This window comes from Saccopteryx leptura, unplaced genomic scaffold (genome assembly GCF_036850995.1).
Source record: "Saccopteryx leptura isolate mSacLep1 unplaced genomic scaffold, mSacLep1_pri_phased_curated manual_scaffold_33, whole genome shotgun sequence".
NCBI classification, from domain to species: Eukaryota; Metazoa; Chordata; class Mammalia; order Chiroptera; family Emballonuridae; genus Saccopteryx; species Saccopteryx leptura.
This window is the reverse complement of record NW_027095715.1, coordinates 449,661-521,749: the sequence shown is the minus strand read 5'-3', so window position 1 is coordinate 521,749 and position 72,089 is coordinate 449,661. Positions and strand designations below refer to the sequence as shown.

Genomic DNA, 72,089 nt, shown 5'->3' with positions numbered 1-72,089 from the left:
CTTTGCAGACCATGGAGCTCCTGTTGAGAATTACAGGTTAAGTGGGAGCAAAGTGGTACTGACACAAAGGAATGCCTCCTCCCAGCCCTGAGTGACAGGTCAACTCAGATGTGATGAGTAAGGAAAGTATCATGTGGTCACGAGTGGCAATGCATGCAAGCTGAAAGAGTTTTGTTGAAAGTAGGGGAAAATAATTTCTCTATTACCTCCTCAACTGAAACAAAACCTTTATTTTTTCTTCCTGAAATGCAGATCACCAAAGGGAGAAACTTCTATAAGTATGTGAATGGGAAGGATGAATCCTGGGCCAACTGGATGAGGTATGACAATAAGTTTCTGGGAGTCACGAGAACACTCATCCCTCTCAGGCCCATACATCTTTCCTTCTCATCATGCCTCCCTCAGTGGTCTCCCTCAATCCTCTGTTCCTCTTTTTTCTCCATGCAGTCCTCTTTCAAAGCAAGAGGTATTTAGAGGAAAAAAGGGGATAAAAATATAGCATATGTCCTCAAAATATAAATCTCTATGATAGACAAAATTTAGACACTGGAGAAAAACTTTGAGGTCCTGGGTTACACTTTAATTGATCTAATGAACATTATTTAAGCCCTTACTATATTCCAGTTTAGATGAAGGTATTACTTAAGCAAGTCATATAACCCATCTTCTTATGGAGAACTAATTACAGACACAGTGAAAGAATTGATTTTACAAATATTTAACTATAATTTTTTTTGAGAAGTGCACAGTGCCAGCATACTTAAACCAAGGACAGCCTAAACCAGTGGTCAGCAAACTGCAGCTCATGAGCCACATGCATCTCTTTGGCCCTTTGAATGTGGCTCTTCCACAAAATACCATGTGTAGACACTACCTCAATAAGGAATGTACCTACCTATATAGTTTAAGTTTAAAAAATTTGGCTCTCAAAAGAAATTTCAGTCATTGTACTGTTGGTATTTGGCTCTGCTGACTAATGAGTTTGCCAACCACTGGCCTAAACCTGTGAGGGCAGCAAATTATCCCAGCCTCCCTTCTAACTAGAACTGAGTTCTGAAGCCTGCAGAGAAATGATCATGGGCCACTTTCCTGAGGGGATCTTTTATCAAGAGCTAGAGAATGTGAATAAGCTATTATTGTTCTTTATGATTTTGCTAAGAAAAAGAGACCTCCAAGTCCTGGCTGATTGGCTCAGCGGTAGATCATCAGCCTGGCCTGTGGAAGTCCAGAGTTTGATTCCCAGCCAGGGCACACAGAAGCACTCATCTGCTTCTCCACTCTTTCCCCTCTCCTTTTTCTCTGTCTCTCTCTTCTTCTCCCACAGCCAAGGCTCTATTGGAGCAAAGTTGGCCCCGGCTCTGAGGATGGCTCCATGACCTCCACCTCAGGTGCTAGAATGGCTTTGGTTGCAGCAGAGCAATGCCCCAGATGGGCAGAGCATTGCCCCTTGGTGGGCATGCTGGGCGGATCCTGGTCAGGTGCATGCTGGGAGTCTGTCTGCCTCCCTGCTTCTCACTTCTGGGTTGGGGGAGACCTCCAGGTTTTTATGGAACCTGGTTGAGGCCTCAAATGCTATGAGGAGAATGGAGAAAGGCCTCTCAAGAAAAGATGGACTTGGGCTGAGTATTGAATGATGTAAACTAATCTAGAGACAGATTCCAACATCAAGTAGCAAGTTCTGTGATATAAAACGGAACCTTATTTAGTTTAGAGAAGCAAGAGGTCACTAGGTTTTATGGACAATCAGGGTGAAGGTGACTGTCTGGACTTGGCTTTGAAACATGGTATTAGGCAGGATGAGCACCATAAGCAGGACCTGGAGATAGGAAGTCATATGACATTATGACAGGCTCAGACATTGAACAGAAGGTTCTCCGAGAGCACTGTGAAAGTCAGCGACATCAGAGCCCGAGTGTCAGGTGCAGAGCTGGACATGGATCTGAGAGATAGTAGGAACTCATCACCTGTGGGTTTCTTTTCTTTCACCTGCCTCAATCCCAGGTATGTGAACTGTGCCTGGGATGATGAAGAGCAGAACCTGGTGGCCTTTCAGTATCACAGGCAGATTTTCTACCAAACCTGCCGGGTCATCAGGCCAGACTGTGAGCTGCTAGTCTGGTATGGTGATGAGTTTGGCCAGAAGCTGGGCATCAAGTGCAGCAGCAAGCTGAAGAGAGAGCTCGCAGCATCTAGAGGTGGGCACAACCATTCTTCAAAATGGAAAGAAAAGAGAGAACTCACCTTGGAAATTTTCATGGTACACTCTAAAGTCAGTAAGATTTCAAATCAGATGCTTCAGAAATGAAGGATTGATTTCATATGCCTTTGATTCTTAGGAAAAATCTTTATATTTTTTACTTTTGATTTATTTTTTTAAGTGAGAGTAGGGGAGATAGACAGATTCCTTCATGTGCCCTGAACAGGATCCACCTAGCAACTCCAGTCTGAGGTCCATGCTCAGACTAGCCAAACTATGCTCAGTGCCAGAGGTCAACACTTGACCCAACTGAGTTATTGGGCTGATGCTTGAACCAGTTGAAGCACTGGTTCTGAAAGGGGAAGAGAGAGAGAAGGGAGAGAGGGAGGGGAAGAGAAACAGATAGTCACTTCTCATTTGTGCCCTGACCGGGGATTGAACCTGGGACTTCTACATGCCGGGCCAACACTCTGTCCACTGAGCAAACCGGCCAGGGCCTGTTTTCTGAGGACCACCCCTGTTTAGCATACAGGGTAAGAGCAGAAGTTGGATAGATGCCCAGCAGCCTGAAATGCAGTGCTGTGATCAAGCTGAGACACTGGGGACCTTCCTGAATGAGGTGGGACAATGGTGCTGTTCTCGGCTATAGGGTGTCTTATTCTCTAAGATTTGCTTTGTTAATTTTTTGAAAATACACTTCAGTGGGGATTCCTCTCAGAGATTATTTCATCTCTAAGTGAGAGAGGATGGTTGATTAGCTGGAGAGGGATAGGAGTCAGGCATGTAAGAAGTATGGTTGGGGCCCTGGCTGGTTAGCTCAGTCAGTTACAGCATCATCCTGTAATACCAAGGTTGAACCCAGGTAAAGACACATACGAGAAATGACCAATGACTGCATGTCTAGGTAGAAAAATGAATAAATGCCTTTATTTCTCTCTCTCTCTTTCTTCTTTTTCTTCTACTTTTTCTTCCTCCTTTCTTTGTCTCTCTAAAATTAATCAATTTTTAAAAAGTATGGTTGGGGAAATATTTTGAAACAGGACTTTCCATTGTATATAAAATGGGCTGACACTAAATGAAATCAAGTATGAATATTTGGTGTGAGGCTTGAGGAAGGACATTTTCAGTTTATCATCTGTGGGAAACTATGAGGGAAGCAATTCCTAATTGGGGCCAATGGTCTTTCTAAACAACTGTGTTAAAAACAACTGTGTTAAAAGCTACGTGACCTATACAAGAAAGGTCAGCATTGTTCCACCCATACAAGTGGTGAAACAGACCCTGATGCTACTTGACAGTCCCTCATATGGCAGTGCATAGAAAGGACCCTTGATATGGGCTTTCTGGATTTGTAAAGAAGATATAGTACATAAAAATTAAAAGATAAAACAGACTGTAAAGAAACACTTTGTGGGAGGCAGAGATTATACTGTCAACCCCATAAGAATGACTCGTGGGAGAAGTCTTAACAGCAGACAAAACATATGACCCATGCAGCCTTATCAACCTCTACCCTGACCAAAATTTACTCTTTCAGCAGAACCAAAGCCAAACATAAACCCGTGTCCTTCCTGCTCTCTGGTCTTCTCCAGTCAGAAATTCCTCACCCAACATGTGGGATGCAGTCACCCCCATGAGATTCTCCCAGGAACATCTACAAGAAAACAGCTTCAATCAGAGGATCCCTGCCCAGAGGATCCAAATCAGCAGCAACAACATACTGATACACACAACTGGGATGACAAAGCTGAAGGTCAAGAGGTCAAAGAAAAGTCCAGACCTTTGCTTAAAAGTACCAGGCATTGGAGGATTTCAAGTGCCTTTTTCAAACCTCCTAAAGGACACTTGGGAAGCTCTAGTGAGCAAGAGAGAATGATGCAGGAAGTGCCCAGCACAGGCCAGGAAGTAAATTCAGTGTACACAAGCAAAGTATCTATGGAAGTAGGAATGTCAAGAATTGTAGCTATCAAGTATGGAGAGTGTGGGCAAGGCTTTGATGATAAGTCACATATTCACAGACACCACAGGGCACACTTAGAGGAGAAGCCCTATGTTTGCAGGGAGTGTGAACGAGGCTTTGCATGGAAGTCATATCTCCTCAGACACCAGAGGACACACTCAGGGCAGAAGCCCTATGTTTGCAGGGAGTGTGAACGAGGCTTTGCACAGAAGTCACATCTCCTTATACACCAGAGGACACATTCAGGGGAGAAACCCTATGTTTGCAGGGAGTGTGAACGAGGCTTTGCACGGAAGTCATATCTCCTCATACACCAGAGGACACACACAGGGGAGAAACCCTATGTTTGCAGGGTGTGTGAGCGAGGCTTTGCACAGAAGCCAAATCTCCTCATACACCATAGGACACACTCAGAGGAGAAACCCTATGTTTGCAGGGACTGTGAGAGAGGCTTTGCACGGAAGTCACATCTCCTCATACACCAGAGGACACATTCAGGGGGAAAGCCCTATGTTTGCAGGGAGTGTGAACGAGGCTTTGCACAAAAGTCACATCTCCTCAGACACCAGAGGACACACTCAGGGGAGAAGCCCTATGTTTGCAGGGAGTGTGAGAGAGGCTTTGCACGGAAGTCAGATCTCCTCAGACACCAGAGAAAACACTCAAGGGAGAAGCATTATGTTTGCAAAGAGTGTAGTGAGTTATTAGCATAAAATTGCATCTCTGCAGCCATAGCTATTACATGGGTCATACTCCCACCTCTGAAGAGACTTCAGAAGGAGTCTACTGACCCCTTCCCTCCCAAGAGTGTAATTTATACAAAAGTAACTCATTAAACAAATTCTTCACTTTCATAACAAGAGATGAGCAAGACAGTTTCTTAAGTGCTATGGGAATGTCAACACTAATCTCCTCCATGGTTCTCCAAGCCTCCTGTTCCAATAAATCTTATCTTCATAAAACTTTGAAGCTCACATACCTCATTTCCCCTGTCACTGGAACCAGAGTTCCAGGAGAGCAACAGAGAACTCACACTGTCATGCATAGAAATGAAATTCAACACCTGGAAATGTGGAAGACTGGAGTCAATCTACTTAGCTTACTGCCCAGGGAGAGAGATTTGAGACAGACTCACCAGGAAAGGAATTTCCTTGACTCCCAGGAAGTGGAGCCTTTTCTCCTAGTAGGCTCACAACCCTCCTCCCTTGGCTTCTCTTGGTTCCTGTCATCATTTCCTTTGACATCTGTGTCTCAGTGGTGCAAATCAGGGTGGAACATGTGTGTGTGCATGTCTGAGTACCTGGCTCAGTCTGGGCACCTGGTCTCCCACACTCTCTCTTCACTGGCCTCTACAGGGTGAGCATCTCATGGTGCATACCACATGGACTCCAGATCATTCAGTAGTTGCTTTGAATCTCAGCTCTGCCCTCACCAGCTGTGCGACCTAAGGCAAGATTCTCAACTTCCATTTTTCTGTATTTTAATCTATAAAATGAGAATGGTGCCTGACCAGGCAGTGGTGCAGTGCATAGAGCCCTAAACTGGAATACAGAGGACCCAGGTTCAAAACCCCAAGGTCACCAGCTTGAGCACTGGCTCACCAGCTTGATTGAGCTTGGGGTTGCAGGCTTCAGCATGGAATCATAGACATGACCCCAGAATCACTGCCTTGAGCCCAAGGTTGCTGGATTGAGCAAGAGGTCATTCATTGTGCTGTAGCCTCCTGGTCAAGGCACATATGAGAGCAATCAATGAACAACTAAGGTGCCCCAAAAAAGAATTGATGCTTCTCATTTTTCTTCCTTCCTGTCTTTCCCTATCTATTTCTCTCTGTCTCTCTTGCAAAAAAGAAAAGGAAAAAATTGCTTCTCTCTATCCACTCTCTAAAACGAGTTAAATATATAAGTAAATAAAAAGACTGGACTTGCCTGATCAAGGCACATATGAAAGTTGATGCTTTCTGCTCCTCCCACCTTCTCCCTCCCCCTTCTACACTGTCTAAAATAAATTTTAAAAATAAATAAATAAGTGGCACATATACACTATGGAATACTACTCAGCCATAAGAAATGATGACATCAGATCATTTACAGCAAAATAGTGGGATCTTGATAACATCATACGAAGTGAAATAAGTAAATCAGAAAAAACCAGGAACTGCATTATTCAATACGTAGGTGGGACATAAAAGTGAGACTAAGAGACATTGATAAGAGTGTGGTGGTTATGGGGGCAGGGGGAGAGGGAGAGGAAAAGCTGGGAGGGGGAGGGGCACAGAGAAAACTAGATAGAAGGTGACAGAGGACAATCTGACTTTGGGTGATGGGTATGCAACATAATTGAACGACAAGATAACCTGAACATGTTATCTTTGAATATATATATCCTGATTTATTGATGCTGCCCCATTAAAAAAATAAAAGTATTAAAAAAAATGCTCCACTGTCAGTCTGTAGCAATGGAGATCTTCATCCCAAATATTTGGAGTCATTTTGGCTCAAATAAGATCCTAAAAACTCCCTGTTTTCATGTTTCTTATGTTGACGAGACCAAGCACCTAACTTTGTAAAAATAAGCTCTGCCTGATGTATCATTAGGAAATGACAAATTCAGACTACAATAATACAACATTCACACCTATTAGAACTGCCAAACTCCAAATATGACAGCACCAATGTTCTCATGCATTCACTGTTTAACTCTTGAATGTCCCCTGACTGAGGATCAAGCCTACAACCTTGGTGTATCAGAATGATGCTCTAACTAACTGAGCTATCTGGTGAGGGCATAACCATGGGTTTCATCCAACTCTCTCATTTAGGGATAGAAAATAATCTTTCAGAACCAATAGATTACCACAAAAAAAGAAAGTACAGAGATAGAAAACATACTTAACATAAGCAGGTAAGTGGATCAATGGAGGAAGCAGGGGCAGGTCCCTTATTTCCTGAGGAGGAAGGAACAAGAAGAATGCAAGGGAAGGGAGCCAGCAGGAGTAAAGGAGTCAGCCAGTTCTAGATTAACTACTTCCTACAGTTCTCTGAAAGGGTTTCTGGGGCCACTTGCTGCACAAAGCAAAGAAGATAGAACTTATCTGAAAACCACTTCCCCTTTTCATTTCTCAAAAGCTTTTAAGAAACTGTGTTTACATACCTTAATTGAAAAAATTTCTACACATCCTCTGAATCTACCTAAACTCACCTCCCATCCTGGAGTCATGGGAGTGACATGTGCCTCTAGACCAGGGGTCTCAAACTCAACTCAGCATGTGGGCCGCAGAGCAAGATCACAGCCATTCAGCGGGCCGCACTAGGTCTACAAAAGGCAACTGTTATGCAACACTTTTCTCACTGCAGTTGAAAACAAAAAAGAATCAGTACAACAAGCACAATCGTACATGCAGTTTATTCAGTGTCACAAAACGACCAGAAACTGTAGTTTGCATCACAACTGCTGTTAACTAAGCTAATATCTAGCTAGGATGCTAGAGAAATGAAAAATACAAGTAGGCCCCTAGGCTTACTTAATTTTATCCAAAATATTTTGAACTTCGTGGATTAGTCTGCGGGCCGCACAAAATTGTTCGGTGGGCCGCATGAGGCCTGCGGGCCGCGAGTTTGAGACCCCTGCTCTAGACAAAGGGATCACAAGCCCCTTGCATTAAAACCTCTATTCTGTGGCCCTGGCCAGCTGGCTCAGTGGTAGAGTGTCAGCCTGGCGTGCGGAAGTCCCAGGTTTGATTCCCGGCCAGGGCACACAGGAGAAGGGCCCATCTGCTTCTCCACCCCTTCCCCTCTCCTTCCTCTCTGTCTCTCTCTTCCCCTCCCTCAGCGAGGCTCCATTGGAGCAAAGATGGCCCAGGCGCTGGGGATGGCTCCTTGGCCTCTGCCCAGGCACTAGAGTGGCTCTGGTCACAATGAGTGATGCCCTGGAGGGGCAGAGCATTGCCCCCTGGTGGGCAGAGTGTCGCCCCCTGGTGGGCGTGCCGGGTGGATCCCGGTCGGGTGCATGCAGGAGTCTGTCTGACTGTCTCTCCCCATTTCCAGCTTCAGAAAAATACAAAAAAAAAAACAAACAAAAAACCTCTATTCTGTAAAAAGTATATAAGATGTAAGAAATCTAACTTTGGGGAGTACGTGTTTGGTTGCCTGTTTTGCAGTCACACTGCTCTGCCGGCTAAATAAATCCTACTTCCTTCATCAAGCTGTCTGAGCATTTTTGTTTTCCTTTGATTTCTGCCATCCAACCACTGACATATAATGCACTGTACCCACCTCTGTTCCTCCTGAGCACCACTGATGTGTTGTTCTCAAGATGCACATGAACTAACAGCAGAGACACACACTGAGGACACATTGAAAAGGGACCATATTGCACTATAAAGGAAGTGACAGCAAACTTCAAAAGTTTGAAATTACATAACTTATGTTTCCTCCTCTCGTGACAGTTAATCTTGAAATCATTAGTAACAGATAAGCCAGGAAGTCCTTATACTTACACTTATAAAATAGAATTTTAAATAACCTATAACACACATTGCAATTAGATTTCTAAAATTATTTCATCAACTGAAGTATAGTAATAATTTAAAAAACCTATGATGCCCTGACCAGATGGCTCAGTGCATGGAGTGTCCTCCCTGTGTGCAGGTTGTGGGTTTAGTTACAGGTCTCATCACCTAAGAGAAGTAACCAAGGAGTACACAACTAAATGGAACAACTAATTGAAAAAAAAATGATTTTTTGCTTCTCTTTCTCTCTCAAATCAATGTAAAAAATATAAAAATCCAATGGAAAAAGCTGTGATAGACCTGCAACATGCCTAGTGTATTTCCCTCAACAGAAAGGCAGAAAATAAGGAAAGAAAAGCGAAGTAAAAAATCCAGATATCTCTTTGGACCATGTTTCTATTTTTCACCTAGAAAAGATTACCTTTTTTACCATCAACAATCTAATTCTGCACCTCACAGTGTTTCCAGCCCAGTTCTGTCTCCCATGGTGCCTCCCCGACACTGGAACCATTTCCCTCTCACTTCCCCAAAGCACATGACTGGCAGTGCCTTGGAGAAACTCCTCCCAAACCTGAACCAGAGGGCTGAGACAATGCACATCTCAGAACACAATGGATTTCTCTGTGTCATCAAGCCTACAAATATTGGAGCCTCCTATCAGATTTGACTAAATGGAACCTTGAGACTTCTCCCTGGAGCAAGTATTCTGAGTTTTATAGAATAGAATCTCCCATTCACTTTGCTCTCTTTCCCCATTCATATCTACCTTCCTGCCAACATGAACACAACAATCAATACTGAACAGACACCAGAGTCCTTAGACAGAATCAGGGCCCCGTGGACTCTAGATGACTTGAACTGAGCACTGGACCAACCCCCAAGCCAAAAAGGGGACTCGGCACCAAACACTCATCTACAGACCCAACCGAGACTAGGACACACCCATGCCAGAAACTGACATGGCACCTTGGACACCAGAGTCCATACATCATGCCTAGAACTGGAGCTGCTTGTGGGACCCACACTGGAACTCAGATATGAGGTTAGAGGTACAACAGAATACAGATTCAATGACCAACCCTGGAGACAGATTCCTGATCTGTAAACAAGACCCCATAAGCGAACTTCAGACATGGAACCAAAGGACAGACCTCACTTGCTAAATGACAGGTGCAGGAGCTGAACCTGATACTTACAATGCAAACATAGCCAGGACTTTATAAAGGGCATCTCATGACTCCCTAAGTCCAAGCAGCAAGCATCAAAATATATTTCACTACCAATGTAAATGTAGAATAGAGAAACATCACTAGCAGCCCTACCACATTCTACCAACCCCTACTAAAATAAACCAAGTAACTGACAGAGGGAACAGAAATGAAGCTTACCCTTAGCTGATACATGTCCATGATCTGTCCAGGACTTAATGCCCCAGCCATTCATGTCACATGCCTGGCTCATTGACACTGTGGGGAATGAAATAAAAATATGTCCTTATACTTTGAAAGTTCTATAGCTGGGGAGTGACGTCACGGAAATGGCGCCATGAGCAGCGCGTATGACAGATCTCCCCAAAATCTCAACAAATTTATCAACTGGAAACAGAAAAATTTATCCTCAGAGCATTCCGAAGTTCCACACACACTGAAGGCGAAAGGGCTGTTATCACTTGAATCTGAGAGATGGGACGGAGCTGAGGGTGTGGAGGAAGCTAACTACCACACGGACATTTATTCAAGCTGAGGAGGGAGTGCGCCTGTGGTGAGTCAACCCACTGCAACAGCCCGCCCACACTCAGGGAGCAAGAGCCTGAGCGCTGCAAACAGCCACCCACGTGCCGTGAGAAACTGTGTGTGCGCCCCGTGCTGCGATCCAGTCGCAGAGCGAGCTCCCCTGCACCTCGAGCATCCCCAGCCACCCCATTTGCTCACGTGCCCTGAACGTCCCACTCGCCCACGCACCCAGAGCACCCCATTTGCCCGCACACCCAGAGTGCCCCATTCTCCCGCACGCCCAGTGCACCCCAGCCGCCAGCGGCAAGGCAAGCGGGTAGGGCGCCAAAGCTATCTTCCCTACACCGAAGCTTCTCTCCATGGGTGGGGCACCTCACCCAGCCATTCAAGCTAACAATCAAGTGTTGGGGGAGGGGTGCGGGCAGCTTGAAATACTTTCTGGAGCACAGCTGCGGATGCAATCACTGAAATTATCAATAGCTTAACTCACGAAATCTGTGCACCCACGGGACTCTAATTGATAAGATCTCTATCAGTTCAGCAATCCAAGACAAGAGGTGTAATATTTTTTAGGTCCTCTCGCTAAAGGGGCAGGGGCAACTTCTGATTGACAGAGCCTTCATATTCAGGGATATACGCTAATAAGAGGGACTTGGCAGATGTTAAGATCTATGCAGCAAGCAGGACTAGTGCCTCTTCTTCCCAGCCAAAACAGGCTACAAAGTGTGGAAAGCCTGGGTTGAGTGGTCCAACTGAATGCTAGGTGCTGAACAGGCCTAGAGGCTTATTGAAAGTCACCTTGACAACAATTGGCTCCCAGCCCCGCCTGATTATGCTGGAGGCTCTGACTGCCAGAGCCTTACCCAGAGCCTTGTGCTGAGTGGGGATAGAGTGGGGATTTCCCAGATCTTTGAGCCTCTTACTCCCCAGGCAGAAGCAGTGGCAGCCTCATAGCTGGATCACCAGGCTGCTAATTCAGAAAGGGGAGACTAGGAGAGAGGCTCCGGGAAAGCAAACTCTCTCATTGTTGGACCCTGCAAATGCCAACTAGCCTTGACTACCAACGAGACTAAAGCCAATTATATGACATTGCCATAGAATCCCATCAACTGCAAATCCCTACCTAAGCGTGACACAGGGGCAGAGCCTGGGGTACAGAGTCATCGACCAGGAAAAGGGAGAGAAAAGAAAAAGAAAGAAGTTAACCTCTCAAAATCAAGAAAAATCCACAGACTTTATAACTTGTTCCACTACTTTTGTTGTTGTTGTTTGTTTCTTCTATCTTATTGCCTTTATTATTATTATTTCTATTTTATCCATCTCAATCCTTTTATTCTCTGCCCATCTTATTCTTCCCTTGTCTTGATCTACACTACCCATGAGTGGTACAATTTATTTCTTTTCTTCGTCCTTACTCTCCTTTAGGGTTACACTCCAAAACCCTTAACTCTCACTCTCTCCCTATTTTTTTCTTTTCCTTTTTTTCTTCCTTCGTTTTTCTCTTTTCCTTATTTCTCCCTTTCTATTCGTTTCTTCTTTTCTCCTTTTACTTTCCCTCCCATTCAATCCTCAATCACAAAAAAATTATTTAATTTGGGACTCAAGTTTTTTTTTTTTTTGCTTTTGTTTTTGGGTTTTTTTTGTTTGTTTGTTTTTGTGGCATTCTGGGTACTTTTTACTTTGCTTTTTAACTCATTAGCATTCCTCCCAACCCAAGGTCTCCATTGTATTTAGTCTTTGCTCCACTTAATATAACAGATTTTACTTATTTTTTAATTTTTTTCTTATTTAATTATTATTTTTTTCTCCTTTTTTCTGTTTCTCTCTTATCCCTCTCATTATATCTCTTAGTCGACCATCACTTACAAGCAAATCATTTTATACTTGTCTAAGGTTTTCTCCTTTCTTTGCATTTAGTAGGTCCCTACTCCCTTTTTTGCCCCTTGAACTCTTCACCCCAAATCAGGCCCTCCATTATAGGCAGTTTTTGTTCCATTTAGCATAATATAATTCACAGGTCATCACAATATTTCCCTAAGGAGGGGAGAGGAGGGGAAGAGAAGAAAGAAAAGAGGGGGAAATAATAAATTATTACTGTTTTTTTTGTGGGGTGTTTTTCTTTTTTCCTTTTTTTTAGTTTTTATTTGTTATTAATTCTAATTAGTGCTATCAACAAGAACACCCTCAGATGCCAATAAGAAAAAGGAAATCAAATATTATGGATACAAAAGATAGAGAGGTAACACAAATAGATGTGGAAAAATCTATGGAAAAAAATTAACATATTGGAAACCTTGGAGATAAATGACAGAGAATTTAAAATAGAAATCCTAAAAATACTCAGAGATATACAAGAAAACACAGAAAGGCAATTTACAAAACTCAGAAAACAACTCAACGATCACAAAGAATATATTACCAAGGAAATTGAAACTATAAAAACAAATCAAACAGAAATGAAAAACTCAATTCACGAGCTGAAAAACAAGGTAACAATCTTAGCTAATAGAACAGCCCAGATAGAATGTACAATTAGTGAAATAGAAGACAAGCAACTTGAGGCACAACAGAGAGAAGAAGAAAGAGACTCAAAAATAATAAAAAAACGAAAAAGCCCTACAGGACTTGTTTGACTCCATCAGAAAGAATAAAATAAGAATAATAGGTATATCAGAGGGAGAAGAGAAAGAAAATGGAATGGAGAATATACTCAAACAAATAATAGACGAGAACTTCCCAAGCCTGTGGAAAGAACTAAAGCCTCAAATTCAAGAAGCAAACAGAACACCAAGTTTTCTTAACCCCAACAAACCTACTCCAAGGCACATCATAATGAAGATGGCACAAACCAAAGAAAAAATTCTCAAGGCAGCCAGGGAAAAGAAAAGTACAACATATAAAGGAAGGCCTATTAGATTATCATCAGATTTCTTAGCAGAAACTCTACAAGCTAGAAGAGAGTGGACCCCAATATTTAAAGCCCTGAAAGAGAGGAACTTTCAGCCAAGAATACTATACCCATCAAAGCTATCCTTCAAGAATACTATACCCATCAAAGCTATCCTTCAAGTATCCTTTCATTTTTAACAAGATATAAAAACATTGACAAATACAGAAAAGATGAGGGAATTTATCATCAGAAAGCCCCCACTCCAGGAAATACTAAAAGGGGTTTTGCAACCAGATTCAAAGAACAAAACAAAACAAAACTACAAGTAACAGCTCCACCAAGAACACAATAAAACCAAATTTATACTGTGACAACAAAAGAAAGAAAAGAGGGGGAGAGGATGGAGATTAACAGTAGCAAAGGACGATGAAGTGCAGAAATACTCATAAGATAGGGTACTACAATGAATATGGTAGGTACCCTTTTCATTACTTAATGGTAACAAACCTTGAAAAAAACACCACAAAAACACTTGATTTATAAAAAGTAGCAACAGAGGAAAGAAGTATGGAATACAAACAAACAAAAACAAATGATAGAAAAACAAAAGAGAAGAATCAAACAAGACACAAAACTAACAGAAAGCAATTTATAAAATGGCAATAGGGAACGCACAAGTGTCAATAATTACACTAAGTGGAAATGGCTTAAACTTACCAATAAAAAGACACAGAGTAGCAGAATGGATTAAAAAAGAAAATCCAACTGTATGCTGCCTATAAGAAACACATCTAAGCAACAAGGATAAAAACAAATTCAAAGTGAAAGGCTGGAAAACAATACTCCAAGCAAACAACACCCCCAAAAAAAGCAGGTGTAGCAATACTCATATCTAATAATGCTGACTACAAGACAGAAAAAGTACTCAGAGACAAAAATGGTCATTTCATAATGGCTAAGGGGACACTGAATCAAGAAGACATAACAATCCTTAATATATATGCACCAAACCAAGGAGCACCAAAATATATAAGACAGCTACTTATTGACCTGAAAACAAAAACTAACAAAAATACAATTATACTTGGAGACCTAAATGCACCACTGACGGCTCTAGATCAGTCATCCAAACAGAGAATCAATAAAGATATATTGGCCTTAAACGAAATACTAGAACACCTGGATATGATAGACATCTACAGGACACTTCATCCCAAAGCGACAGAGTATATATTTTTCTCTAGTGTACATGGAACATTCTCAAGAATTGACCATAGGTTGGGCCACAAAGACAATATCAGCAAATTTAAAAAAATTGAAATTTTACCAAGCATATTCTCAGATCATAAAGCCTTGAAACTAGATAGAATTCAACTGCAAAAAAGAGGGGGAAAAACCCACAAAAATGTGGAAACTAAACAACATACTTCTAAAAAATGAATGGGTCAAAGAAGAAAAAAGCACAGAGATCAAAAGATATATACAGACAAATGAAAATGACAATACGACATATTGGAATCTCTGGGATGCAGCAAAAGCAGTAATAAGAGGAAAGTTCATATCACTTCAGGCCTATATGAACAAACAAGAGAGAGCCCAAGTAAACCACTTAACTTCACACCTTAAGGAACTAGAAAAATAAGAACAAAGACAACCCAAAACCAGCTGAAGAAAAAAGATAATAAAAATTACAGCAGAAATAAACGTTCGTGAGCCAGATGTGGCTCTTTTGATGGCTGCATCTGGCTTGCAGACAAATCTTTTTTTTTTTTAATGTGATAATTATTTTTTATTTTATTTATTTTATTTTTTTTAATAATTTTATTTTTTTAATGGGGTGACATCAATAAATCAGGATACATATATTCAAAGATAACATGTCCAGGTTATCTTGTCATTCAATTATGTTGCATACCCATCACCCAGAGTCAGATTTTCCTCTGCCACCTTCTATCTAGTTTTCTTTGTGCCTCTCCCCCCTTCCTCATAACCACCACACTCTTATCAATGGCAGACAAATCTTTAAGTAAAGAAAATAATAATGTTAAAAATATAAAACATTCTCATGTACTACAATCCATTCATTTCCTACTGCTCATGTTCATGGTTGCAGGTGGCTGGAGCCAATCACAGCTGTCCTCCAGGACAACACCAAATTTTTATTGGATAATGCGTAATGTACTTGGGTTGTTGTATGGCTCTCATGGAATTACATTTTAAAATATGTGGCATTCATGGCTCTGTCAGCCAAAAATGTTCTCGACCCCTGGTTTAAGGTAAAAATGACATTTTCTAAATAACCCCCCAAATGCCTCACAATTAGAAATATAAAATAAATCAATTGAATGATAATTAAAATACATTTTAAAAAACCCATATGGGGCACTGGCCATGTAGCTAAGTACAGATACCATTTTCCCATGGCCAAGGTGACACGTGTGAGCCCCACTGTTGGCACCTAAAAGGAGCAACCAATGAGCACATAACTAATTAAAACAACTAAGTGGAGCAATGAGTAAGTGCTTCTCTCTCTCTGTCTCAAATGAATGGATAAACTTGGAAAACAAATGAAAAGTGGAATGATGAATCCACAACATGGCCACTGTGTTTCTCTCAGCAGGAAGGCAGAATAAAATGACAAACACAGGCCCAGATCTCTGTTAGGACCATGTTTCTATTCTTCAGCTGAGAAGGACAACCTCTCTTGACCATAAACACTCTGGATTCTGAACCTCAGTGTTTCCCATCCATTTTTTACTCCCATGGTGCCTCTCCTACAATGGAACCATTTTCCTCTTGCTACCCCTCTCACCTGGCCAGCAGTGCCTTAAGAAAACTCCTCCCAAACCTGAGCCACAGGGCTGAGGGGACAATGGACTTCTCAGGACACAGTGGATTCCTCTAATGTGCCATCAAGCCTATGAATACTGAAGCCTTCTATCAGATAAGACTAAATGGAACCTTGAGCCTTCTCCCTGGAACACAAATTCCATTTTTTGTTTGTTTTATTTTGTTTGTTTTTGTTTGTATGTTTCTGAAGTGAGAAGCAGGGAGGCAGACAGACTCCCATATGTGACCGACTGGGATCCACCCGACAAGGCCACTAGGGGGTGATGCTCTGCTCATCTGGGGCATTGCTCCATTTCAACTCGAGCCACCCTCAACACCCAGGCCAATTTTGCTCCAATAGAGCCTCTTCTGTTGCAGGGAGAGAGAGAGAAAATAAAGGGGGGGAAGGGTGGAGAAGCAAATGGGCTCTTCTCCTATGTGCCCTTGCTGAAAATCTAATCTGGGACTTCCACACATAGAAAAGATGCTCTACCACTGAGCCAAGTGGCCAGGGCCCACATATTCTGTTTTACAGAATAGAATCTCCAATTCACTTTGCTCTCTTTTCCCATCAGTATCTACTTTTCTGCCAATGGGAACATAACTATTACAGAACAGAGACCTTAGACAGAATCAGGACCTTAAGGACTCTAGATGACTGAAGCTGAGCACTGGACTGACTCCCAAACCAAAAAGAGGACTTGGCACTGAACTCCAAACACTGATCTACAGACCCAACCGAGACTAGGAAACACCAATGCCAGAAACTGACACGATACCTTGGACACCAGAGTCCATACATCAGGCTCTAGAACTGGAGCTGATTGTGGGCCCCACACTGGAACTCGAATATGAGGCTACAGGAAAGGGGCCTCAGACCCCAGATGCACAACAGAATACAGATTCGAACACAGACCCTGTAGACAGACTCCTGATCTGTAACCAAGACCCCATAACCAAACTTCAGACATGGAGCCAAACGCCTGACCCCACTTGCTGCATGACAGATGCAGGAGCTAAACCAGACACTTACAATGCAAACACCAGGACTCCATAAAAAAATCTCATAGCTCCCTAAGTTTAAGCAGGAAGCTAAAATATATATTTCACTACCAATGTAAATGTAGAAGAGAGAAACATAACTCACAGCACTACCACATTCTACCAAACCCCACAAAAATAAACCAAGTAACTGAGAGAGAGAACAGAAATAATGCTTATCCTTAGCTGACACATGTCCATGATCTCAGATGCAGGACTCTCCAGGACATAGTGTCCCAGCCATTCATGTCACATGCCAGCTCATCGACACTATGTGGAATAAAATAAAATTAAAACGTCCTTATACTTTGAACATTCTAGCAGCTAGGCTAATAATCAAGTGAAATAATCAAATGGACAAGAGATGTTCAATGTATAATACATGGTCAAGGAAAATTTATATTCCCAAGAATACAAGACAATGAGGTTTTATTACATATATAGGACATTTCAAAACAGAATAACAGAATCTTTTATTTTTTTAAAAAAATACATATTAATTATAGAGAAAAGAGAGAAGAAACAGAGAGAAAGGGAGAAGTAGAAAGCATCATTTCAGAGTAGTTGCCTCTGATGTGTACCTCTACCCAGCAACCGTAGAGTTTTAAACTGGCAACCACAGAGTTACAAATTGATACTCTATTCACTGTGCCACCACAGGTCAGGCAAGAATATTGGATTTTTAAAGGTGACATGGACAGGCCCTGGCCAGTTGGCTCAGCAGTAGAACATCAAGCTGGTGTGTGGCAGTCACAGGTTTGATTCCTGGTCAGGACACAGAGAAGAAGCACCCACCTGCTTCTCCACCCTTCCCCTCTCCTTTCTCTCTATCTCTCTCTTCTCCTCTGCAGCCAAGGCTCCATTGGAGCAGAGTTGGCCCGGGCACTGAAAATGATTCCATGGCCTCCACCTCATGTGCTAGAATGGCTCCAAATTCAGCGAGCAACACCCCAGAGGGGCGAGGCATCACTCCCTGGTGGGCATGCTGGGTGAATTCTGGTTGGGTGCATGCAGGAGTCTGTCTGTCTGCCTCTCCCTGCTTCTCACTTTGGAAAAAAAAAACATGCAGCTAATTTCAGAACATGTGACACACCTGACAGATTACTTTTTGTTGGGAAACCCCAAAACCTATTAAACACAAGAAATAAGATAAGGTGTCAACAGCTGTTCCTTGAAGTCTTCATGTTAACACTGAGGTGACTGTACTTTTAAGTTCTCTTCTGAAACTACCATGGGCACAGAGTGACAACAGAGTAGTAAACTTCAAACATATTGAAAAGGGACCACAAAGCAACAGAAAGCAATATCAAACAAGCTTCCAGGTTTGAAAAATTATAAAATATGTGTTTGGTTCTCAGGGCCATTAACCTAAAATTTAAGTTGAGCGAGGGACAGAGAGAAACAGACAGAAAGTGAGAAATAAGAAGCATCAATTCTTCATTGCAGCTCCTTAGTTGTTCATTGATCGCTTTTTCATATGTGCCTTGACTGGGGGGCTACATCAGAGCAGGTGACCCCTTATTCAAGCTAGTGACCTTGGGCTTTAATCCAGTGACCTTTGGGCTCAAGCCAGCAAACATGGGGTCATGTCTATGATTCCATGCTCAAGCTGGTGACTCCACACTCAAGCTGCAGAGCCTGTGCTCAAGCTGGATGAGCCTGCACTTCAGCTTTAGAACCTGGGTTCTCTGCATTTTAGTACGATGCTCTATCCACTGCACCACTGCCTGGTCAGGCTAAAAATATTAATCAAAGAGATACATGAGCTTCTTTTGCTTTAAGGCATAAATGACATTTTTCTAAATAACCCTCCAAACACATCACAATTGGAAATATAAAATAACTTCAAATGAATGATGATTAAAATACTACATTTAAAAAAGCCTATGGGGCACTGGCCATGTAGCTCAGTGCATATGGCATTGTGCCAAACAGCAATGTGACAGGTGTGAGCCCCATTGTTGGCACCTAAAAGGAACAACCAAATGTTGTAAAGTAGCGCACCTTTATTCCGTGGGTTTATGTAGAGATGCCAAGGCAGGATACAGAAGAAGTATTAGGAGGAGATTTATTAATAAGCCGGCTGCATATGACTTACACGGGTTATAGCTAACCCAAATCATGTGTGAGAAAAATAGCCCTGAAGCTAGTTATATAGACTTGATCACATATAGGTTGGGGGAGAAAGAGGGGGAGCATGACACAATAAGATTACAACATTTGTCTATAGGATCTGTAAAAACACTCCTACGTATTAAAACTTACAAGGTAACACAATAGTGATATTGTTTTACATATAAAAGACATCCACAAATCTTTTAGTGTCTACCTCCCATTCCTTTGTCTATAGGTATATATTACTCTCAAGACTCCAGGAAGAAAGGAAGAGTTAAAATCAGAGTAGGATATGTAAATGTTTTCTCTTAGTAAAAAAGAAAAAAAGTTCTTCAGATACACTTTATTCTTTCAGAGTACTATAGTTAAACTAAATGACCCAGTCATCCTTGTAAGCCAGAAAGCTCCCACATCCTTCTCTCTCCATTCTCTAAAGCAGAGGTCCCCAACCCTGGGCCACAGACCAGAACTGGTCCATAGTCCATTTGGTACCAGTCCACAGAGAAAGAATAAATAACATATTATTTCTGTTTTATTTATATTTAAGTCTGAATGATGTCTTATTTTTAAAAAATGACCAGATTCCCTCTGTTACATCTGTCTAAGAGTCACTCTTGATGCTTGTCTCAGTCATGTGATACATTTTTTTATCCCACCATAAAGGCCGGTCCGTGAAGATATTTTCTGACATTAAACTGGTCCGTGGTCCAAAAAAGTTGGGGATCACTGCTCTAAAGAAAAGAGGGGGCAAGAAGCCTGACTTTTTCTCTTTAAAATGGCATTGCCAATTCTAAGTTTTACAGTTCTTTGGTATCTTATCACACAATGAGCACATTACTAAATGGAACTAAGTGGAGCAATCAGTACATGCTTCTCTCTCTCTCTCTCTCTCTCTCTCTCTCTCTCTCATTAATGAGAAAAATTAAAATCCTAAGGAAAATTGAGTAATAAATCTGCAATGTGCTTACATTAGTGACAAGTAAGTTGACTTTCTTTTTATCCTAGTTTCCCTTTTCCTAAAGCCTGATTAAAAGAGTCCTTAGTTTTTTCATATATTTGCCATATGTAGACCAACCAGCTAAAGGTTTGTGGTTGAAGTAAGGCATGCCGTTTTTCATTTTAGCAGCAGTGTGAGTTGTCATGATCACGGTGTGTGGATCTGTCCATGTGAAACTCAGTCCTTGGGCGATGTAATGCTGGAAGTGCCTCTTGGATAATCTTTGAACAGTTTGCTGAGTAACCTATAAATCCTGAAACCTGAAAGTACTTAGGGAAAAGTTGGTTACCTTTCTATGCTTTGCAGTTAGAGTTTAAGTCCTAGTGACCACTGCTTCTAGCTGGAATTAGAAGCAGTTCCCAGCCTATAATAGGCATGGGGCATTGAGATAAGAGGAATAATGAAGATATTATACATTAAATAAAGTAACAAAATCAAACTGTTAGTACCCACAGTCGAGATCTTTGGGGGATAAATAAAACTTAAATATTCAAGTGAGGCATAGTAGATGGCCCTTGTGTTTACAAGAAATGAGATTAGCTTATCTGCTATTTGGAAGAAATACCTTAGGCACCTGAACGATGTCCTTGGGTCTTCAGTGGCAATTCCCAGCATGTTGGGCAAGGTCAGGTCACAGGTAGCTGGAGCAGGGGTAGAAGAACTAAACCCTCCCTCCATGGAGCAAGGGGGCAGCTTACCTTCTCATGTCCCTCTTTCCACAGCAGAGGTGTGTCCCTTGATGTTTCCGGGAAGCCTGACAGGCTTCAGTTCAATGACCTTTCTTTTCACTCTTGAAGTAGGGCCCTGATGGAATTCTATGAAGCCCTTTAGGGCACTGGAGCCTTTAAGAGCGTATGCCAAAAGCTGGTGTTTCCTGACTTCTTTTGGGCCTTATTTGCCTTTTCTGTTACTTCCTTGGTCATTATAGACCTTAAAAACCATGCTCAGAAGATCTCACTGAAGGGTTTGCCTAAGAGAGAAAAATTGGGAATCCAGTGTCTAAAGCAGTGTTTCCCAACCTTTTTTGTGCCATGCCCCACCTAAAACTTTCTAAAATTTTTATGTCCCCCCATATGTAACATACATAATTTTTAACATTAAAAATTGATTTGTTCACTTAATAAACATAAATGATAGGTTCTAGGAAGAAATAACTATGAAATTGTTAACAAAACACAGTAAGTAAAATTTCAAAACATATAATGAAAAACAGAAATTTAAATTCCAAATAATTTTAATACAGATTTTTCTATATTAATTTATTATTTTAATTTAGTGTGACCCTTGCGCTTGATGCTTGCTGCACAGAGATTTTATATTAGGTTCCAATTTGGTTAGCTTTAGTCTCAAGTCTCCACGTTGTGTTATATCCAGCTGATTTCTTTTTTTTACCAGTAAATCATTTACAGCACTAAATTTACATTCAGCTAAAAATGAAGATGGAAATGGTAGCAATAGTTTTCTTGCACATTTGGTTGAATTTGGGTATTTGATTTCTGTTTCCTCACAAAGCCATGCCATCGCTCCTTTGATATTAAATAAAGCTTTAACTGACTCATCATTTTGCAATTCTGCGAGTTCTTCTTGATACTGCATATTTGATATATCAGACAAATCCACTAACATTGGCTGCATCATCCATGTTGGGAAATCAATTTGTTTTAAATCAGAAAATCTTTCTTTTAAATCAGCCAATCGAATATTCAAATGATTGACAATAACAAGTAAAGCGGTATCAGTTACTTCACGTTTTTGGAGCCAATGAAACTGTTTAAAGTTTTTGTTGTTAATATGTTTCTGACATAACTCAATATTGGTAATGAAACCAAATATCTTTGCTTTTGAATCGACAAAAGTTTTATTTGTTTCTTGAAGTTGCTTATTTAATATATTTAGTTTTTCAAAGATATCGGCTAAATAACTCACAAATGCTTTACCATCTATTGTTAACAGATACTTCATTTCAGGTTTGTGGCTTAAAAAATCACTAAGAGTATCAAACAGTTTCATAAATCTTTTCAAACAGTTTTCTTTAGATAGCCATCTTACTTCAGTATGAAGTAAAAGTCTCACATGGTCTTCATTTTGTTCTTCACAAAATAGCTTGAAAAGACGCTCCCATTTGGCACTAGCTTTAATAGCATTAACACACTTTATTACTGTATGTAATACTTCATTCAGAACAGGCGAGATGTTTTTAGCTACCAAGTTTTCCCTATGAATAACACAATGCACAAGAATCATTTCTGGATTCGCATCTTTCATCAATTTTAAGCAGCCATTTTTCTTGCCCATCATATTGGGAGCACCATCTGCAGCACAAGATGTTATATTTTTCATTGGTATATCATTGACATCTAAGTAGTTTTTTAGCTTATTATATATATATATATCTTTGGAGGTAGTGGTGCTTTCTAATCTTTTACAGAACAACATTTCTTCAGCAAAATGTCCTTTATCAATCTATCTTACGTAAGTTATCAATACTGCCTCACTGTCTCTCAAAGTTGATTCATCCATTTGCAAGGAGAATTTTCTTGTTTTCAGCTTTTCAATAAGTTGTTTTTCAATATCCTCACTCATTTTGTCTATTCTTCTGCTAACAGAATTGTTACTGAGTGGCATAGCTTTTACATCTTTGTCATCTTTTTCAAGAACCATTTTAAGAAATGCTGATATTAAAATATGTGTTAAAATATATTCAATGTGACATAGAGTAACGTATACTAAAAATTCATATTTATTTAAATGTATATAACACATTTACTACTCTACCACCGCAAATCAAAAGGTATCTCTATTTTTCCACTTGACAAAATTTTCTGGAAAGTTATGCTTCTAAAATTAAAATTGTCATGCATGCACTATTATAGCCCCAATATATATTTATAAAATATTAGTGCTTTCTAGCCCTGATGCAAGAAGTACTTAATAAAGAGTTTAATATTGATAAAAATAAAATCAAATACTTACCAATTATATCTATGCAATATATATATGTATATTTATTAAATCAACGAGCTTTTACAACAGTTTTGACTGACACTTATTTCAAATTAACACCAACTGAATGCTGTGAAACACTACAGAAGTTGCGATGGGCCAATTAGGTGAGACTAACTGCGTTGTTTAGCGAGTTTTTAAAACGTCCGGTGTTCCCTGTGGCAGACGCCACGCTCCATGGTGAACCCAGGACGAAGTTTACTTGACGACGCCAATCACCCAGTTGATATTTTGGTCTCGTCAAACAAAATTATACTTAATAATTATTTACCGCAATTATTTAAGAATTGCATTTTTTGTTAAATTTGGCACTGATATCTAGCATTGCATTTAAATGGCCTGGGGCCAAAGAGTTAAAGTCGTGTCAAGTCCATTTTCAAATTGCCCCCCTTAACTATCGAATTGCCCCCCTGTGGGGCATGGGCCCCACATTGGGAAACACTGGTCTAAAGAATTCTATTAGACTGAGGAAAGAAAAGATTTTATCTCTGGTGGTATGTGTTTGTAGACTGTGGAGGGTCTGAATTAGATCTAGGGTGAGACCTCAAGTGGTGGGGGTTAAAGCAATGCCCAGATAGACTATGGACAAACTAAGAGTGAAGTTGAGTCTTAGCAGAGAAGTCACAATATCCCTTCACAGTGAGGAAGTTAAGAAGGGTGGCGGTGTCTCCTTGAGGCAGGCAGGGAGGGGCTGCAGAGGAATAGGTTATTTACATATTGTAAGAGAGTACTAGTTTTATGATTGCATGCTGCTAAATCCTGAGCTGGTGCCTGCCCAAAGAGGTGTGGGCTGTTTTTGATCCTCTGGGATAAAATAGTCCGTGTAAATTGCTGGGCTGCATTAGTGTCCCAGTCAGTTTAAATAAAGGTAAATGCAAACAGAAAGTAAGAGTCAGGGTGTAGAGGAATGGTAAAGAAGGCATCCTTGAGGTCTAGGACCCTGAAGTGAGTGGTGTTTAAGAAAATGTGTGACAGTAACTTGTAGAGATTAGGGACTACTGGATGGAGGGGAGTTATGGCCTCATTGATTAGGTGTAAGGCTTGTAGGAGGCGATAAGCCCCTGAAGATTTTTGAACAGGAAGGATGAGGGTATTGCAGGGAGAGTCCATGGGGATGAGTAAGCCTGGTTTATGAGGTGCATAATTACTGGTTTAAGGCCTTAGAAACAGACACAGTTACACATTAAACTAAGATTTTTACAAATTATGAATTATGAAATTTAAATGAGCACACTTTACTTGTTTCAATTCAAATTATACTAGAGATATTTTCTGTCAAAGAGACAAGACAGATTACTTACTCCCATAGCTTAATATACAATTCTGATTTTTATGTTTTTCGAGATGGCAGGTAGTTGCCAGCATAGAGGGTAGGAAGAGAAAAAGCAGACAGATGGACAATGTGAGCAGTTGGATGGAAAAGAATGAGGGTCAGAATCTGCAGCAGGAGGAGGAGGAGGTTAAAGTATTGGTGTGGCACCACGTGGTCAGAGGAGTCAAAAGAATTTAGAGCTCTGAGGAAAGGGGAGAGGACAAGGGGTAGTGGAAGGCACAGTCAATCTCTGAGGAGGGGGAAGGATGGCTCGAAGAAGAAAAAAAGAGATCCAAAGCCAGTGGGGTGGGGGAATGGGTCAAATAAGAAAAAGGGACAGAGTTGTCCATCTGTAAGGAGGGAGAAGGAGTTTAAAAACACTGTGAAGAAGGGAAGGGCCCCTGGCCAGCAGGGGAAGAGAAAGAGAGAGTGTGGTATTGTAGGTGAATGAGAAAAGAGGTTTCTGCAAAGGGAGGAGGCTTTCTGGAGGGGAGAGACTCAAGTGGAAAAGATTTTCAGAAAGACCAGAGAGGGGTCCCGAGAGAGGGGTGCCCTCAGGGGTCAGACAGGAGAAGGAGAGAGTTGAGAGTCCATGGAGAAGAAAAGATTAGGATCAGAGGTTTTAGGTGAGGTTTTTTTTGGCCAAAAACAGCCTGCATGTAGAACAGAGGGTACAGAAATTAAGAACAGGAAAGAAGGGAGAAGAAAAGCCTTCACGTAAGGAATTTCTCATGCCCTTCCCATCTGGTGGCAGAAATTGTCAAGATCTCTTAGGATATTGTAATCGAAAGTCCCATTTTCAAGCCAGTGGAAGTCATTGTCTAGTCTGTACTGAGGCCATACTGTGTTACAGCAGAAGATTAATTTCCTCAGTTTGAGGTCTGAGAGACCGAGTTTGGTGAGGTTCTTTTATGAAACATCCTAGAGAGGTCTGGTCAGAAGGCTTAGACTCTAAAGAGCCCATAGTGGAGACAGGTGAGCTAGAGGGGGCATCTCCTCCTTTTGTCACTGTCCCAAGAGGAGAGAATCTCCGTGTGGGGGAGTCATCCCTGATAGAGGTCATCACCACCTGTCAGGGAGCTCCAAGGATGAGAAGTCTGACTAGGCACCCAGTTTTCCGTGCAGTCCACTGAGACTGAAAGTCAAACCCCTCAAAATGTGAGGCATGTCAGAGAAAACCATCTGACCAGGAAGGGGTGTTTGAAGAGAGAAATTTAGAGTCCAACTGGGGAGGGGGAAGGAGAAAGTCCTTACATTTGTCTGGTCCAGTAAGGGTTCAGGACAGGGTTAGACTGCTGGCCGATCGACCTACAATTACACATCCAAACAGAATCAGGGAGTAAGCCTGGGATGAGCTGCTGCTGCCCATTGCTTCTCTGGTTGTAAGTTTGGACGGCAAAGAGGGATCATCCAGGCAGTTAGTACCCTGTCCCGGGTTTCGGCACCAGATGTAATAATAAGATGGCACTCGATTACCAGGTGTGCACTCTTTATTAGAGGAGAAAGACCTGCTGGGGCACTTCTCCAAGAGAAGTGCACCAGTACAAGCTAGGGGGACAAATTATATGGGGTCAAGAAGAATTTTGAGCATGTGGGTGTTGAATCAAAAGTCCTGGTATGTCCAGAGCCCCTCCTTGGGGTGGCTTGTCAGCCTTTTGGAATTCCTCTGTCTCAGGGGTGATAGTCCAGTAAGGGTGAGGTCTGACAGATAAGTGGAACATCAAGAGGGCAGTTTGGAATACACATATCTATCACTACAGGCTATCAGTGTTTCAAATTAGCAAAACAGAAGATCTCTCTTACCTATGCAGTGGAGTTACAAATTAGTAAGTCACAAGTCTACTTTACCTACATCTAGTCCCATACCAGTACCAGTTCTAAAACGAGAAGCGAAAGCAAGTATTCAAAGGAAAGCTAGAACATAAAGCAAAAAACGTTGCTTTGCTTACCTCCTTGATATCTCTGCTGAATTATCCAAATTGTCAAATTTGGGAACTGGAAGGCATCTACTATAGAACTGTCCAGACCCCACAGGAAGACCAGGAGCCCTGGAAAGTCCCAGGTGGTGTGCCTCTCCATGAGATTCAAGTGGGGCCAGGCAGCTTCTCAGAGAGACCAGCCAATTGGGGGTGTCTCTATCCAGTGACACAAAATACCGGATTCCAAATGAGCCCCATATGTTATGAGGTATCGCACTTCAGATTCTGAAAAGCATTGTACCTCATTTTATCGAGTTCATGTAGAGAAACACCCAGTCAAGATGAATTTTGAAGAGTTTTATTAGAAGAGGAGATTTATTAAATATGCCGGCCACATATGGCTGACACGGGGCATCAGGTCCAAATTGTGCAGTCCCAAAAATAGTTCAGGGACTGCTTATATACCCTTGATCACAAACAGGCAGGAAAGAGCATGACATCATGGCATAGGATGACAACATTTGTTTAGGAGATTCAGAGAAACATTAAGACTTTCAAGATGCCTGACCAGGTGGTGGCACAGTGGATACAGTGTCACACTGAAATGCGGAGGACCCAGGTTTGAGAACCCGAGGTCGCCAGTTTGAGTGTGGGCTCATCTGGTTTGAGCAAAGCTAACCAGCTTGGACCCAAGGTCGCTGGCTCGAGCAAGGGGTTTCTCATTCTGCTGTAGCCCCACAGTCAAGGCATATATGAGAAAGCAATCAATGAACAACTAAGAAGTCACAATGAAAAACTAATGATTGATGCTTCTCATCTCTCTCTGTTCCTGCCTGTCTGTTCCTATCTATCCTTCTCTCTGACTCTCTCTCTGTCTCTGTTAAAAAAAAAAGACTTTCAAGGTAACACAATCTAAGATGTTTACAAATCTTTCAGGGTTTAACTTCCTTCACTAGCCTAGAGGTATTTTACCCTCAAGATTCCAGGAAGGGGGAAGATCTACAATCAATGCAAGGTGGTATGTAAATTCTGCCTCCTATTGAAAGAGCAAATTGGCCTGGGTGCTGAGGTTGTCTCTAGTTGCAATGGAGCAACACCCCAGATGAGCAGAGCATCGCCCCCTAGTGGCCTTGTTGGGTGGATCCCAGTCAGTCGTATGTGGGAGTCTGTCTGCCTCCCCATTTCTCACTTCAGAAGCATACAAACAAAAACAAACAATATAAAACAAACAAAAAATGGAATATGTGTTCTAGGGAAAAGCCTCAAGGTTCCATTTAGTCTTATCTGATAAAAGGCTTCAGTATTTATAGGCTTGATGGCACTTTTGAGGAATCCATTATGTCCTGAGAAGTCCATTGTCCCCTCTGCCCTCTGGCTCAGGTTTGGGAGGAGTTTCCTTAAGGCACTGCCGGCCAGGTGAGAGGGGAAGGAAGAGGGAAAAAGTTCCATTGTAGGAGAGGCACCATGGGAGTAAAGAATGGATGGAAAACACTGAGGTTCAGAATTCAGAGTGTTTATGGTCAAGAGAGGTTGTCCTTCTCAGCTGAAGAATAGAAACTTGGTCCTAACAGAGATCTGGGCTTTGTGCTTGTCATTTTTTTCTGCCTTCCTGCTGAGGGAAACACAGTGGCCACACTGTGGATCATCACTCCACTTTTCATTTGTTTTCCAAGTTTATCCATTCATTTGAGACAGAGAGAAAGAAGCATTCACTCATTGCTCCACTTCGTTGTTTTTTTTGTTAGGTGCTCATTGGTTGCTCCTTTTAGGTGCCGACAATGGGGCTCACACATTTTCCCTTGGCAATGGGAAAATGGTATCTGTACTTAGCTACATGGCCAGTGCCACATAGCATTTTTTTATACTGTAGTATTTTAATTATCATTCAATTGAAGTTATTTTATATTTCCAATTGTGATGCATTTGGAGGGTTATTTAGAAAATGTCATTTATACCTTAAACCAGGGGTCGAGAACCTTTTTGGCTGACAAAGCCATGAACGCCACATATTTTAAAATGTAATTCTGTGAGAGCCATACAACAACCCATGTACATTACACAATATCCAATAAAAATTTGGTGTTGTCCTGGAGGACAGCTGTGATTGGCTCCAGCCACCTGCAAACATGAACATGAGCAGGAAGAAATGAATGAATTATAATACATGAGAATGTTTTATATTTTTAACGCTATTACTTTTTTAATTAAAGATTTGTCTGTGAGCGTGAAGCAGCCATCAAAAGATCCACATCTGGCTCGTGAGCCATAGGTTCTCGACCCATGCCTTAAACCATAAGGAGCTCGTAGGTCCCTCTTATTAATAGTTTTTAGGTTTATGGCCATGAAAGCAAGACACGCACTTTGTATTCTTTCAAACCATGAAGCTTTTTGAAGGTTACTTTCTGTTGCTTTGTGGTCTCTGTAAATATGTTTGAAATGTGCCTCTCTGTCACCTTGTGCACATGCCAGTTTCAGAAGAGAACTTAAGTACAATCACCTTAGTGTTAGACATCAAGACTGCAAGGAGCAGCTTGTTGACCCCTTTACCTTATTTCTTTTGTTTAATAGGTTTTGGGGTTTTCCAACAAAAAGTAATCTGTAAGATGTGTCACTTGTTCTCAAATTAGCTGCATGTTATCCATGTCACCTTTGTGAATATAAGATTCTGGTCTGAGTTGTGGTGGTGCAGGGGATAGAGCATTGATTTGGAATGCTGAGGTTGCCAGTTTGAAACTCGAGGCTTGCTGGGTCAAAGCACATGTTAGAGGCAACTCCTCAGAGGTGATGCTTCCTGCTCCTTCCCCCTTTCTATCTCTTCTCTTTTCTCTAAAATCAATCAATAATTTTTTTCAAAAAATCTTAGATTCTGTTATTCAGTTTTTTGAAGTGTTCTATACACCCAGTGTAACCCCATTGTCTGGTATTCTTGGGAATATCAGTTCCCCTTGAGCCTTTATTATACATAGAATATTCCTTGTTCATCTTATTATTTTACTTGATTATTAGTCCAGCTGCTAGAATTTTCAAAGTATAAGGACATATATTTATTTCATTCCCCACAGTGTTGAAGATTCAGGCATGTGACATGAATGGCTGGGAAATTAAATCCTGGAGAGTCCTGCAGCTGAGATCATGAACAAGTATCAGCTAAAGGTAAGCTTTATTTCTGTTCCCTCTGTCAGTTACTTGGTTTATTTTTATAGGGTTTGGTAGAATGTGGTAGGGCTGCTAGTGATGTTTCTCTATTCTACATTTACATTGGTAGTGAAATATATTTTGAAGCTCGCTGCTTGGACTTAGGGAGTCATGAGATGTCCTTTATGGAGTCCTGGCTGTGTTTGCATTGTATCAGGTTCAGCTCCTGCATCAGTCATTTAGCAAGTGAGGTCTGTTGTTTGGCTCCATGTCTGAAGTTCAGTTATGGGGTCTTGTTTACAGACCAGGAGCCTGTCTCCAGGGTTTGTTGTTGAATCTGTATTCTGCTGTGCACCTGGGGTCCTGTTGCATTTAACCTCATATCCGAGTTCCAGTGTGGGGCCCATGAGCAGCTCCAGTTCTAGGACATGATGTATGGACTCTGGTGTCCAAGGTACCATGTCAGTCTCTGGCATGGGTGTGTCCTAATCTTGGTTGGGTCTGTAGACCAGTGTTAGGTGTTTGGTGCCAAGTCCCCTTTTTGGTTTGGGGGTTGGTCCAGTGCTCAGTTTAAGTCATCTAGGGTCCATGAGGCCCTGATTCTGTCTAAGGACTCTGGTGTCTGTTCAGTAATGATTGTTGTGTTCATGTTGGCAGGAAGGTAGATATGGATGAGAAAGAGAGCAAAGCAAATGGGAGATTCTATTCTATAAAACTCGCAATACCTGCTCCAGAAAAGATTCTCAAGGTTCCATTTAGTCAAATCTGATAGGAGGCTCCAATATTCGTAGGTTTGATAACACAGTAGAAAAATCCATTGTGTTCTGAGAGGTCCATCATCCTCTTAGCCCTCTGGTTCAGGTTTGGGAGGAGTTTCTTTAAGGCACTGCCAGTCATGGGTTTTGGGGAAGTGAAAAGGAAATGGCTCCATTTGTAGTAGAGGCACCATGGGAGGCAGTAATGGGTGGGAAACACTGTGAGGTGCAGAATTAGATTGTTGATGGTAAAAAAAGGAAATCTTTTCTAGGTGAAAAATAGGAACATGGTCTGAAGAGATATCTGGAATTTTTACTTTGTTTTTCTTTTCCTATTTTCTGCCTTTCTGTTGAGGGAAATGCACTAGGCATGTTGCAGGTATTTCTCAGCTTTTTCCATTTGATTTTTACATTTTTTCTACATTGATTTGAGAGAAATAGGGAAGCATAAAATCATTTTTTTTCAATTAGTTGTTCCATTTAGTTATGTACTTCTTGGTCACTCCTCTTAGGTGCTGAGACCTGTGACAAAATCCACAACCTTGGCACACAAGGAGGACACTCCATGCACTGAGCCATCTGGTCAGGGAACTATAGGTTTTTTAAAATTATTATCTTTCAGCTGATGAAATTATTTTAGAATTCTAATTGCAATTTATGTTACAGGTTATTTAAAATTGTATTTTATAAGTGTAAGTATAAGGACTTCCTGGCTTATTTGTTACTAATGATTTTTTTTTTTTTTTTTTAGGGAGACAGAATGAATCAGAGAGAGGGATAGATAGGGACAAACAGACAGGAATTGAGAGAGATGAGAAGCATCAATCATTAGTTTTTCATTGTGCATTGCAACACCTTAGTTGTTCATTGATTGCTTTCTCATATGTGCCTTGACCGTGGAGCCAGTGACCTTGGGTTCAAGCTGGTGGGCTTTTGCTCAAACCAGATGAGCCCGTGCTCAAGCTGGCGACCTCGGGGTCTCAAACCTGGGTCCTCTGCATCCCAGTCCGACGCTCTTTCCACTGCGCCACTGCCTGGTCAGGCGTTACTAATGATTTCAAGGTTAAGTGTCACAAGAGGAAGAAACATGGGTTACGTAATTTCAACCTTTTGAAGTTTGTTGTCACTTCCTTTATAGTGCAGTATGGACCCTTTTCAATGTGTCTTTGCTGTTAGGTCGGGTGCATCTTGAGAACAACACATCAGTGGTGGTCAGGAGGAACAGGGGTGGGTACAGTGCATTATATGTCAGTTGTTGGATGGCAGGAACAAAAGGAGGACAAAAACGCTCAGATAGCTTGATGAAGGAAGTAGCATTTATTTAGCTGGCAGAGCAGTGTGACTGCAAAAGAGGCAACCAAACATGTACTCCCCGAAGTTAGATTTCTTACATCTTATATACCTTTTACAGAATAGAGGTTTTAATGCAAGGGGCTTGTGACTCCTTTGTCTAGAGGTACATGTCACTCTCATGACTCCAGGATGGGAGGGTGTGCTTAGGTAGATTCAGAGGATGTGTTGGAATTTTTTCAATTAAGGTATGTAAACACTGTTTCTTAAAAGCTTTTGAGAAATGAAAAAGGGAAGTGGTTTTCAGATAAGTTTTATTTTCTTTGCTTTGTGTAGCAAGTGGCCCCAGGCACCCTTTCAGAAAACTATAGGAAGTAGTTAATCTAAAACTGCCTGACTCAGTTACCCCTGTAGGCTCCCTTCTCTTGCATTCTTCTTGTTTCTTCCTTCTCAGGGAAGAGGGGGCATGCCCCTCCCTCCTTAGTTATATTTTCTAGCTCTGTATTTTTTTTGTGTGTGTTACTATATTGGTTCTGAAATGTTATTTTCTATCCCTAAATGAGAGTTGGATGAAACCCAGGGTTATGCCCTCACCAGGTAGCTCAGTTAGTTAGAGCATCATTCTGATACACCAAGGTTGTAGGCTTGATCCTCAGTCAGGGGACCTCTAAGAATTAAACAGTGAATGCATGCAAACATTGGTGCTGTCATATTTGGAGTTTAGCAGTTCTAATAGGTGTGAGAGTAGTATTATTCTAGTCTTATTGTGTCATTTCTTAATGATACATCAGGCAGAGCTTATTTTTACAAGGTTAGGTGCTTGGTCTCATCAACATAAGAAACATGAAAACTGGGAGATTTTAGGATCTCATTTGAGCCAAAATGACTCTAAATGTTTGGGATGAAGATCTCTATTCCTACAGACTGACAGTGTAGCAATTTATATTTTATTTATTTTTTAAAATTTATTTTAGGCCAGCCTGACCTGTGGTGGCACACTGGGTAAAGCATTGACCTGGAATGCTGAGGTTGCTGGTTCAAAACCCCGGGCTTGCCTGGTCAAGGCACATATGGGAGTTGATGCTTCCTGCTCCTCCCTCTGTTCTCTCTATATCTTTTCTCTCTCTCTCTCCTCTCTCTCTAATAAAAATGAATAAAAAATAAAAAAATAAAAGGACTCTCCTTAAAAAAAATTATTTTAGGCCATGGCCGGTTGGCTCAGTGGTAGAGTGTCGGCCTACTGTGCAGGAGTACTGGGTTTGATTCCCAGCCAGGGCACACAGGAGAAGCACCCATCTGCTTTCCCACCCTTCCCCTCTCCTTCCTCTCTGTCTCTCTCTTCCCCTCCTGCAGCCAAGGCTCCATTGGAGCAAAGTTGGCCCAGGCACTGAGGATGGCTCCATGGCCTATGCCTCAGGTGCTAGAATGTCTCTGGTTGCAACAGAGCGGTGCCCCATATGGGTGGAGCATCGCCCCCTGGTGGGCGTGCCTGGTGGATCCTGGACCGGCACTTGTGGGAGTCTGTCTGACTGCCTCCCCATTTCCAACCTCAGAAAAATACAAAAAAAAATTACTTTAGACAGTGTAGAGAGGGAGGGAGGGAGAAGGTGGGAGTAGAAAGCATCAACTTTCATATGTGCCTTGATCAGGCAAGTCCAGTCTTTTTTAAATTTAATTCATTTTAGATAGTGCAGAGAAAGAAGCAATTTTTTCCTTTTTTTTTTTTTGCAAGAGAGATAGAGAGAGGAACAGATAGGGAAAGACATGAAGGGAGAAAGATGAGAAGCATCAATTCTTTGTTAGGGCTCCTTAGTTGTTCATTGCTATCATATGTGCCTTGACCAGGAGGCTACAGCACAGTGAATGACCTCTTGCTTAATCCAGCAACCTTAGGCTCAAGCCAGTGATCCTGGGGTCATATCTATGATTCCACACTGAAGCCTCCAACCCCACACTCAATCAAGCTGGTGAGCCTGTGCTCAAGCTGGCAACCTTGGGGTTTTTAACCTGGGTCCTCTGAATTCCAGTTTAGGGCTCTATGCACTGCACCACTGCCTGGTCAGTCACCATTCTCATTTTATAGATTAAAATACAGAAAAATGGAAGTTGAGAATCTTGCCTTAGGTCGCACAGCTGGTGAGGGCAGAGCTGAGATTCAAAGCAAATACTGAATGATCTGGAGTCCATGTGGTATGCACCATGAGATGCTCACCCTGTAGAGGCCAGTGAAGAGAGAGTGAGGGAGACCAGGTGCCCAGACTGAGCCAGGTACATAGACATGCACATGCACATGTTCTTCCCTGGTTTGCACCACTGCGACACAGAGGTCAGAGGAAATCATGACAGGAGCCAAGAGAAGCCCAGGGAGGAGGGTTGTGAGCTTACTAGGAGAAAAGGCTCCACTTCCTGGGAGTCAAGGAAATTCCTTTCCTGGTGAGTCTGTCTCAAATCTCTCTCCCTGGGCAGTAAGCTAAGTAGATTGACTTCAGACTTCCACATTTCCAGTTGCTGAGTTTCTATGCATGACAGTGTGAGTTCTCTGTGGCTCTCCTGGAACTCTGGTTCCAGTGACAGGGGAAATGAGGTATGTGAGCTTCAAAGTTTTATGAAGATAAGATTTATTAGAACAGGAGGCTTGGAGAACCATGGAGGAGATTGGTGTTGACATTCCCATAGCACTTAAGGAACTGTTTGTCTAGCTCATCTCTTGTTATGAAAGTGAAGAATTTGTTTAATGAGTTACTTTTGTATTAATTACACTCTTGGGAGAGAAGTGGTCAGTAAACTCCTTCTGAAGTCTCTTCAGAGGCGGGATATGACCCATGTAAAAGCTATGGCCGTGGAGATGCAATTTTATGCTAATAACTCACTACACTCTTTGCAAACATAAGGCTTCTCCCCTGAGTGTTTTCTCTGGTGTCTGAGATGTGACTTCTGTGCAAAACCTTGCTCACACTCCCTGCAAACATAGGGCTTTTCCCCTGAGTGTGTCCTCTGGTGTATGAGGAGATTTGACTTCTGTGCAAAACCTCGCTCACACACCCTGCAAACATAAGGTTTCTCCCCTGAGTGTGTCCTCTGGTGTATGAGGAGATGTGACTTCCGTGCAAAGCCTCGTTCACACTCCCTGCAAACATAGGGTTTCTCCCCTGAATGTGTCCTCTGGTGTATGAGGAGATGTGACTTCCGTTGAAAACCTCGCTCACACACCCTGCAAACATAGGGTTTCTCCCCTGAGTGTGTCCTCTGGTGTATGAGGAGATGTGACTTCCGTGCAAAGCCTTGCTCACACACCCTGCAAACATAGGGTTTCTCCCCTGAGTGTGTCCTCTGGTGTATGAGGAGATGTGCCTTCTGTGCAAAACCTTGCTCACACACCCTGCAAACATAAGGTTTCTCCCCTGAGTGTGTCCTCTGGTGTATGAGGAGATGAGACTTCCATGCAAAGCCTCGTTCACACTCCCTGCAAACATAGGGTTTCTCCCTTGAATGTGTCCTCTGGTGTATGAGGAGATGTGACTTCCATGCAAAGCCTCGCTCACACACCCTGCAAAAATATGATTTCTCCCTTGAGTGTGTCCTCTGGTGTATGAGGAGATGTGACTTTTGTGCAAAGCCTCGTTCACACTCCCTGCAAACATAGGGCTTCTGCCCTGAGTGTGTCCTCTGGTGTATGAGGAGATCTGACTTCCGTACAAAGCCTCGTTCACACTCCCTGCAAACATAGGGTTTCTCCCCTGAGTGTGTCCTCTGGTGTATGAGGAGATGTGACTTCCATGCAAAGCCTCGTTCACACTCCCTGCAAACATAGGGCTTCTCCCCTGAGTGTGTCCTCTGGTGTATGAGGAGATGGGACTTCCATATAAAGCCTCGCTCACATGCACTGCAAACATAGGGCTTCTCCCCTCAGTGTGTTCTCTGGTGTATGAGGAGATCTGCCTTCCATGCAAAACCTCGCTCACACTCAATGCAAATATAGGGCTTTTCCCCTGATTGTGTACCCTGCTGTATGAGGAGATCTGCCTTCTGTGTAAAGCCTTGTTCACACTCCCTACTAATATAGGGCTTCTCCCCTGAGTGTGTCCTCTGGTGTTTGAGGAGGTTTGACTTCCGTGTAAAGCCTCGCTCACACTCACTGCAAACATAAGGCCTCTCCTCTGAGTGTGCCCTGTGTTGTCTGAGAATATGTGACTTATCTTCAAAGCCTTGCCCACACTCTCCATACTTGACAGCTACAATTCTTGACATTCCTACTCCCATAGATACTTTGCCTGTGTCCACTGAATTTACTTCCTGGCCTGTGCTGGACACTTCTTATATCATTCTCTCTTGTTCACTAGAGCTTCCCATGTGTCCTTTACAAGGTTTGAAAAAGGCCCTTGAAATCCTCCTCTGCTTGGTCCTTTTAAGCAAAAGGCTGGACTTTTCTTTGACCCCTTGACCTTCAGCTTTGTCATCCCAGTTGTGTGTATAAGTATGTTGCTGCTGCATACTTGGATCCTCTAGGCAGGAATCCTCTGATTGGAGCAGTTTTCTTGTTGATGTTCCTGGGAAAATCTGAGGGGGGTGACTGGGTCCCACGTGTTGGGTGAGGAATTTCTGACTGGAGAAGACGAGAGAGCAGGAAGGACACGGGTGTATCTCTGGCTTTGGTTCCGCTGAAAGAGTAAATTTCGGTCAGGATAGAGGTTGATAAGGCTGCATGGGTCATATGTTTTGTCTGATGTTAAGACATCTCCCATGAGTCATTCTTACGTGTTTGACAGTATAATTTCTCTCTTCCACAAACTGATTCTTTATAGTCTGGGTTTTTTTCTTTATAGTCTGTTTTATCTTTTAATTTTTATGTACTGTATCTTCTTTAGAAATCCAGAAAGCCCATATCAAGGGTCCTTTGTACATATTACCAGATGAGGGACTGTCAAGTAGCATCAGGGGGCTGTTTCACCCCTTGTATGGGTGGAACAATGCTTACCTTTCTTATGTACATGTAGATTTTAACACAGTTGTTTAGAAAGACCACTGGCCCTAATTAGGAACTGATTCCCTCATAGTTTCCCATAGATGATAAACTGAAAATATGTCCTTTCTCAAGCCTCACACCAAATATTCATACTTGATTTCATTTAGTGTCAGCCCATTTCATATACAATGGGAAGTCCTGTTTCAAAATATTTCGCTGAACATACTTTTTAAAAATTGATTGATTTTAGAGAGACAGAGAGGTGGACGAAGAAGAAATAAAAGAAGAAAAAGAAAAAGGAGAGAGAGAGAGAGAGAGAGAGAGAGAGATAAAGGCATTTATTCATTTTTCTACCTAGGCATGCAGTCATTGGTCATTTCTCATATGTGCCCTGAACCAGGCTCAATCTTGGTATTACAGGATGATGCTGTAACTGACTAACCAGCCAGGGCCCCCAACCATACTTCTTACATGCCTGACTCCTATTTCTCTCTAGGTAATCCACCATCCTCTCTCACTTGGAGATGAAGTAATCTCTGAGAGGATTCCCCACTGAAGTGTATTTTACAAAAATTAACAAAGCAAATAAGAGAATAAGTCTCCCTGTAGCTGAAAATAACACCATTGTCCCACCTCACTCAGGAAGGTCCCCAGTGTCTCAGCTTGGATCACAGCACTGCATTTCCAGGCTGCTGGGCATCTATCTGACCTCTGCTCTTACCCTGTATGCTATACAGGAGTGGCCCTCAGAAAACAGGCCCTGGACAGTTTCTCAGTGGACAGAGTGTTGGCCTGGCATGTGGAAGTTCCAGGTTCAATCCTCGGTAAGGCACAAATGAGAAGTGACTATCTGTTTCTCTTCCCCTCCCTCTCTCCCTTCTCTCTTTCTTCCCCTGCTAGAGCCAGTGCCTCAATTGGTTTGAGCATCAGCAAGATAACTCAGTTGGTTCAAGTGTTGACCTCCAGCACTGAGGATAGCTCGGTTAGTCTGAGCATGGTCTTCATACTGGGGTGGCTGGGTGGATACTGGTTGGGGCACATGAAGGAATCTGTCTATCTCCACTCCTCTCACATAAAAAATTAAATCCAAAGTAAAAAATAAAAAGATTTTTCCTAAGAATCAAAGGCATATGAAATGAATTCTTCATTTCTGAAGCATCTGATTTGAAATCTTACTGACTTTAGAGTGTACCATGAAAATTTCTAAGGTGAGTTCTCTCTTTTCTTTCCATTTTGAAGAACAGTTGTGCCCACATCCAGCTGCTGTCAGCTCTCTCTTCCACTTGCTGCTGCACTTGATGCCCAGCTTCTGGCCATACTCGTCATCATGCCAGACTAGCAGCTCACAGTCTGGCCTGATGACCTGGCAGGTTCGGTAGAAAATCTGCCCATGATACTGAAAGTCCACCAGGTTCTGCTCTTCATCATCCCGGGCACAGTTCACATACCTGGGATTGAGGCAGATGAAAGAAAAGAAACCCAGAGGCGATGAGTTCTTACAACCTCTCAGATCCATGTCCAGCTCTGCACATGACACTCGGGCTCTGATGTCGCTGACATTCACAGTGCTCCCGGAGAACCTTCTCTCCAATGTCTGAGCATGTCACAATGTCATATGACTTCCAATGTCGATGTCCTGCCTACGGTGCTCATCCTGCCTAATACCATTTTCCAAAGCCAATTGCAGATGTAACCTTAACCCAGATTGGCCATTAAACACAGTGAACTCTAGCTTCTCTAAACTAGCTCAGGTCCTGTTTATATCACAGAACTTGCTACTTGATGTTGGATTGTGTGTCTAGATTAGTTCACATCATTCAATACTCAGACCAAGTCCATCTTTTCTTGAGAGGCCTTTCTCCATTCTCCTCACATTTTATTTAGGTAGCTTCAACCAGGTTCCCATAAAAACCTGGAGGTCTCTCCCACCCCCAGAAGTGAGAAGTGGAAAAATAGACAGACTCCTGCATGCGCCTTACCAGGATCCACCCGGCATGCCCACCAGGGGGCGATGATCTGCCCATCTGGGGCACTGCTCTGCTGTAACCAAAACCATTCTAGTGCCTGAGGTGGAGGCCATGGAGCCATCCTCAGAGCTGGGGTCAACTTTGCTCTAATGGAGCTTTGGCTGGGGAGGGGAAGAAAGAGACAGAGATAGAGGAGAGGGGGAAGAGTGGAGCAGATGGGTGCTTCTGTGTGCCCTGGCTGGGAATCAAACTCTGGACTTCCACAGGCCAGGCTGATGCTCTACCACTGAACCAACCTGCCAGGACTTGGAGGTCTCTTTGTCTTAGCAAAATCTTAAAGAACAATAATAGCTTATTCACATTTTCTAGCCCCTGATAAAAGATCCTCTCAGGCAACTGCCCCATGATCATTGCTCTGCAGGCTTCAGATCTCAGTTCTAGTTAGAAGGGAGGCTGGGATATTTGCTGCCCTCAGAGGTATAGGCCAGTGGTCAGCAATCTCATTATTCAACAGAGCCAAATATTAACACTACAATGATTGAAATTTCTTTTAAGAGCCAAATTTTTTTAAACTTATACTATATAGGTAGGTACATTCCTTATTGAGGTAGTGCCTGCACATGGTATTTTGTGGAAGAGCCACATTCAAGGGACCAAAGAGTTGCATGTGGCTCATGAGCTGAAGTTTGCTGACCACTGGTTTAGGCTATCCTTGGTTTAAGTATGCTAGCACTGTGAACTTCTCAAAAAAAATTTATAGTTAAATATTTGTAATATAAATTGTTACACTGTGTCTGCAATTAATCCTCCATAAGAAGATGGGTTATGTGATCTGCTTAGGTAATGAATACCTGCATCTAAACTGGAATATAGGAAGGGCTTAAATAATGTTCATTAGATCAATTAAAGTGTAATTCAGACCCTCAAAGTTTTTTTCTAGTGCCTAAATTTTGTCTAGCATAGAGATTTATATTTTGAGAACATATGCTATATTTTTATTCCCTTTTTTCTCTAAATACCTCTTGCTTTGAAAGAGCACCAAATGGAGAAAAAAGAGGAACAGAGGATTGAGGGAGACTGCTGAGGGAGGCATGATGAGAAGGAAAGATGTATGGGCCTGAGAGGGATGACTGTTCTCGTGACTCCCAGAAACTTCTTGGCCTTACCTCATCCAGTTGGTGCAGGATTCATCTTTCCCATTCACATGCATTTAGCAGTTTCTCCCTTTGGTGATCTGCATTTCAGGAAGAAAAAATAAAGGTTTTTTTTGGTTGAGGAAGTAATAGAGAAATTATTTTACCCTACTATCAACAAAACTCTTTCAGCTTGCATGCATTGCCACTCATGACCACATGATACTTTCCTTATTCATCACATCTGAGTTGACCTGTCCATTCAGGGCTGGGAGGAGGCATTCCTTTGTGTCTGTACCACTTTGCTTCCACTTAACCTGTGATCCTCAACAGGAACTCTATGGTCTGCAGAGTCCACTCAGTACCCAGAGCTATTTTCTCCATCCATGTCCTAGCATGTAGAATGGCAGGTCCCAACAAGCTATGGGAGGGAAGTGGGAAGCCACAAGATAGGGGAAGAGGTAAATACTTCTCACCTGCCAGGAGTATCTGTTGTTGCCTGCCTCTTCATCTTCTGTGATCTGGCCCTTATAAGGGCCAAAGTGCAGACCCACTGGCAGAGCAGATGCCTTGTTCCACACTCCAAGACCAGCTTCAGGGATGCCTGATGGTCCAATTCTCAACCCAGGGGGCAGAGTGAGGGCTGCGTGGTTTCGATGCCCCTTATCCACTGCACTGTCTTTTACAAATGTAGGGGGCCCATGCACATCATAACTGTCAATGAAGAAGTTCTGACACTTCTCACAATCTGGGGGTGAGAGCAACAGGGATTAGGGAAGGTGTAGTGCATGTTTCTGGACATATAGAGCTTCAGAAAGAGCCCAGGAACACACATCTTTGAACCCAATTCTGTAGTGCAAGTCTCTAGGTGAACGGAATGCTCTAAGGGGCAAATGACCAGATGAAATTATTGTATGAAGACATGACATGCTTTGTGAGGGTCACTTACAGAGGTAGTTATCATCCTGGGGCCTGCTGACCTCTTGGTACACTTGGCCTTTTCTTTCTCGTAGGCTATACATCTTTACTTCAGTCTCCTTTCTCCTGAGTTCTAAGTTGGAGAAGAGTGAGTTTGGTGGAGTTAGGAGTGTTAGTCCCTATTTTGTCAGAAAACACACAATTTCCTTCCATCAAATTATCACCTGTCCTTCTACATACTCTGGTATTTTCTTTTGTCAACTATTGGTTCAGAGAGCCTCTATAATAGTAAGCCTCTACACTGACTACAGATGGCCAATTCAATTTTTGTTTCTAGATCTTCCCATTGTGAGATTTAATTTCCCAAAATTTAGTTATTCATAAAATATTTATTAGGGACACAGTATCTGTAAGGCATTTAGTAAAGGCAGGTATACAACACCAGCAGCATATGGTTGCTATTATCAGAGATGTATTTATTGGACAATGTGTGTCAGTTCTTTTACATTGAATTTAAGGCCTAGCCAGTATAGAGCATTGGCTCAGTGTATGTCCCGGGTTTGATTCTGGTCAGGCTACATAGGAAAAGTGACCATCTCTTTCTCCACCCCTCCCTCTCCCTCTTCTGTCTCTCTTCCTTTCCTGCAGTCAGTGGCTCAATTGGTTCGGGCATTGGCCCTGGGTGCTAAGGATGGCTCTGTTAGCTAGAGCACATCACCCTGAGGTGCTAAAAACCAGCTCAGTACTCGAGAATTAGGGTTGCCGGTAGATCCTGGTAAGGGTGCATATGAGAGTCAGCCTCACTATCTCCCCTCCTCTTATCTAAAAAATAAATAAATATATACACAAATAAGTAAATTGAATTGAATACTATCAAAGAATATATGCACATATCTTCCCCTTACAAATTAGCATTCAAGAGCTCAGAGAATTTGTAAGATTTGCCCAAAGCTCCAGTGCTAAATTTACTCTTAGTTTAGTAGAGCTTAAATCCAGGCCTATCCAAAGTCCACCCCACATACCTAGGCCATACTTATTAGCCTTTCTAGAAAACTCAGAGGAACTGAAATCTACAAATGATTTTCTCTTATCCAATTTTCATCTAAAGTGTTGTCCAGAGGGTCTTGCTTTTCCAGGATGAACTGTGATGCTGAGGACCCAAGTTTGAAACCCTTAGGCTGCTGGCTTCAGTGCAGGCTAATCCGGCTTGAGTGCATGCTCACCAGCTTGAGCACAGGGTCACCGGCTTGAGCATGGGATCATAGGCATGACCCCATGGTCGATGGCTCATGTCCAAGGTAGCTGGCTTGAGCAAGGGGTCACTTACTGTGTTGTAGCCTCCCAGTCAAGGCACATATGAGAAAGTAATTAATGAACAACTAAGGAGCTGCAATGAAGAATTGATGCTTCTTATCTCTCTCCATTTTAGCCAGTCTATTCCTGTCTGTCCTTCCCTCTTTATCTCTCACTAAAATAAAAAAGAAAAAGAAAAAAACATGATCATGTCAAAAATATAATAAAGGTCACTTAAGTGGACAGAAAATCCATTTCTTTAACATAAAACTTTCTCTTTTCTGTCTACCCGACCTGTGGTGGCACAGTGGATACAGCCATGACCTGGAATACTGAGGTCACCAGTTTGTAACCCCAGGATTGCCTGGTCAAGACACATATAAGAAGCAACTACTACAAGTTGATGCTTCCTGCTCTTGTCTGCCTCCCCATTCTCTCTTTCTCACTCTTCTCTCTAAAATCAATAAATTAAATTATTTATTGATTTTAGAGAGAGAGGAGGGAAGAGAGTGAGAGAGAAACATTGATTTGTTGTTCCACTCATTTATGCATTTAGTGGTTAATTATTCTTTCTTTTTTCTTTTCATTTAGCTAGAGAGACAGACAGGAAGGGAGAGAGATGAGAAGCATCAACTTATACCTGCGGTACCTTAGTTGTTCATTGATTGCTTTCTCATACATGCCTTGACCAGGGGACTCCAGCTCAGTCAGTGACCCCTTGCTCAAACCTGCAACCTTGGGCTCAAGCCAGCAAGTTGGGCTTCAAGCCAGTGACCATGGGGTCACATCTATGATCCCATGCTCTAGCCAGCGACCCCACACTCAAGCTGGTGAACCCATCCTCAAGCCACAATCTTGGGGTTTGGAACCTGGGTTCTCATCATCCCAGATTGATGCTCTATCCTCTGTGCTACCACCTGGTCAGGCTCAAATGGTTTATTCTTATATGGGCCCTGACTGGACATCAAACCCAGAACATTGGTGTATGGGGATGACTCTCTAACGAATTAAGCAACTTGGCCAGGGTTCCTTTCCATCTTCTTGTTTCAGAGTAGCCTTGTACAGTCTAATGGTACAGTGACCACCTTGCCTGCTTTTCTTCTTATCCTTTCACCTTTACAGATTTGGCTGTTCTTGCCCTTCCTTAATCATCAGATTCTGTGGACCACAGAAACCATTGGGTCAAGCTTGAGATCACATCTGTGCTTCATCTATGTTTCAATGCTAGACCATGAAAGCAGAAGGACCTTACTGACCACACCCTTATAAAACCAGAGGCACTGAAGAGATGGCTGACACAGGGCCTGATACAATGGTCCCTACCCTGGCTCATAACCCCAGGTGCCTTAATCACCATGATTAATCCTTTCCCATCTGCAATGTGGCCTGTGTAGGGACCCACCTTACCCTGAAGGTTGCATGAGAGGTTGCATAAGGAACAAGGAACTTAGAGCTGACCCAGCCCCCAAATCCTGTTTATCTAGATTTGTAACAGTTTTAAAACTTTTCCGGCCTGACCTGTGGTGGCGCAGTGGATAAAGGATCGACCTGGAAATGCTGAGGTTGCTGGTTCAAAACCCTGGGCTTGCCTGGTCAAGGCACATATGGGAGTTGATGCTTCCAGCTCCTCCCCCCCAGTCTCTCTCTCTCCTCTCTCTCTTCTCTCTAAAAATGAATAAACTAAAAAAAATTAAATTAAAAAAAATAAAATAAAATTAAAAAAAATAAAAAAAATTCTTTTCCACTGCCTGCCCTATGTTACTATGCCATGTGACTTCTCCCCCTGCCAATAGCTAATAGCCAAGTCTGCTTTTGGAAACTGCTTGCTTGCTCAGCCTATATAAGACCTAGTTTGTAAGCGTTTGGGCGCAGCTCTCATCTGCGACTTTTTAAGAGTATAGTGTCCCTGAGACACCTGAGAGTCCGCCCCTGCACAGGTTAAAAGCTTGGCCAATAAATTTTCCATCTAAATTCCTGAAAGTCTCCGACATCTGTTTTGTACCCCGGTGGATGCTACATTTTGGGGGCTTGTCCGGGTTCCCCTTCAGTGGGACCTTTGGTCAGAGTCCAGAAGAACAGCTCAAGCTGGGTAAGTTTTGCTGGGGATCCCATGTAGTCTGTTTCTGGCTCCGGAGCATTTGCACCCTGTGGCGGTAGACAGGATGCTGTCAGAGACCCACCCAGGCACTCAGGGGAAAGGGCAGGACACTGCTCCCTGAGTTATCTGTATCAGTAAAAAGGTGACCGGTAACATTAGGAATTTCTGCACTGAGCTGCGGTTTGGCTGTGTGTGAATGCCTGAGTCAAATGTAAGACAGGTGAGAGGAAGAAATCTGAATGAAAAACTTGCTTGGGTGTGTTTAAGTCTGTTTATATATTTTTTTAGTATTGTTGTTCTTGTGTGGGTTTTTATTGAGAAAGCAGAAAAGAGGATTCAAATTGAGAACCAAAAAATGGGACAACAAGAGTCTGTACCCGGTTCTCCACTAGAGTGCCTGCTAAACAGTTTCTCTGATTTTCAGAAAAGAGCACAAGGGTACGGGGCACCACCTCCAGACTGAGAGACCCTGCGGAACCTAAGTCAGTTAGAATTGTCCGCCTTCAACGTAGGATGGCCCACTGAGGGAACTTTTGATCTCCCTATAGTGTTTGCTGTTCGAGCTATTATCTACCAGGTGCCCCACCTGGACCAACAATTATATATTGATATGTGGGGGTTGATATTGCTACTGAGAAGCCTGGGTATATCAGAAGGTATCTAAAAAAGGGCAAGAGAGAGAGAGGGGCAATATGTGTTACCGCAAGTAACCAGAAAACAAGGAAAAGCAGCAAGGAAGTAAAAGAGAGAACCAACACCCCAAAGCAGTCTAATGTACAGTCATCTAGAATTTACCCTGTCTTGCTGAGGATCCCTTAGACCCAGTAAACTTCCCTCCTCCCTATCAGAGACAGGACGAACCTGATTCCACACAGCAGGAAGAAAATAGATTTTTGAGTCCACCACACACCCGAGGAGGGACAAGCTATTCGGCTCCTCCTCCTCAGGCGGGATCCGCTGCCATTTTGGCTCCTCCTCAGGCAGGAGCCACCGCCATTTTGCCGTTTAAGGAAGCACCCCCATCACTAGAAGCCAGCCCAAGGGCCCCCTCTCGTATGATTTATGTGCCTTTCTCCACTAGTGACCTCTATAATTGGAAGCACCAAAATCCCTCATTCTCAGAAAAACCTCAAGGATTAATCTCCTTACTTGAGACTGTTTTTAGAACCCATCAACCGACATGGGATGATTGTCAACAGCTTTTGCAGACTTTGTTCACCACAGAGAAAAGAAACCGCATAAGCCAGGAAGCGGAAAAGGCTTTCCTAGAGGATGGGGGAACAGAGAGGGAAATAAGGGATGTCCTCCCTAGACAACCACCAAACTGGGACCCCAATGTTAGCAGGAAAGGGAGGCACTCTCTCAGTATCGCCGGGCTCTACTGCGGGGACTGAAGGCAGCAGCCAGGAAGCCTACTAATTTTAGTAAGGTAAGTGAGGTTATCCAGTGACCAGAAGAGTCCCCTGCCGCACTTTTAGAGTGGCTAATGGACGCCTACTGGGTTTATACCCCTATAGATCCAGAAGCTGAAGAAAATCTCAGGTTAGTGAATATAGCTTTTGTGACACAAGCAGCATCAGACATTAGGAAGAAGCTTCAAAAGTTAGAGGGATTTGAAGGAGAAAATAGAAGTAAGCTGTTAGAAATAGCTCAGAAAGTATATGTAAATAGGGATGCCGCGGAATTAGAAAAAGCGGCTGTCAAAATCCTCCTTGCTGCTAACAGCTCTGAAAGAAAGGGAAAAGAAGGGCAGCAACATCAAGGTAAGGGGAGAGGCCCACCGCAGAGGCAACTAGACAAGGACCAGTGTGCATACTGCAAAGAGAAGGGACACTGGAAGAAGGACTGCCCTAAACGGCGGGCTGAAAGGCCCAACCAGGAATCACAGGTACTGCTCCAATTGGACTGACGGGGCCAGGGCTCTATCCCTGTTGGCTCCCAGGAGCCCATGGTCACCTTAACAGTCGAAGGAAAGCCTACTAGCTTCCTGGTCGACACGGGAGCGACATATTCAGTCTTAAAGAGTCCACAAGAAAAAATACAAAAAGAAACCACGTAGGTAGTCGGGGTAACAGGAAAAGCAGTATCCTACCCACGGGCCACTGCTAGGATCACTGATCTAGGCCGCGGCACCATCACCCACTCATTTCTAGTCATTCCAGATTGTCCTTACCCACTCCTGGGTCAAGACCTCTTACAGAAGCTTCATGCCACGATCACCTTCAAACAAGAAGACAGTGGCCGGGAAAAAGGAAGCCTAGAGGTAACGATGCCCATATCAGAAGAATACCTGATAGCGGCCCTCCAGGGAGGTAAGGATAAATCTATCGGGGTCCCAGAGGAACTAAGGCAAAAGGTACCCGGAGTGTGGGCTGAAGCCAACCCGCCAGGCCTAGCCACCCATCAGCCACCTGTTATAGTGCAGCTGTTAAGCACCGCTAGCCCTGTGCGGGTGAAGCAATATCCCGTTCCAGCGCGGGCCAAGCACTGTATAGCACAACATTTAAAGTGGCTTTTAGTAGGAGGCATCCTCCGGGAGTGTCAGTCTGCCTGGAACACGCCTTTGTTACCGGTTCAAAAACCTGGGACCCAGGTCTATCGCCCGGTATAAGACCTGCGGGAACTCAATGCCTGGGTAGAGACTATACACCCCACAGTGTCAAACCCCTATACCCTGTTGAGCTCATTGCCCCCTACGCATACATATTATTCAGTATTGGACTTGAAGGATGCTTTCTTCTGCATCCCACTAGCCCCCAGAAGCCAAGACATATTTGCTTTTGAATGGAATGATCCAGAAAATGGACTAGTGGGACAGTATACTTCGACCAGGCTTCCCCAAGGGTTCAAGAATTCTCTCACTATCTTTATTGAAGCTCTGAGCAAAGACTTGCAGGGGTTCAGAGCTGACCACCCATCAGTTGTACTGCTACAGTATGTGGATGACATCCTCATCGCTGTAGCCAAAGAAGAGCAATGCAGGACGGCCACCTTGGATCTACTCCAGGATCTCCAGCAGATGGGATATCGAGTCTCTGCCAAGAAGGCCCAGATTGTCACCCAAACTGTAGGTTACTTGGGGTATAACTTACAAGGGGGACAAAGGACATTATCCAGCCAAAAAATTCAAACTGTGTTGCAGATCCCAAAACCCACTAACAAAAGGCAAGTGCGGGAATTTCTGGGTGCAGTAGGATATTGCAGACTCTGGATATTAGGATTTGCAGAGTTGGCCAGGCCCCTCCATGAATTAACATGGGGCAAAGAAGAACAGTTTATTTGGACAGACAAGGAAAGGAAGGTTTTCCAGGCACTGAAGGAAGCCCTAGTAGCTGCCCTGGCATTGGCGCTACCAGATATGGCCAAACCTTTCCAGTTGTACATTGCTGAAAAGGGAGGGGTAGCCTTGGGAATCCTCAGCCAAGAGCTTGGGCCATGGAAGAGGCCTGTAGCATACCTATCCAGGAAGCTAGACCCCATAGCGTCTGGCTGGCCAACCTGTTTGAGGGCACTTGCTGCTACCTCAATCCTAGTTAAGGAGGCCAACAAGCTGACATTGGGTCAGGACATCCAGGTTATTTGAGAGCACTATCTAGAACAAGTGCTGCATACCCCACCTGATAGCTGGCTCTCCAATGCACGACTGATGCAATACCAAGCACAGTTATTGAATCCCCCGGCAGTGCATTTCTTGAACACGGCAGCCTTAAATCCTGCCACCTTGCTACCGTTGCCAGACCCATCAGTGGTCCAAGACTGCAGACAGATATTGGACACTGTCACAGGGGCCAGACCGACCTTCAGGACCAGGCCTATGAGAAGGCAGTCCTCACGCTGTTCACTGATGGAAGCAGTTATGTCCGAGATGGACAAAGATATGCAGGAGCAGCCGTAACTACCCAGGACAGTGTCTTATGGCAGAAGGCATTACCAAAAGGTACGTCTGCACAGTGAGCAGAGTTAATTGGACTTACACAGGCCCTCCAGATAGCTGAGGGCAAAGTGGCCAACATTTACACGGACAGCAGATACGCCTTTGCCACTGCTCACATTAATGGTGCCATTTACAAAGAAAGAAGCATGCTAATGGCAGGGGGAAAGGAAATTAAGAATAAGACTGAGATCTTAGCCCTGCTTGATGCCATTTGGCTTCCCTCTAAAGTAGCCATAATTCATTGCAAAGAACATCAAAAAGGGGACTCTCCAATTGTTCAAGGAAACCGTTTTGCTGACATCGCTGCTAGAGAAGCTGTGGAAGAAGGGACTGCAGACATTCTTCCACTCTTGCCTCAACCCTTACTGCCTCCAGACCCTAAATATACTCCTGAAGAAGAGCAGGAAGGAAAGCAATTAGGGGGTAAAAGAAATAAGCAGGGGTGGATAGAACTTCCTGACACCAGACTCTACCTACCCCAAGGAATAATAGGAGAAATTGCAAAGGAAATCCACACAAGTTCCCACTTAGGGCAAAATAAGATGGAACAACTAATTAAGAAGTACTATAGGGGACCTCAGATTAGGAATATAGTACAATCTATAGTTTCTAGATGTAAGGCTTGTGCTAAGGTCAATGCTATAAACAAGAAGCTTCCCCCTTTAGTTAGATATAGGGGAAAGTGCCCAGGAGAGTTATTGGAAATAGATTTCACAGAAATGACTCCAGGAAAGGCAGGATTTAAGTATCTACTTTTGCTAATAGACACTTTTACAGGATGGACAGAAACCTTTCCCACTAAAGGTGAAATTGCTTCCATGGTTTGCAAGATCCTACTAAGAGAGATCATCCCTAGATATGGAATTCCCATAGCCGTAGGGTCTGATAATGGACCAGCCTTCATTTCTAAAATCTCTCAGGAATTAGCTAAAAGGTTAGGAATTAACTGGAAATTACATTGCATTTACAGGCCTCAGAGTTCTGGGCAAGTAGAAAGAATGAATAGGACCCTAAAAGAAACCTTAATCAAGTTAAAGGAGGAGACCGGCAAGAACTGGGTAGAGTTACTCCCCTTCGCCTTGTTCCGGTTCAGAAGTACCCCATATGTCAACAAGTGGACTCCCTATAAGCTCATGTTTGGACAACCTACTCCATTAGTTCCCCAGCTTACTAGAGAAAAAATAGAGGTATCTAATCATAATTTCCTCAAGTCCCTACAGGCATTACAGCAGATCTGAGAGGAAGTGCGAGAACTAAGGAGGGAAAGAGGAGCAGCCCAAGAAAGCAGCACCCGAGAACCTCCACCAGAGCCTGGACAATGGGTATGGATCCTTAATCATCGCAGGGGAAACCTCGAGCCAAGGTGGCAAGGGCCATTCCAGGTATTGCTCAGCACACCTTCTGCTGTTAGAATTGCTGAGAAGCCCTACTGGATCCACCTATCCCATGTGAAGCAGGCCCAGGAACCAGGAGAGAATAATAGGACATGGCGAGTGCGACGGGACCCCGATCAGCCTCTCAAGGTCACCTTCTCCAAGGAATAAGGACTCTAATATTTTATTGGACCAATAATCCTAAACAAGGTTTTAGGTTTCATCAAAAAAAGAATAGAAGTTGTTAAGCTCATGGTTCTTTCTCAGCCTTACACGCTCCTAGCAGGGGAAGAAAACGAGTCAAAGGTTTAACTCATGTCTAAGAAAAAGGGGGGAATGTAGGGACCCGCCTTACCCTGAAGGTTGCATGAGAGGTTGCATAAGGAACAAGGAACTTAGAGCTGACCCAGCCCCCAAATCCTGTTTATCTAGATTTGTAACAGTTTTAACAGTTTTAAAACTTTTCCACTGCCTGCCCTATGTTACTATGCCATGTGACTTCTCCCCCCACCAATAGCTAATAGCCAAGTCTGCTTTTGGAAACTGCTTGCTTGCTCAGCCTATATAAGACCTAGTTTGTAAGCGTTTGGGCGCGGCTCTCATCTGCGACTTTTTAAGAGTATAGTGTCCCTGAGACACCCGAGAGTCCGCCCCTGCACAGGTTAAAAGCTTGGCCAATAAATTTTCCATCTAAATTCCTGAAAGTCTCCGACATCGGTTTTGTACCCCGGTGGATGCTACAGCCGGCACTGCCCAGGGAGCCCTGTCCTGGAGCACTGCTCACTGGCCAGACCTTCATCCTCCTCTTGTGATGAGAAGTGTTCTGAATGAGTTATTTCTTATGTGCTTTTATACTTTTATACCGTTCCTGCTCATTAACACATCTATAAACATATGTAATTATTTACACAGGGAAGCAGTGTAACAAATCCCCCCTTACTTCACAATGCACTATATGCATCTCGCTTGTTTGCTAAATGCAAGCTCTGTCCCTTGTTATCTGTTTAGAGGCTGGGGACCTGACCCTGGGTCAATTTCAAATGGACAGCGCGTGCCTGCATCCCCTCACCTCGCTGCCTCCGAGTCCATTCTTCATGCGAGTCCTCAGTGTCATCCGCCGGGGGTCTGGTGGCCTGCCATCGGTGAACCATGAAAGCAGGCCGATGGGCGCCGAGCCCTGGGGAGAAACAAAATCGTGGTCCCAAAAGCAAAGTGCTTGTATGAGCAGTCCTGACACTTAGCCCGCCCTCATGCAGCCCGCGATTCCCGCCCGGGCGCCGTCTCCTTTGCGCAGCAGCGCGTCCAGGTTTTTCTCCACGTTGGGGCTGCGCGCCTTCTCCCAGTCAACCATGGCAGACACCCGGCGGGGAGATGTAGGCGCGGATGTCCCTGAAGGCGCCGGGGGCCTGTGGGGGCGGGGGGGGGAGGGGGAGAAACGCGGCCACGTGACCGCACGCAGCGGCTGGAAGGAACCGCTCGTTGCCCCGCTGGGTCCGCCCCCCGCCTTGCCTGCCGCCCTGTGCTCATCTGCAGCGCAGCCCACGCCCTCCCCGCCGCTCCCTCCACGCCGCCCCACGGGATCCCATCCGCGTCCACCCTGCAGGCTTAGCCCCGACATGCCTGCCTGGGAGATGCCGCTGAGGCTGACTGCTTGGCCCACGGGGTGCACGTAGGACTAGCCCCAGGGATGCAAGGACGGGCCAGACTGGGGACTCCAGCCAAGTCAGTGACTCCTTTGCTCAAGCCAGCAATTTGGGCTTTAAGCCAGTGACCTTTGGGCTCAGCCAGCGACTATGGGATCATGTCTATGATCCCGCGCTCAAAACGGTGAATCCGCGCTCAAGCCGGATAAGATTATTACATTTTCTTGTTGTTCAAGCACTCTCTTGAGTTCCTCTATTCTACTCTCAAGTTTATTGAACATCGTTATGACTGTTTGCTTGGAAGTCTTTATCTGTCCGATTAACCATTTCCATTTCACTAGGATATTTCTCTGGAGTTTTTTCCTTGTTCCTTCATTTGGGGTATATTCTTCTGTCTCCACATTTTGTTTGACTGTCTGTTTTTGTTCCTTTGAGTTGAATGGAATAGTCATCTCGCCCAATCTTGAAAAAGTTGTCTTTGTTACATTGTGTGTTGAATAGTTTCAGCCTGCCGGTTGTAGTTGTGGGGAGGTGCATGCAGTGCCTGTCTGTCACCTGGCCTGAAGGAGTGGGTTCTGAATGGGCCACCTGGAGTGTGTGAGCCTCCTTGTCCTTTTATTCTGGGCAGGGCTGCCTGGTGTAAAAGGGGCTGCATGGTGTGTGCTCTGCGTGTCCTGTTTTAATTATCTGTTGTCAGAGCATGGTCTGCGCTGGGTTACCTGATTGCTTTCTTGTATCTCACCCCCCTGTTAGATCCACCCTTTGTCCTGGTGGGGTAGCCTGAGACCACACATACCCTTAATTTGTTCATTCTTCACTTTCTCGGGGCTTGGCAGCCCTGTGTACATGCACAGCATTGCCCCCCTCACTCCACACTGGGCCACAAGGTTTTGCTAGCTTTGTGCTTTTTGGGGGTAGAGCTGCCCGACCAGTGCGTGCAGCCACACTCCCCATTCTCTGCACTTGTTCTGATCAGGGAGCCCTGTGTGCAGACCATAGACCATTTGCCAGCTCCATATTTTTCAGGAGGAGTAATGCCTGTAGTGACCCACTATGGCTGCACTATTCTCTGGGTCGAATAGTCCTGCAGCTGGTACTGGAGTGATTTGCTAGCTCTGCACTCTCTCTAGGTGGGGGACCCCACATTCACATGCAGCTCAGTGGGTGAAGTGTTGCCACTTCCCCATACCTACCTGCTGGGTTGATATTTGGGAAGAGGAACTATCTGTATACAAGCTAAGCTGCCCTCATGATTCTATTGTATTTAGCTCCCAGATGGGTGGCTGGCAGTTTGCTGCAGCGCCCTGCAGGTGGCCATAGAGCCTGAATGGAGCTACGGTCTTCTATCCACATGCCCGGGATGTGTAAACAGTGGTGCTCACTGGTCTCTTCAGTCCTGAGCTGTTCCTTCACCTCCTGCAGATCTCTCATGGTTCCTCAGCCTTCTCTATGCTGCTCTCTCTCTTTCTCTTTCTCTCTCTCTCTGTCTCTCTCTCTCTAGCTTGTTGTGCAGAAGCTGTTTAATTGTTTTTCAGTTGTCTTTCAGGAGTAATTTTTCTAAGCAAAGGGATACATTGGATGGGTTTTTGGGAGGCTGCAAGTCCAGCATCCACATGTGCCATTATGTTGGACCCACTGGAGAGTTCTAAAATAAAGTCTGATATTGGCTGCAGCAGCAGGCTTCTGCTCTGATATGTTCTTATTCCCCATATTCAAATTTCTATACAATTTTTGAGACATTGGTTTTTTCTCTGACTTCAATTAGTTGTTGGATCCAGGAGGAGTAGTTTATTTTCACCTTGTTTAGTTTTATTCTCCTGTGAGGATGGGCATGATAACTGCCAAGCTTCTTACTTGTAGGACCAGAAACCAGGAGTCTTGCTTTAGTAGCTTTTTATCTCTTGGCTTCATGTTTCCTATTTGTAAAATAAAGGGACCAGATCACTCCATGGTGCCGAAACTCTCCTCTAGCTCCAGCATTCTGTTCATTCCATAAGCACTAACTTGTGTGAATGACAGTGCCAATTTGTGAGATTTGCTACCGTTCTACAGGTTGACCTGCAGGTGGACAAAGAGAGGCACATTTTTTTTGAGTCCTCCCTTGATTACGTTTATCAAATCCAGGAAGTTCAGGAGTCCAAGAAATTTAACATCGTGGAGCCAGTAAGTGTTGGGAGCTGATCAACAACTGCTGGCTGACAAGGTCACAGCAGGAGAAGACCCACAACTGCTTGCTGACAAGGTCACAGCAGGAGAAGACCCACAACTGCTGTCTGAGAAGGTCACAGCAGAAGAAGATCAAAAACTGCTGATTGACAAAGTCACAGCAGAGAAGATCAACAGCTGCTGGTTGACAAATTCACCACAGTGAAGACCAATGGCTGCAGGTTGACAAAGTCACTGCAAAGGAAAGGCACAATGATACTTCCCCCTTTGACTTTTTGAATTAATCTGGCCTTATATCCCCCCTTTTCTGGGTGTGTGCTATTATTTATGGCACAGGGATAATAGTACCGTGCTTTCCCTGTAGATTCGTAGTAATTTCTTTGGAAATGAGACAGAGGGTGTGAGTTCCACAGAAAAGCCTGTAAGCCCCTTGAACTGGGCTCATAAACATAAGAGGCTGGCTATGATATCCCTCGTAAAGGGTTAAGTTTGTAGGAGAATTTCTTCTCATTAATCATGTTAGAAAGAATAGATTGTGACTTGTGAATGGTTAGGAGGCAGTGGCTGTGCACAGAGCACCTCTCGGCCTTCACTTAATTTATCATTTTTTCTCCCTAGCCTTTTCATGTGATAGAGTAGAGAAACTTTCCTTTCTTCTTGCTTACCTGACCTGCAGATGGTGGAACACTCTGAGAAGAATATAGTTAGAACTTAACTAGTGTGTGAATATAGTAAATAAATAAAATTTGACTAGACAATAGAATCTTAGGAAAGGAGTAATGGAATGGCCCGTTGCATGGCCTGGGATGGGAATGCAGTCAGCAAGAAAAGAATGTTTTGCTAAGAGACTTGTTTTATAACTGAAGGCAGTTGCTGGGCTTTCTCAGTGAGACACTCTCATGAGGTTTGTGTACTTTCCAAGATTTTTTCTTCAGATAATGAGAGGAATGTGGGGGGATCCACAGAAGCAATAGCAATAAATGTCTTCTGAAATTATGTTGCTACTAAGCTATCTTGCGAGTGCACTCTATATATCTTTAAGTAAAAGTTACTCTTAATGTTATGATGTCAATTTCTTAATGGGCAAGCCTTTGGTAATCTTGTGAGAAAAGTTAGGACACTGCATAAACTCAAGGCCATTTGCCTAGCAAGCGGTGGTCCTTTGCTAATCCCTAATGATTTTGTCTGTTAATCTCTCTCTGCCCCTTGACTCACAACAACAGTAAAGTTGAGTTATTAGTTAGTACTAATCCTTTAAAAGCTTTTACCAATGTTGTTATCGCTACTCATGTTATTTTATAGTTGTACTTTGAGTGAATTGCCACCTGATTTGTAGTTTATAGATATAAATTAACTGTTATCTGGAAACATGTAAACATAGTGAAACAGAAGCAATGATTAATACCATGTAATTGTAACTTGGTGTGTGTGTATAAAAAAGGAGCTGTACTAGCATTTGGCGGAGATGCCTGGCAGTAAATGGTAACGAGAGAATAAAGAGAAAGAAAAGAATTCGGCTCTCTCACTGGATTCGTGCTGACACCGTCACTTCCTGTGCGACCCCTGGATTCCCCCCGGGGCTGGACCCCAGCAAGTAAGTTCCATGTATTCTTTAATGTTCTAAAAATATTTTCTGAATGCTTGGTAAATGCGGAGAACTTTTATCATCAACTTTGAATCTCAAAGAATGTGAATGTGTATAATTGTGATGAATCTCTCTTTTTCCTCCCCCATTTTTTCTCTCTAGCTATGATTTGTTTTTCTCTTTATTTCTTCCTCTCCTCCTCTTTCCCTCCCTGGATTTTTCTATCACCATTCTTTTCATTTTGTTTTCCTTCTTTCCTTTCTGCCATGCTTTCATAAAGCCTTTGAAAGTGTCCATCATATACCAGCATTGTGCTAGGAACTCATGTCCCTGCACTCAATTACTTCCCATTCTAGTATTTTTACTTCTTTCTCATATGTGCCTTGACAGGGGTGGGGGGGACTCCAGCAGAGAGAGTGACCCCTTGCTTAAGCCAGCGACCATGGGGGTCATGTGTATGATCCATCCCATGCTCAATCCAACAACTCTGCACACTCAAGCTGGTGAGCCCACACTCATGCCAGTGAACTCGGGATTCAAATCTGGGTCCTCTGCTTCCCAGTGTGACTCTATATCTACTCTACCACTGTCTGGTTAGGCAGAACCTATTGGTTCTGAAAGAGGCATGCTCAGTCTAGAAGGGAGAGGTGTTGGGTTAAATCTGTTATGATTATACATTTGCTCATTTTCCCTTGTAGGTCTGTTCTGTATAGAAGAATTTATGTTATTGAGCACAGAACAATTTGGAACTCCCTAGTTAATTAAAGTCACTGATATGAAGTGCTGTTCATTTCTATTAATGCATTTTGCCCTCAAGTGTACTGTATGCTATTATATAATTTTGCATGTAATACAGATAACTGCGAAAGGAGGTTTACATTTGTTCATATGGAAACAACACAATTGTTCATAAATGATAATCCCACAAATAACTGTTTGACATACTAAAAAATGTAAACCTACTTTTGTACCACCTGTGTGCCTTTACCCATTCTTTCATTTTCAATCTCTTTGTACTTTGATCAGAGGTGGATTTAATGGTGGGCACACAGGGTGTGCACCCTGGGCCCCGAGTAATGAAGAGCCTCACAAAACCCCAACTTGACACTTTTTTCTAGTCTCAAGGGGCCCAATATTTTCTTGTGCGCCCGGGGCCTCAACCGATCTTAGTCAATCTCTGACCTTTATGTTTTAGGTGACTTCGTGTCCTATATTAGTAATGAATACAGTGTGTCTGTAAAGTCATGGTGAACTTTTGACCAGTCACAGGAAAGCAACAAAAGATGATAGAAATGTGAAATCTGCACCAAATAAAAGAAAAACCCTCCCAGTTTCATACCTATTCAGTGCAGTTTGATGTGGGCTCATGCACAGATTTTGTAGTGCTCCTTAGGGAGCTATCCTGTGTAGCCTCTACAGACTCGTCACTGACTGATGGCTTACCAGAACGGGGTTTCTCCACCAAACTGCTGGTTATTAAAATCTATAAGGAATGGAGTTTGGTCAAGGCTATGATATAAGGCTCTAATTTTTTTTTGTATTTACTTTTCTCACAGTATTTATTATATAATGCATATTGTTTTCATGCAACTAAAAAGATATCTCAGACAAAATTTTTACATGGATGTGCAGGTATTACTGGGCATTTTTTTCTGTTTTGTCATTTTGTCCATTGACATGTCATTACCCCAAAGTTTTAATTTTTGTACCTTCATACTGGAATGCATGTGTGTATCTTATTGTGCAAGCTCCTGTGTTTTATTTTGCTTTTCAGAATTGTCCTGTGCGTGGCGGGTGCTTATCGGCCTTTGTTCTGTGCACTCACTGCCTGCTGTTAAGACCTGCCCTCAGCCCAGGCTCATGACAATCCAAAGTGTCTGCATACATTGCGGTTGTCCCTGGGGCCACCATTCAACCTGGGTGAGAAACACGTGTTCAAAGATCATTCTGGAACCTGAATGATTGGCCTGGGAATGTAGAAACCACACCCCATTAATGCACTGAGTTAACCTCTGAGGATTGAGGAGTAATCTAGAATGTTATCCATTGATGAATACATTGGGTCACAGTGCTTTCTGTGCTGTTCTTCATGTCTCAGTGTACTGTTATAGGGGAAATATTTGCTCACATTCTGGGGTTTATAGTGCAGACATGTTGAATGAGTCAGCTCTGGAATAATCATCTCTTCTGTTTGGTTGAATGTGAAACCTCCCCATCAACTTCCCCAATGGCCAGGTGAGATAGGGAACAAGGAAAAGGTTTAGGGCTCTGAGGAAGCTCAGTTTCCCCATGTAGCCTTCTAGGAGCAGGTAGTTATTGTCCTCCAGTCCCCCCCCCCATTGTGGACCTGGTGAGTGCATGGGGTGGAACAAGAGGGAAAGATGATGAAATCCAGTCTGTAGCAGAATAGCTGTTCTTCCAGCTGTTTTGTACACTTTAGGTGTGCTCTCTCTTAGTAGATATGGGCTCTGTTTCTGTTCACATGTCAGAATCCAAATGTGAAGTGAGCAGTGTGGTTCAGGGGATACTAGGTAAGTGGAGGGGATGAGGCGAGAGAGAGTGGGAAACAGCTACAGGCAGCTTGTGAGGACCCAAAAAGGGTACCCAGACTATTTCTGAGGTACATGCCTCATGTCCCAAATTAGATGAACTATTCCCATGGGGCCACTTTTTGTGAGCTTTTTCTATAGATGCAAAGCAGATTTGGAAGCACATTTTGGTCCCAGTTTATTGAGCATGGTGAGGTCCAATCTTACAGGCTTCCAGGCAGCAGAGCCATGTCCAGAGCCTAGATGCATGTTCCAAGCTCCAGAAAGAAGAACTTTTATAAGTGATAGTAGAAACACCCTGAGAAGTTTGTTCCCTGGATCCACATGTATGACATCTGTTGTCCTGTGATGAGGAGTGAGGTGACACCTGGAGGCAGACTTTCTATCCTGATTCCCAGCAACCATGGAGGAGAAGAGGGGACGTCTGGAGAAGGAGGTGCCTGAACTTGTGGCAAGTTTTTTATGGAGGCTTGAGGTCAGTGTGTGAGGGCAGAGCAGATGTTTTAGCTAAGGGAAGAGGAGAGACTTAGAGATGAATATTTATCTCCTCTGCATGCATCTTTTGGAGGAGGTCATGGGAAAACTGTAAGGAGAGACTGGCCAGTGAATTCTCCCTCCTTGCTCAGGCCAGGGTGTGAAGAGCACAGTGAGTCTTCAGTTCACTGGCCAGGAAAGACCATGAGCAGGATTCTGCATCCCAGCTGCAGTAGCTTGTGTGGTGAAAGGGGTCATCTGTGGCTGAATTTCCACCCCTGCTTTAGCCAGAATGATGGGCATGAGAGGTTTCTGTAGGAAGGGGCCAGGAGACGCCTGGAGGAGAATTGTTTCTCCAGACTCCATCCCAGCATCTCATGGGCAGGTGGAGCCTCCAGAAACAGGTGAGGAGAGACCTGGAGCCACTTCTTTCTTCCTGGCTCCAGCAGGTCTGTGCTGGGCAGAGGGTGCCCTGAGGTCATGGGCAAGGAGAGACCTGGACATGGCTTCTCACCAGCCTGTGAGAGGTAGTGGGGTATCTGGGGTGAGGGGTGCACTTCAGCCAGCATGAGTCCAGCCATGCCACTGCTGGGCAGCCCTGCTCCAGCTGCTCAGCTCAGCTCAGGTCAGGGCTCACTGGTCCTGAAGCCTCCCCCAGCTGGCCAGGTTCAAGAAGCACTGCTCAGATCACAGCCTACCCCAGCCTTTGCCCGTCTCTTCTCTGCTTTTCCCTCCCAGTGGTAAAATGTGTTTGTCTGTTTTTTATCTCTCATCCTATCGGTGAGCTGGACATGTGAAGATAAAGGATGAGAAACTAACTTCAGGGAAGTGCTGCAGCTGAGATATGGACCTCTGCCAGCTGGGGTTACTGTTCTGTTTGTTCACTGTTAGCTGTTTGGGTTAATTTTTGCAGAGTTTGGTGGAATTATGTAGTGCTTCCTCATTTACACTGGCATAAGACACATCTGAGAAGCTAGGTGCTTGGACTCAGAGAGTCCTGAGTTTTCTGTATTGAGTCCCAGCAGTGTTTACATTGTAAGGATCTGGCTCAGCTCCTGTGTCTGTGTGGAAACTTGGGTCCATTGTCTGGCTCCATGTCTGGAGTTTGGCTGTGGGGTATCAGGTACAGATGTGGATTCAGTCTGCAGCATCTGTGGTTGAATCTGTGTTGAGCTGTGTAGCATCTGTGTGGGGTCCCTCTGTGTGTGTCTCCATGTCCTGGTTTTCAGTGTGGGGCCCACACAGCTCTATCCATAGGTGTTGTAAAGCCAGTAGCCACGGCCACCAACACAGCCACTTGGCCCGTGCAGGTTTGCATTAGATTCGGACAGACAGTAATAAAACAATGGAACCAAGAACTGGTGGGCCATTGCCTTTAATTTTAGCTTGCACCCAGCAGGCAAGAAATACACACAGTAGGAAAACTTCCTTTCTATTCAGGGCTCCCAAAGCCACTGACTTATTTGAGTTTTCTAGAATCAAAGGTTTCTAGCTCACTAGCCTTATTCACCTCTGTTCCCCATCTCCTTCTCTCTGCACAAACTAGCTTCTCCTCAGCACTCCACCATCTTGGCTGCTTCTCCTGGCCTCCTCCACTGGCCTTTCTCTGCTTTCCTCTCTAATGCTAATCTCAGGAACTGAGAGAGAGTAAGCTCCTGGCATGCCTCACTTTATAGTGTAGAAACCAAAACTTTTAATCCAATATACAAACAAGGAAGTCTCTAATACAAAGTCCCTTATCTGAGGCATAATGAGATTCCTTATGAGAGTGCACCACCCCACATCAAAAAGGGTGGGAAAGGCATAGTCCCAACACCAAGCCCCAAGATACAAGGATTCTACCTGCCCACAGCCCAACCCCAACACACATTAATATAATCATGCCCATCCCAAGCAAGAAGGGCAACCAATACCATCACCTGGGTGACGGCCTTCCACGTGGGCAGCACCATCGTTAACAAAGTGAGCATAATATATTTTATCTGCCCAAAACTGAACCATCAGTTTATGTGCAGGTTTTCCTAAAAATATAAAAATTTTTAAAAGTACAATATTCAACACAAGGCTGCAATTAGTACTTGGATTGCTCAAGTTGTCCAGGATACTGTGAGTGTGCACTCTTCTGGCCAATCTTGAACCATTGGTTCTGGACTTTGAACTATGTTAGAATCAGTCTTTAGTTCAAATATCTGTGAAATGGAGATAACAATCATCCCTATCTTATTCATCAAATGGGAGCAATAGGTAAGGTGAAGCATGTGAGGGTCTTAAAATAGGAATCATTACCAGGTCTGGATTCTTATTTAATGCTGTGGGCAGTGCCATTGTCTAATTTTTATTATTTTTCTTTTGTTCTTTTTCATTGAATCCAGATAGGGGAAGGGGAGAGAGTGAGACAGAAGCATCAATCTGTCCCTGTATGTGCTCCAGCCAAGGATTGAACCAGCCACCTCTGCATCTCAGCACGATGCTCCAACCAACGGAGCCGTCAGCCAGGGGGTATGCTACTCTGTTTTGCACATATTTGGATCAACATCACAGTGGACCTGTCTAGGAAAAATATCCCACAACTATGTTTTTGCTGCCACCTCCTGTGCATCTTGAAAATAACAGCTAGGTAAAAGTCACCAGAAAGTGTTTTCCTCTGCTGCTATCTGGGTGCATGTAACCAAAAAACTGTCAACCTACTTCTGCATCACCAATGTGTCTTTTCCCCTTTTTTCACTTTGAATTTCTTTGCATGCTTCTGCTTTAGGCATGGCAGGGGGCGGGGACAGCATGGGGCGGGGTTGGCGTGGGGCCAGGCATGGGGATGGTGTGGTGCAGTGATGGATGGGGGCGGGGACTATGAGGGAGCGGTGGGTGGGGCGGCAAGGCTTGCAGATGGCCTGAGGTGCAGAAGGCGTGGGGCGAGGCTTACAGCCTGGGGCTGGGGGTGAGAACAGGGTGGGAAGGTGTGGGGTGTGGCTGTGAGGGGTGGGGACAGCGATTGGTGGGACAGGTGGGGAAGGTGTGGGGCATGGCTGTGAGGGGCGGAGACTGCTAGAAGTGGGGCGGCTGGGGCCAAGCTGCGCAGGGCAGGGTGGATGGCGATGCGATAAAGAGACAGGCAGGGTCCCCGCGGTGCAGGGGTGATGGCGTTGTTCATGGTGGCGCAGGGCAGGGCTACTGAGGCACGCCAACAGCGCCGGGCGTGGATGCGAGGGTGGGATACTTCCTTGTGGTTGGGTCATTACCTGGAAAAGAGCTCCAGCCTCGCCTTAGACAGGAGCTTCCTGTCGGGAGAGCGGATAACTCCCTGGAGAGGATCTCCCTCCTTGGATTAGGTGACCTTCTGAGTGAGGGGCCCTCCCTCTATAGAGTGGCTCTGATTCCATGGAGGGGCGGCATCTCCCTGGAGATGTTTAGTAAGGGGAGGGAGCCTTTCCACCCCAGGTCTCCCTTGTCAACTTAAGCAACGTCCAGACCTGTAGAATATTTATGAGTTTATTGTAGCCAAACTGTTGACAATTGCTGGTAATCAAAGTCTCAGCGACTGAAAAAATGATCTGGCAAATGGCATTTTGCCCAGTGTTTTGTACATCAGAATCGAAGTTGAAGACATGGGGGTTACATGAAATTGATTGGTGATAGATTAGGGAGGCCGAGAATGAGAACGCAAACTGGGGAATTCTGTGGGACTGATTAAAAGTAAAAATGTATATACTGAAATTTCTTTTACGTGGGCAGGAATAAGATAGGTAACAAGGACCGTGATAGTAACAACGGTGGGGGTGGTTGGCTTCTGCTCTGCTGATATGCTTGCTCTGAGGACTGCAGGAAAAAATTACCCTTACATTTCAAAGGCGTGCTATCATTAGATAGGATAGACAGGCACCAGGGCAGGAAAAGCGAAGAGGAAACAGGGGTTTTATCTCACCCACTGAAGGAGAAAGTCAGCGATCACTGGGTTACCCTGTAGCCGGGAGGTTGGTCCATAATTTAAAGGGAACTCATGGGGTCCATTGCAGGGGCAGTGGAGGAGTCCGTGGGAAAGCAGGGCCCACCGACTTTAGCGAGTCTATATGGGTGGGTGTGATCCGCCAAGTAGTGTCGGGTGGTCTCTGCCAACACTCCATGGCCAATGAATAACTTGGTTGCATCTTGGGGGGAAAAAAACTGTCCACCTATGTTGTCAGGAAATGTTATTCAGGTTACCTGTTCTTTCCCGTGTGTTGTGGGTGTGCGGAGTGTTGGAGTGCTGTTGAGTTTGTGAGGGAGAGATTTAGTAGTGTGAATCCAAGGTAGATAGAGTCAGCGTTCATCCTTCCTACGACTGAACACAGAGGGCAGGAGGGTTTAGCATGTTGGAAGGAAGGGTGCCCCCCAGACTGGGTCCCTGAGGCTCTGAGGAGAAGAGGAGCCCCGCGATGGGTGGTCTGACAGGGGAGCAGTGAAGTGATGTGCAAGTCTGTCCTGAGAGGCAGGACATAGAGTTGCAGTGACCCAGCATGGTGGAAGCTTTCTACAATGCAGGGAAGTCAATTATTGCTGTGTCTAGCGAGTTGGGTTCCTGGTAGAGGGAGGAGGACAAAGCAGCCCATGGGGAAGCTGAGGCCATTCGAGCAGGGTGCTGGGGTGTATCAAGGAAGGGAGAGGGTTAGGGTCATGGAGAAGTGAAGGGGTCACTGGGTCACAGCTCACCTGATGCTGTCTCATAGCTTTCCTCTGAGTGTATTCTTGTGGGTACATGGTTGTGAAGAGGTCAAAATGGAGGTGATGCTGTTCACGATGGGTCTCCTTTGCCTTGGAGACTCATTGTCGTGGGTGCCGGGAGGAGAGTGGAGTAAAGGGAGGTGAAGGTTGTTTCAGGTAAGTAAGAGTGAAGGAGAGGGAATAGGGATTGGAGACTGAGCTGAGGGTTTCTTAAGGCAGACTTTCTGCAATGGGTATTGACTGTTCGGTATATTAAAAAGAAGTGTTCAGAGAAAAGCCTGCTTGTGCATTTTCTGTGAAAGAAAATTTATTTCATGTCTCATTGTCTTTGTGATGGAAGAAATAGTATTTCTCCCCTCAGTGAACTTTAAATGTAGAAATGGTATCCTTCAGTGGCAAAGATAGGTTACTTTTGTAATAAAAAAATGTGCCCTGGATTAGAATGAGAAGGCTGTGAGGGGAGAGAAACCTCATGCCATTTACTTTCTGTGATTTTTCCATTCTATGTTCCGAGGTTTTCTGTCAGCTGTGGTCTGTGTTTGGTTGGAGCCCACTGGGTGGACGCTTTCCGCCGGCTCCCTGTCTGTGAGGGCACACACTGTGCACATGAAGACAGATTTGTCATGTCGCAGCAGGTGCCCGTTGGTGTTCTTAGAACCGGTTCTTACTCTAAGTTGAGGTAAATAGCTCTGTGGGAATGAGGATGAGAGTGTATTTGGCTCTGAAAAAACCTTACATGTAAATGGGGGCTTTTACCTTTCGTTATGGAGCTATGGAGTCTTCAGGGAGGTCGTTCACTTTTATTTGGGGGGAATGGTGCCCTTTCAGGGAGTCTTCAGTCATCAGCCTACGGGGCCTGCCAGTCCGACTGGGGCCCACGGTTCCGCTGGCATCATAGACCCATCGCAGAAACTTTGCGGTGAGTCTGGTCGGTGTCCAGGGCATTCCTGTGGGGAGACAGATGCAAGAAGGGATTAGGTCCGGGGAGGTCCTGGGGGAGTCTGTGGGGGCCGCCGTGGCCAAGTGGGGGAGTCGCAGAGAAGGGGGCTCAGAGATGGGGTCAGGGGGGAGTCCGGAGCGCGGTGCCCGTGCCCGCTGCTGCCCTGGGCGCAGGTCCTATGGGAAGGGAGAGGGTGCGGAGGGGGAGGTGGGGAGGGAGGAGAGGAGAGGTGCCGCTCAGTCTGTGAGTGTTCCCTGGAGGGGAGCAGCTGTGAGGAGGATTCTTAAGAGGTCAGGGGGTGGCTCTTAGGCTGGAGTCTCATAGAATATTGAAATGAGGTAGCCCTGGGGAGGCTGTTCTCAGCTGCTTGTTTCTCGGGATTATGAAATGGCATCTCTGATGCTGTCTGTGGGGATAGGGAATTGTGTATTTCGGTGTCCACTCTGGGTTTTTTCCTGTTTACCTGTTTTCAAAAGTTTCCCCAAAGTTTTCCTAGTGTGCATGTCAAGAGAAAATCCTTAGTTTGATGCCCTGTGGCTATATCCCCATAGTGAGTCTTAGGGGATTTGAGGACATATTTGCTGTGCAGTGGTGCCTCCATGTCTGATGGTGTGATGACAACGTGATTCCTGGGTCACTGGTCATTGCAGTTTGTCTCCTTGTAAATGGCACATAGAAAGGAGAACTTGAGAAGGCTGCAACTAAGGTCTAGGATGGATCCTGGGAGCCAGGGTGAGGGTAGGCCATTGTGATTCAGAACTTGAGAGTGAGAGATTGTCTTCCAGGCAGGTTATTTCATGTCCTAGGAATGGAGGAGGAAGCAAGGCGGAGATTGTAAGGGGCTGGGAGAGAGCAGGTGTTGAAGTGGAGTCCAGAGCAGTGAGGATTGCAGGAGTGAATGGTTCGTGAGCTTGGGACTCTCAGGAGGATTTTCTTAGGTGCTTTCTATTGCATTCCCACAGTGACGACAGGGCTCCGTTACAGGGAGGATAGCTAATTCATTTAGGAAATTGTATGTCTGGGGCCTGGCTGCCTACTTCTATTGACAGATTTTGAAGGTCAGCATCCCATGAACGGGAAACTCTTTGCTATCGACACCATTTTTGTATGCACAGTGGAGCATTGCTGGCACCTGCCTCTGATACTTTATCTCTTTTAGGATGGTCTCTGTTCAAGTGACCATGGTTGGCTTTAGACAAGTTTATGCTTTCTCAAGCTTTGTGTTTGGGTGGCACACAGTAGTAATGTATTTAGGCTTGATATCTCTGTTGCCATGTGTGTGCTTTTTAGGGGACTGTTGTGAGGCAAGGTGTATGTGAGAACACAACAGTACAGTGCTTTTGCCTAGTTTTGGGCCTTCACTGGTTTCTGTCACTGTGTCTGCACCTGGTGTCTCTCCCCCACCCCCACCCTGTTTTTGATCATAGGGTTTGGTGCTGCAATGCACATGGAGTGTGGTGATGCAGGACTTTCTGTGATTTGAATATTCATGTTGAGTCCTGCATGTCCTGTCAGAGCCCATTCTGTGTAGTGAATAAATACGCCCTCAAAACAGGCTCCATGTTTGGATGAATCATGTTCTCTCCAGTCAGAATCAGCCCCATTGAGTGTCTGACTGTGGGGTTTTTCTAATTTGTGGAGACTGGATTCTGTTGGACAGGAGCATGTGGGCCTTTGCCCCTGTGAACCATCCTGAGGAGATGCTGAGAGCAAGTAGGATCCAGAGAGGTATGTGTGCCTCGGGGACACTTGAAGAGTTCAGTGCTTTCACCTATTATTGGTATTTTAACCTTGTTGCTCTGGGTGGAATGTAGGTGGAAGACTTCATGAGTAAAAATAGGAATTTATCAAAGTATTCAGTTGTTTGGTGGTTTGCATAGGCTTTTGAATTGAATGCAGATTGGTTAACTGAGAGGGACTAGGCTGACAGTGGAGGTATTCAAACTGCGTGGACCCTGAGCCAGTGTGTGTGCTTCCAACGCCGTGATTCCTGTAGGGGGCATGTGGTGGAACCTTGAAAAAGACATTTCAGGATAGAACAGGTGTCTCCTATGTTGTTTCTCTTGCTCTCTCTTTTTTTGCAGTTTTCTATTCCAGTGGTGAGCTTGGGAGGGAAGGAGAAGTTGTAGGCCCTCTAAGATGTATAGGGTTAGCCATATAGGCTGTTAGGCCAAGGAATGGAATATTCCTTCCTATTGTTCCTTATGTTTTTACTTGGTGAGTCAATTAGGGGAAAGAAGGACATGGACTGTATAGGTGAAGAGTTGAGGGATTTTTTGAGTACACATGGGGTACATTGATATTGTAGAGATCACAGTGCTCATGGTGAGGGTCTCTGTGATTCTAGAGTGAGGGTATGTTTTTCTTGGTCTAGGACTGTCCATCTTTACATGTCATTATTCCTGAGGAGGCTTCACCAGCTGTTCCTGTTTTTACCATGTAATGTAAGCCTGGCCATTGTGAAGTAGGTTGTCATGCTTCTTTGATGTTGAGTTTAGGCCCCATTTCCTGCTGTTGAAATGGACAGGAGAATGTGTAGTGGTTGAGTACAGTTGGGTGAAGACAAGAGCATTCTATTGACTGTGTGACATTGAAGAACAATCAAGTGTTCACAGAAAACAGGAGGAAATGAGGTGTCTTGAGAAAGGAAGTTGGTGTTGTGAGTCCTTTCATGCCTAAGTTAAAATTTTGTTGTGACTTTCTTGGAATTCAGAAAGAGAGGTAGGAATTGGTTGTGTGGTGTTTCACAAGTCTGCTAAAATTCATCCCAGAGGATGTAGCTCATGGAGGCGATCTTAAGGAGTGGGTCCCCTGGGTAGGATTTGAAGTTTGGAGGAGGAATGCTTTAGTCAATAAGGTGTGCAATGGAAATGGTGTGATGGAAAGGTGTATGCTGGGAAAGGTGTCACAGAGCCCTATGTGAGGTTTGAGAAGAGGCTGTGATTTTCTGATGTCTCTGGTTTGTCATTGTGTCACATACTGTCTGAAGAGACTGTGCTTATCTGATATCATCCAGTTATTCTAGTGTGACATCAACCCAGAAAAGGAGTCCTCATTGTTTTCAGGGTAGTCCAGACCTTGTTTTCCAGGTCTCAGCATGTGAGGTGTGTGCTGTAAGGGGAGGTATTGTTTCCCATCAGGAGTGTGTGATGATGCCTCCTTTGTATTCTAATGGACTCCTTTCCAGCTGTTCTTCACCCAGGTGGTGCTGTAATTCAGAGATCATTGTTTGCATTGTATTCAGTGATAATCATCCATTATTCCTGTATCCTCCCTTAATGTTAGCCTTATGATAACCCCAAAAGGTCAGGGTGGAGGGTTGACTATTTCTTGGGGGAAAGTCAGGATTGATAGAGAAACATAGACTTTGACGTTTCCATGATTCCTTCCATAGGACGTGATGTGGTTATGTTGTCCTGTGGTGTCACTGTGGTTCTGTGCAGTTATTATTAGAAACGTAGGTGTCATGGGTGTGTGTGGGCCATACTGAGAGGTGCTTGGTAAAGCCCTCCTTTCCCAGGAGGAAGTCCTCATGTTTGTCACAGATTTAAGATTTCTCACCATCATTTCAAAGAGTAGAAGGAAAGGATTCATAAAGAAGTGTCATTTTATTGTCATACTGACTTGTTAAATCTAGTCGTTCCGTCAGCACTTGCTTTTTCCCTGTGCCAATAATTGGTGACTTTGGCCATCTTCAGAACATTGTTTGTCTTAGACAGCTGGCTGTAGAATGTGTTAGTCTTGTTTAAGTGAATTCATCCTTCATGGCAGTGAGTATTCTATGTGTGCTCAGTGAGAGGGAGATTTTTACCGAGGAGTGCTGTTTCTGTATAAACGTTCCTTAGAAAAGGAGTGTCTTGATGCAGAAAATGGTGAGGTCAGTTAGGTTTTTAGTGTGCAGTGTGGAGAGAGGTGCTGTGGCTGTTATGCAGATATCTCTCCGCCTTTGTTCCCATTAGGGCATTAGCGAGCAAGGTGGCTGAACAGATTTCCCTGTGGGAAAGGTTCGCTGGTCAGTGATGTTCACATTTTTACAAAAGTTCCATAAAGCAAGTGAGCCTCTGAGCTGGCTCTTTCAGGCTGAACAGCATTGACATCTTTGCCGACCTCCTGTGGAAATGTTGGGAAGAGCAGCATTCGATGGGGTTTGTAGACATTTCCTCTGGAAGGGATTCTGAAAATTTCAAAGGAAGCTTTTGTCAGTGATGAGAAGATGGCTTCCAGCTTTGAGGAACATTTCTGTCTGTAGATGAGTCTTTCCTATGGCATTTCAGAGTTTGTTTTGTGAACTGCCTTGTGATAGATTCCTCAGTGTTGCTTTGCATCCTGTGTATTTCTGTCTCGTGTTCTGTTTTGTTTATAACTGGATCAGCAATAAACATGAGTTCAGAGGGGAGGCTGTTACTCCCATAGTTAAGAAAGGCAGCAGACTTTTTTTTTAAACAGAGCCAGAGGCAGAGAGAGGGACAGATAGGGATAGACAAACAGGAAGGGAGAGAGATGAGAAACATCAATTCTTATCCTCAATTGCGGCTCCATCAATGCGGCTCCTTAGTTGTTCATTGCTTTCCCATGTGTGCCTTGACTGAGGTGCTATAGCAGACCGAGTGATACCTTACTTGAGCCAGCGAACTTGGGATCAAGCTGGTGAGTATTGCTCAAACCTGATGAGTCCGTGCTCAAGCTGGGAACCTTGGTGTCTTGAACCTCGGTCCTCCACATCCCAGTCTGATGCTCTATCCATTGCACACTGCATGATCAGGCATTTGTTAACAAAGAATTGTTACCTTGCTTGTGTGTTATTCTGTCTGTTAGGTGGGTTGATCCTGAGGTTTCTTGGCATTGGCCACGAGATGAGGAATGATATGTATTGATGTCATCATGAGTATGTAATTATACCTGCTGCTATCAGGTGTGCAAGATTTCAGTACTTGTTTGAAAATACAACTGGCTGGTGACAGTGCTCTGTGTTCTTTCCGGGGATGCTTCCTGTCTGGAGGTTTATTATGTCGATTTGTGAGCTTATGGGAGGTTTGGATATTGCATATATTTTGTTTTTCTTTCATTGTGTATGCATTGATTGGTTTTATGGATAAAATTTCCCGGTGTCTACCATTGTTTCCAGTTATGGGTTTCTAGTATAGTCTATAAGGAATTCACATGGGTGGATATTTTTATGCGTGATTGCTATGGTTTTTTCCATGGGGTGATCATTCGGTGTGTCATGGTAGGATTTCTTTTCATCTTTGGAGCTATAATGAACTATCTGTGGTTGATATTTTTTCTCATTCTTCAAATTCCATCCTTTCTTACTTCCCAGGGTGGTCTGAATAGTATGGCTTTCCAGTGGAATGTGTTTCTGCTTAGCTTTAATGGGATTTGACTACTGGTTTGAATGTTTTGAAGACATTTTAAATAATTGTTCTGGTTACCATGGTGAAAATGAGCTCTTCCAGCTGTTATAGATGTTGGTGAATTCTGGATTCACAGACCCTTGAATGAATGGAGAGTTTTGAAAAATAGCCTGGCTTTGTGTGTTTTCCTGTAGGAATACGGTATAGTGACATTTTTTTTTGCTAGGACTTCAAGGCATGGTGTACATGTTGCTTTTTCTCCAGTTCCCATAGCTTACTGGTTTTGAAGTACATTTCTGTTTCCATTGTTAATGGAAAAAAATATATAGTTCTGCTTAATATATTAAAAATAACTGTGGATACTAGTTGAAGCCGAGTAGGTTGGGGAACTAAGGTAGATCTAGGATGCTGTAAATGTGATGTTTTAGCCCCGGACAGCTTATGCTGGGTAGTTCTGTCTGAGGGAAGATCTTTCTCTCAGCAAAAGGAATGGCTTTTACTGAAGCCTGTCTGCTGTGCTTCCCATCTGCTATCATATATTTCAAGAGTCACCTGTGGAGTGTGAGAAAGTAAGACATACCAGCCCTCATTGTCATTGTTATGTGAATCATTTACAGCTAACTGTCTTTTTTCTGCCTAGGTAAAGAAGTTTTAGCGAAGATAACATCTGTGCTTCGAGTCCCTCGCCTGGTGTGAGACGTTGGGTGCAAGGGCTTGGGGTCTGGGGCCTGGTGTCTTGCATCAGGCATCTCAAGTCCGGCTCTGGCCGCAGTTTGAGGCAGGGCCCCTGGGTGGACGTGTACTCTATCAGAATACGTCCAGGGTCTGTCCAGGGTCCTGCCTCAGAAGGCAGTCCATGCCCTGTGTGTGGCATCTGCCTTCCAGCACCAGGTCTCTGCGCTCTGATACCACTTTTTGGTTTGTGTTAGGGGGTGGATAGCGTATAGAAGTGTTTCCTAGGGTGGTGATCAAAGGGTAAGTCTAGGGCATGTGGCTTCTGGGTTAGGCCTACAGTGTTAGGTGCTACTGGAGAGGTATTAGGCTTGGAGGCAGATGGGAGAGTTTCCCCTGGAGGGGGAGGGGGGAGGGGGAGTGGGCGGGACTGAGGTCAGGAAGGCAAGGCAGGGTGTTCCGACAACCGCCTCCTCCTGAGTTTCCTCTGAATGACAACATACTGGGATAACTGCCTTTGGAATACAGAAAGGACAGTTAGTAAAGACTGGGACTAGATATTGATCCAATAACCGAGCCCCAAGGTGAGGAGTTTCCTCTGTCTGGACTGCTGCATTTGCATATGAAGAGCCACTCCTGGAAAGGAAGGCGTTCCTGGCTGGGGCATCTGAAGAGGTTGGATGCCAGTCTGGCTACAATGAGATCAGGCGGATGGAGCCGCAGAGTCTTCTGCTGTGGTCAACGTAACACTGCGGAGTCTCGTTCCCTTTCCATGGTGAGTGTCTTTGTCATGGGATTGTCGGAAAAGTAAGACTGCTGTACAGGGGTGGGCCCGACTTGTGCCGGTAAAATGATGTGATTTCCTGGACAGTGCATCCAGACAGGAAAGACTTGGGGTGTTATTCAGCTAATGCTCTCCCATGTAACTCTACCGGCATGTTTCCCTCCTGCCCCCGTGTTTGGAACGGAAGGAGCGTTCCTGGGTCTTCGGAAGGCGGTGTCTTCTGGGAATGTTAGCTGCTCTTGCAAGTGTTTTCAGTGAGAGGAGTACGGACTCCCGGACGTGTGGGGGTGAGACACTTTCATCTTCATTTTTTTTGTGTTGTCTCTGTGTGGACTCGGCTCACAGTCTGTGCTGTTCTTTCGATGTGCGTTTTGTTACTGCTCATTGTGGAGAATTCCCACGTTACTATATTCCCGATGCCCATGTTCTGTGTATTGGGAACTAACATGATGTTTAGGATTGTTATCCTTTGAAGTGCGTGCTGGCTGTTTTATTTTCCGGGTGAGTAGATGTCCTTGAAAATCACTTCGAAGTGCGGCTCCGCGCTGCCCTCCAGTGGACAAGTGTGGGAATCGCATGGAAGCCTGTGTCCTGAGAGGGATGCATTGCCTTTCATGTATTTATTCAGTTGCATTGGTTTTCAGTGTCGTCTTAAAGTTTTTTTGTATCATTGATGATGGCTGTGTAGTGGCTCTCTGTGGGATGCTCCAGAGTGGAGGTCAGAAGAAAGAAGAGTCCTCTGGCGTGAGTTGAGAATGCAGAAAGTAGGGATACTGGAGGAAAACGGCTGTGACAGACCGGATCCCAAGAGTAAAATATCGCTGTTGCGTGAGGGGTTTGGTCTTTCACAGCCCAATGTTCACTGTGCTCTCTGTTACTATCCGCAGATTTCATGGAGTTCTGTGGGCATTGAACAGGGTTTAGGACGTTGTGAGTTTGCTTCTTAATGTCATTCTGTCCATTTATTAGGGTGCCTTCTTCCAGAGTTTGAGTGATGGGTCCTTTATGTTGATGTTCTGTTAGCCTTTCTTTAAGTGTTGCGATGCGTTTCGGCAGGGGTTCCTTAGAGGAGCCTTTGGGGAGCCCTTTTCATACAGTCTTCTTTTTTTCATCTGCTTTCTGGATTCCTCGATTCACTAAGGTGGTGAGAAAGAGTGAAACCCGTCTTCCTGAATGGTTCTGGACTCTTGATTCACAGCTCGATTTAGCTTCACCACTACTGTGCTCTGGATTTGAATCGCTGCCGCATTCCTGTGGACATCTTTAATTACTACATGTTATTGTCATTCAGCAGTTTCCCTTGGTAGGCTGGCTACTGCGCTGTGGGCATGTGGAAGTCAGTCTTCCTGGGAACCTTCCTTAGAGCGCATCGTTACGTTCCACTTACATTTTCTGGATCGCATTGTGTGAAACTGGGCAATATAGTTTCTGGTATTTTAATCCTTGCAGGACTCTTGCAACAGTCTTCCTAGTCTTGCGTGGACTGAGAACGATTTCCAAGTGAGAAAGTCCAATCAAAATGTGAGCCTGGGTTCTGCTGTTAGAAACAACAAGGTACTGATGAAAAGCATTGCTTGCTGTCTCATTGCAGAGGCCAGAGGACTTGCCTTTGTCATATGGACAGCTGTGACAGTGCTGCCTCCTTGCCCTTCTGTACGTGTGAGATCATTTTTTAGCACAGGTAAGACAAGTTTTATTTACTTTCCCTAGACATTCCTGTACAGCGCTGCAGGGTCTGTTGGGATCGGGAGGCTTTGCATGTCACACCTCTAAGCTGTGTCTTCGCCTTGGCTTTACAAAGTGATTGCAAAGGTAGGGCAGGGTCATCAGTTTCTGCCTTTGTTCCTTTGCTTTCTATTCAG

At 44.1% G+C, this 72,089-nt stretch overlaps 1 protein-coding gene and 1 pseudogene across 1 annotated transcript in view; one reads left to right on the top strand and one right to left on the bottom strand.

The window, feature by feature from the left end:
- Positions 1-4,870, top strand: part of LOC136386980 (histone-lysine N-methyltransferase PRDM9-like) — a 9,150-nt gene extending 4,280 nt beyond the window's left edge. Inside the window, exons 5-7 of the mRNA XM_066358074.1 lie at positions 253-320; positions 2,002-2,195; positions 3,738-4,870. Of these exons, the coding sequence (XP_066214171.1) occupies positions 253-320; positions 2,002-2,195; positions 3,738-4,870 (1,395 nt within the window). The remainder of the gene's footprint in view (positions 1-252; positions 321-2,001; positions 2,196-3,737) is intronic.
- Positions 4,871-34,539: 29,669 nt separating this feature from the next.
- Positions 34,540-50,516, bottom strand: LOC136386979 (histone-lysine N-methyltransferase PRDM9-like; annotated as a pseudogene).
- Positions 50,517-72,089: the final 21,573 nt, after the last annotated feature.